At 41.4% G+C, this 72,089-nt stretch overlaps 2 protein-coding genes and 2 long non-coding RNA genes across 6 annotated transcripts in view; 3 read left to right on the top strand and 1 right to left on the bottom strand.

The window, feature by feature from the left end:
* Window positions 1–15,363: 15,363 nt before the first annotated feature.
* LOC112434143 (inositol polyphosphate-4-phosphatase type I A-like) lies at window positions 15,364–19,206 on the top strand. Of its 3 annotated transcripts, XR_003023917.2 has the most exons (6): window positions 15,364–15,550; window positions 15,722–15,910; window positions 16,022–16,106; window positions 16,458–16,641; window positions 16,707–16,917; window positions 17,985–19,206. XR_003023917.2 is itself a non-coding variant. In XM_076874168.1 (4 exons), exons 2-3 carry the CDS (start codon window positions 16,429–16,431, stop codon window positions 16,758–16,760), a joined length of 267 nt encoding a protein of 88 aa, XP_076730283.1. In that variant the 5' UTR covers window positions 15,364–15,550; window positions 15,722–16,428; the 3' UTR covers window positions 16,761–16,917; window positions 17,985–19,206. The 3 variants fall into 3 exon arrangements, 1 of the variants encoding a protein (XP_076730283.1); XR_013093217.1 differs by having other exon boundaries at window positions 16,022–16,641; XM_076874168.1 differs by having other exon boundaries at window positions 15,722–16,641.
* Window positions 19,207–22,905: 3,699 nt separating this feature from the next.
* Window positions 22,906–26,080, top strand: LOC143412689 (uncharacterized). Its single transcript, XR_013093218.1, has 4 exons — window positions 22,906–23,371; window positions 24,085–24,184; window positions 25,282–25,326; window positions 25,885–26,080. It is a non-coding gene; the product is annotated as an uncharacterized LOC143412689 (long non-coding RNA).
* A 15,100-nt stretch (window positions 26,081–41,180) lies between these two features.
* On the bottom strand, window positions 41,181–45,537 carry LOC112436049 (uncharacterized). The gene is made up of 5 exons (XM_076874170.1): window positions 45,383–45,537; window positions 44,435–44,559; window positions 44,193–44,254; window positions 43,430–43,768; window positions 41,181–43,332 (listed from the first exon to the last, which is right to left on the bottom strand). The coding sequence occupies exons 2-5, from the start codon at window positions 44,491–44,493 to the stop codon at window positions 43,217–43,219; spliced, it is 576 nt and encodes a 191-aa protein (XP_076730285.1). The 5' UTR covers window positions 44,494–44,559; window positions 45,383–45,537; the 3' UTR covers window positions 41,181–43,216.
* Window positions 45,538–69,185: 23,648 nt separating this feature from the next.
* Window positions 69,186–72,089, top strand: part of LOC112433564 (uncharacterized) — a 6,708-nt gene continuing 3,804 nt past the window's right edge. Inside the window, exons 1-2 of the long non-coding RNA XR_013093219.1 lie at window positions 69,186–69,651; window positions 70,371–70,470. This is a non-coding gene — a long non-coding RNA (uncharacterized LOC112433564). The remainder of the gene's footprint in view (window positions 69,652–70,370; window positions 70,471–72,089) is intronic.

The raw sequence follows: 72,089 nt of genomic DNA on the forward strand, positions 1-72,089 counted from the left end.
CACGGGCGACAGATCTGGTTGACATTCCTGCTGTCAGCATGCCAATTGCACGCTCCCTCATTGCTTGTGGCATCTGTGGCATTTTGCTGTGAGACAAAACTGCACATTCCAGGGTGGCCTTTTGTTGTGGGCAGTCTGAGGTACACCTGTGCACTACTCATGATGTCAGATCAGCATCCTGATGTGGCACACCTGTGAGGTGGGATGGATTATCTCAATATAGCAGATGTGCCCACTACCACACATTTGGACTGATTTGTGACCACTGTTTGGGAGGGATGGTTATATTGTGTATCTGGAATGAATTTTAGGTCTCTACGTCCATCCCATGGGGAATAGGAGCAAAAACAAAAGTGTTGCGTTTATATTTTTGTTCAGTGTATGAAGACGTGGATTCTCCTTTTCACATGTTAGCATGTTGTTTGGCCAGCTGTGGCTTACATTACCACAGCTGTGATAAAATTATCAGGAGTACTTCTATGTCTATGAGGGGAAAGCTTTCCTTGTTTACATATAATATAATAATGATACAGATAATGAAAGTCAGACAAAGTGGATCATGTCTTTTACAAAGTGCATAAATAAATCAAGCAGATTTTTTTTCGGTTGTGGTTTCTGAGTTGTGAAATGTCTGCAGCTCCGGAGTGGACTGTATTTGATTTGTCACATTGAAAGAGGGCCAGAAAATTACATAATCAGTGAAGCCAAACACATGTCTCTTTCCTAATATGGGCAATGTCTTTAGTAAAACTCAGCTGTAAGCATGTCTCCAGGCTCTGAATTGAAGGATTTTAGCACACAATGTTATGTGTTTTCAAACTCACAAAATCATATTTTACGTTCTTGAAGCAATAACCACGTGAAACTGAAGTTTAAATACTTTTCTTCCCTACATCCTGTGTGCAAGAGTCAATTATAGCATCATTTGGAGAGTTATATTTCATTTAGCATGTTATCGCATATCTGAAGGGGACCTAAAATAAAGCACAGTTCAGTCAGAGGGTCTCTTATTGATTGAAATCAACTTTTCCTGCTTTTAGGAGATAACTGAAAGTATACATGAAAGTGCCTTATCTTTTATAACCACAGGTTTTTTTTTATAATGGGTGTTTGTGTAAACTGTGTGTCACAGAAATAAAAGGCTGCTGTGGCGTGATGGTTCTTCGTAGTGGTCTGAGGGCAGAGGGGCTGCTCTGAGATCCTTCCCTTGCTAGCATGTGAAAAACCGGTTGAGCTGTTCGTCTTGTTTCATTAACGGGAATAAGTCTCTAAAGCAGCGGGGCCTGTGGAAGCGCAGACCCAACACTTTCCAGTAGCATAAGATTTTTTGCCAAGAAGTGCGACAGCAAAGAACTGATTGTCCAAATATAAGTTTCCTTACTTTTTCTATGAAGTTTATATGTTTGTAAAAATAAAGTAAACCATCTGCTCTAAACAGGTTTACATAGACTCAAGATTCCTTTTATCATTTTCTTGAAAATGTGTTTTTGGGGTGTTTTGCAAAACTAACTTTCCTCAGTCACACACTTTTTTCCTTCAGTTAAAAAACTTGTAGATCTGGCATATTGATCGATCACAGGTTTGATAGCTTATCTCTGGACAGTCAGCTTAAAGAAGAATTTGCAAAGTTCATTGTATTTATTTAAGATCATTTTTGACAGCCACAGCTGTGACACATCAATGATTTTTATAAGATATTTATCACAGACTGACAGAACTACGAGAAACACCTTTTAGTTATCGTCCTTTTTAGTCGTCTGAAAAGTTCATATAAAAGCAGAGGTTTCTCTGTTTTAAAGACACAGAACATTTTTAAGACACAATCACACAAGTAGATATTTCAAGAAGACAGTGTAAACAAACATTTAGGGGCTGTGGTTTCACATGTTGCTCCACCTATCATGCGTTAGAGTCACCTTCCAGTAAGTTTCCAGGTCACTTACCCAGTATATGTACTCAGACTGGAACCAGTATGTTTGAGATTCATACAACCAGAAAACTGTCTCCTCTGTTTATTGTGTGAATTCACACTATTGAGATCCTGTTTCTCTTTAAACTTTATTCTACCTTATTCTAGTTGCTCCGACCTTTGCTGGTTAACTACTCCCTCCGTTTTCAGCCGATTTCCACCATTTAAACTTGAATCTGTTCTGCTCCCTGTGCTAATGCCAGCTGTATCTTTTGGTGGTCATACCTTTCATACTTTTTGAGATATTACAGTTTTTGCCCGTTGCTTGAACACTACAAACCCATGCTTAGACTAAAGTAACACAACTTGAAGCTTTTGTTACCATACCTCAAACACATGTACCCCTACCTTAAACAAAAGCGCTGCTTTGCACCCTAGTTGCAATTATGCAACACACTTACTCCTTTATGCAACACACATGGTCCTGCATGCTACACTCTATTTCATACATAAGACACTTTGTTCACAAAATGAAATTTCAGGGTGCCATTTGGAAAACACATGTACCCAAAATACAAAACACATCGGGTAATTGCAACCACTCAAATACACACCTGAAGGCACTTACTTGTAAAACTGAACACCAATTAGCCAACTACAAAAAGCCCTCAGTTTAGCCAATTCAAGAACTTTGCAAGCATGGATGGAGGGAGAGCAAGAGGAGGAGGAGGAGGAGGAGGAGGAGCAGGTCGATGTCGATGTCGATGTCGATGTCGAAGAGGCCATGCACGGACCCATATTTCTGATGATATAAGAGCAACTTTGGTGGACCATGTCATCAACCATGGCCTGACTATGAGGGAAGCTGGGCAGAGAGTCCACCCACATCTAAGCTGCTTCACAGTGGCATCTGTAATAAGAACATTCCGACTAGAAAACAGGTCTGTCTTCACCTCTCTACCTTCTACTCCACTCAGATGGTTTTTATAGCACTGTTCTACAGTATATACCATTACCATATCAAGTGTACAGGGTATTGCAGGGTGCTAAGGCTCCTTTTGCAGCCAAAGTGGTAGTTTCTGTGAAACATAGCATGATTACTTATATTGAAGTACAGTGGATGACACAGTACATACAGTAAAGTACTGTAAGAAAAATAAGCAAAGCGATGACAATATGTGGTTGTATTTCTCTAGACTGACTCGAAGACCTTCTGGGGGAGGACGCCAACGCCTGTTCACACAACAGCAGGAACTTGCCGTTGTGGACCTAGTGAGGGCAGACAATGCCATCCGTCTCCACCAGCTACGAAAGCAAATACTTGCAGACAGGCAAGTGTTCAACAGCATAAACCATGTGAGCATCACCACCATCAGACGCATCTTGGGTAAACACAGCATCACCATGAAGCAGCTCTACAGAGTCCCATTTGAGAGGAACAGTGACAGGGTCAAAGGACTTTGAGCTGAATATGTACGGGTAAGTGTAACTGTCCTTTACATGTACAATACAGTATTGGTGAAATCCAGTAGCAGCTGAATATGTACCATATCAGTACCACATGGATCCATTCTGAGAGCTACACAGGTACCTGTGTGATGGGGTTCTGTATGTGTAGCACTGTAGTACAGTAATATGTTCTCTTGGCCATGGATGGAGTTGCACAGCCTCATGAATTCATTTTCATTGATGAAGCTGGATTCGACCTGTGCAAAACAAGACGACGGGGTCGTAATGTCATTGGTCAAAGGCAATTGTGCACGTCCCAGGGCAGCGCAGGGGAAATGTCACATTGTGTGCCGCCATAAGCCTTCGAGGGCTTCTGCATCATCATGCAAAACTAGGTCCATACAACAGCCAACATATACTCACATTTCTAGATGCTCTCCATAACATAGTTGTACAGAACAGACCAGATCAGCCCAGGTTTGTTTCCATCAGGCTGCTCTGGTCCAGGCCTGGTTCTCCAACCACAACCAACTTGAAGTGGTATACTTGCCCCTTACTCACCATTTTTAAACCCTATACAGGAATTTTTTTCGGCTTGGAGATGGCGTGTATATGACCGCCAACCACATGCCCGCATGCCTCTTCTGCAGGCAATGGAACAGGCCTGCGGCGACATTCAGGTGACAGCAATCCATGGATGGTTTCGACATGCAAGAGGATATTTTCCCCGGTGCCTAGCGAGAGAAGACATTGCTTGCGATGTCGATGAGGTCCTGTGGCCAGACGCCAACAGACGGCGGGATCCATGAGCCCACGTATGCACAATTGTCATGATTTTTTGTGTTTACAGTATGGTGTTTTTTCTATTACTGTATTATGGTGTTTTTTGGTTTTTTTTTTGCTTTCTCTGAATTCATGGTAAATGGCCTGCATTTGTATAGCGCTTTACTCAGTCCCTAAAGACCCCAAAGTGCTTTACACTACATTCAGTCATTCACCCATTCTCATGGTACTGCAATGTACAATACTGAGTAGGCCTATTTGTTGTTTTGGTTGTTTGAAAATGTGTCTCCTGAAAATATGCCTTCTGAATAAACAATGAAAGACTGCAGTGTTTTATATAAAGTAGACTAGTGTGCTCCCCCTGATCTGTAAGTGTTTGCATATGATGCAAGTATGTGTCATTTTGTCAACAGTTACATTTTGACAAAGGAATGTTAGGTTTTGACAGCAGAGTTTAGGTTTTGAGAGTTTCAATTTGGCACAGATGTGAATGGTATATTTCCCAGTGTTGTGTCGTGTGTACCCAGAGGTTGCCCTTTGTTACAAATTAAAGTCTACAAATCAATGACATCACACTGGCCTATGTTTATTCAGTCTATGATTACATGTCAGTGAGATCTTGGAGCTGCCAGCATGCAAAGCTGCAGCTTTAGAATTTAGGCTCTAATCCTTTTTTCCACCATTTTTTTTATTTTTCTTCTTCCTTTGTTTCTCAGACATGTATGTTTTTTGTTTTTTTTTTTTTTCTCCCATCATTTCCTCTTATTGTCCCTTTACATACTCTTTGCCTCGCTCCAGTCTACTGCCAGAGTTTCAGTATTTTATTCACTTAATAGCAGGACAGAATACCACGTGACTGTGGCCTTGTGTTATACCCTCTCTGCTGCAGTGATGCTGCAGACAAACACAAACATCGTGATCAGACATTTAAGAAAAGCCTCTTACAGATGAAGGTCTGTGTCTCTTGACCTAAACACATAATCAAGTTAAATCTAATTTATGTTCATCAGTGCCCCTCACACTGTAACTTAAAGTAATACATTTGTTACTGGTTAATTACAGAAGCACGTTTGTGAGCATAAAGATGTAAGCCTTGGACCATCGGGATGAAATGTGGTTGGGAAACTTAACAAGCATTGATAAAGCTTCATCAGTAGTTCGAACAATGCCTCAAAACCTTCGCTCACCACAGGTGGTTAGCAGACTGTGGTTGTACCATGCAGCCTAATAACATGCAGTAAATTGCAGGTTAAAGCAGTCTGCTTACACATTGTTAAACGAGGGAAGGGAACTAATGTGGCTGTCACATGACCCTTTTGTCCCATTTCATCCCAGCATTTGATTAAATTGCTGCTCACTACTTAAAACTGATCACATAAAACTATTTTTCTTCATCTTTTAATGATTACCAAAGTCTGTGAATCCCCAAATTGTTCAGTTGTTCTTTTTGCTCCCTATGAGGTCACTTTTACCATGTGACAAAAACAACACCCCACTGTACACACTTGAGCCACCAGCAACTTTATAAATCCCCAATAAAAAGCTGACAGGTTGCAATGATGTTCCAAATAACTTATTAAGAAAACAACTAAATACACAGAAAATATTATGAAAACTGGTTTATTTTATATCTCCTAGTTTGAAGTGAAGCAATAAAAACATGTATAAAACATCACAAACTGTAATATTATACAAATGCTTACGTCCTGCTGATGCAATGGAGACATCTTCCAGTGACAGTCTTCATCCGTGTGAGTGTGAGGAGGCTCCTAAACCCACCGACACAGAAGTGCATGTTCACAACTCCCTCTGTGCAGGTGGGGTCAGGGCCCTCCTCACCCTGGGTGAAGAGGGGTGGTGCTGTGGCCAGTCAGGTATGAAGTGCTGAGAGTGGATCTTTGGTCCTCTGTGCAGCTCTGTCCACTCTCAGCTGCCCTGCAAAGCAATAACACGAGAAAGACGTCATTTTAACACAAAACAGCATTTCCATTGTTGGTAGCTGCAGCATGTTGTTAAAATGCAATTTTAAACTCAACATATACACACAATAACTAAACCTACAGTACTGTAGGACAATGATTTACACCAGCTATTGGAAGGATTTAGTCTTCAAGACAGTTTGTAGCCAATGTGAGGTGATAACTTACATAGCTGGAACACAGCACCACTCTCCAGTTTGTCATTTGGTCATCCATCCTTCTCATCGGGTTGGGGTAAGGCTGTCTCTCTGTGTTAGCTCCGTCCTGGGCGTTGAGTGTCTGAAGTGCTGAATGCTGGGAGAGGACAAGTGTAAAGCACCTGAAGACAAAAAGACAAAGAGAAAAGCATGAATTCACAGATCACAGAGTTGTTCACTTTACTTTTCTTCTGTTATGTGTTTTTACCTTACCTCTGATCCCTGAGCCACAGGCTATACCTTATGTAAAAACAAGAGACTACAGTCAGTTCACGACATCATTTTAAACCTTTTCTACTTATTTGTGTTGACATTAAGTACGGACTTACCTTTGTCCTGCATGGTGAGCTAGAGCTTGAGAAAAAAATGTTAGTCATTTACAAACACTGCAAAGGCCAACTTAAACATTTAAAGCTTAAAAACAAGTTCTAACATAATCTAGTCAGAGTCGCTGTCATCAAGTGAAAGGTTAAAAGGCCTTTCCCAGAAGCGTCTGACACCAACAGAACCCGAGGATGTTGAAGGGCCATAAAACGTGTCATCACTTACCTTGCACCTCTTTGCACTTACCTCATCAGTGCAGGTGTCGTCTCCGCTTCTCTTTGCTGAGGAGGTGAGAGCTGAGGTTGAAGGAGAAGCTGAGAGAGTAGCGGAAGAAGGAGCAGGAGAGGAAGGAGCTGAGGGAGCAGGGGAGGAAGCAGCTAAGGGAGCAGGAGAGGAAGCAGCTGAGGGAGGAGCAGAGGAAGCAGGAGAAGCTAAAGGATCACCAACCGGGAAGAGTGGGGCGTTGGCCTGGCCGAAAGGCGGCATGGCGAACGGGGCAGCACCTGGAGCAATAGGATGTTGCCAATCGTGCCAAAACGGCTCTGGAGGGAGCTCCTGGATGAGAGGGGAATCAGCTCTCTCATCCATGGTGTCATACCCCGAGTCGTCACTAGGCCAATCGGCCCACTCTTCTGAGTTGTTCCAGTCAGAGGAATTGTCAGTGTCTTCACTCACCTCTTCGACGTCCTCAGGTATGTAGGGAGGGTACTCACCTTCCTCTTCACTGTCATCGGGATCCTGTGCTTCAGGAGAAGAGGGTGAGGATGGGAGAGGGATATACTCACCATACTCACCTTCACTGACACGCTCGGTATCAGAGTCATCCAGGATCCTGATGACCTCTGGAAGGCCTTCTTCTGCAGGACGCTCAACCACGTAGTCGAGACGACCTGTGAGGAAACAAGTTTAAAATAACATTAAGAATGTAATAAACATCAAGTGCTAAAGGAACAGAGCTACATCTGTTAGTTTGAGCAGACGATGAGAGAAAAGCATTTTAGGCTACATTTATGTCAGACTGAATGACACTTCTACTTGTTCATGCAAGCAAAAAACAGCTAAGTCAACTAAGTTCACATCATTAACTGCTATATAATAAGATATAGTAGTGGCATAACATAAGGATACCATTATTACTACTGTACTATGATTACTGTTTTCATATTCTTTTTTATATTCATTTATTTTTGTTATTTTTTATTATCATGTTTTGTAGCAGGGGAAAAGTTATAGTTTATTTCAATAAAGCCTTTGATCCAAGAAGAACAGGATGTTAGGAGGGGACCGGGATCTGGTGTGTTTACACCTGTGTGTTCTGACGTCATGACATGCTGAAGATGCTGTTACCACAGAGACTGATTTTGGGGCATTTTACAAATTTTAGTCCGTTAAGCTATTTTTAACCAAATCATTAAAAAAGTGTCAAATTTGAAGCCTTCAAATCAAAGTAACACCTTTTTTTTCAAATTCATACACCAGTCGTTAATAATTTCTACACCTCTCCCGGAAAATTTAAAGCATACAAACAATTTACGGGGAAAAATCTTGGAATAAGCATATTTTGATAACATTAAAACTTGATATTCACACTGGAACTTATTAAATTATTACAGTCATTTAGTAGCTCTTAAAATAACTGAAGAAATGTTAAAAGTACCTGCAGCGAAGTCCAGGGGGCTGTCGAGTCCACGACGAGCCATCTTCAGGCTTTGCTGTATGAAAAACAAGTACAAACAATCCAAAGATGAAGTACTTGTTGTGGCGAGCAAGTCAAATCCGCTTTCAGTAAATATTTTCCGAAAACTTAACTTTCCACAGGCTGAGGTTGGAGCAGGTCAAAACAAGTCCAATAGCAAGTGTAAAGGGACGAATGGAACCTTGTGCAGCATTTATATACCCTCCGCAGGCCATGGTTACGGTTGCCAACATTTTTCTTTTAAAAGCTAACAATAACTTAGCGTTCTCGCTACTCACTATGCTGTTAAACAGCTATATGTTAGCAATGACAACATTTAACAATGCTAGCCGTGCTGATTAGCCTTAGGATTGCTTGAGGTTGTTTCCAGCTCTAGTGGTCATAAGCGAACTTAGTTCTGTGCCAGCTTTTAGCACGAAAATCAGTCTTGTAAAGCTCACTATTAAACTGACAAAGCCTTAGAGCCTAGAAACTATGATACTTACAACTGTGCTATGTTTGTCTCATAGCATATAGCAAGACCCCATAACTGACCTTTGACCTCTTCTCAAGATTAGATAATGCTATATAGAGCTATTTTAACACTATGTTTCTTACTGCCATTGTTTGACAACATATAAGCATAAAGGAAATGATATATGGAGATTCTAAATATCAGGTTATTATGACTTTATTATAAACTTTACAGTAACAGTTCAGAACTATTAAGCAAGCTTAGTTTTGGAAAAATCCCATTTGTGATCAAAACTTTTTACTTCATATTTATTACTAAATAATTCAATAAATTATACTCAAGTACTGAATAGTCACAAAAAATAGTAATTATGCTGAAAATTATGTTAAAGTGGTTTTCGACTGAGCATATAAACAAAAGCCTGGGAAAAAGTTCTGTTGAACAACACACATATGTTACCAATATTGTAGCCGGTGTTATTTAATAATTTGTTTTATTTTTGATACAATTTCAAACTTTATTAACCTTTTCAATAAAACAAAGTCTCAGATTTAATTATTCTGAAACTAAGTTTAAGCTTCCCAGAACGTTTTGTTGCAAGTTACATTACTGATATAAGAAATATAAAATGTTTGTATTGTTCACCCACAAGTGCAGTCTCTGGCTCAAACACAGAAGCTTGATATGTTTGGTTGTCAGTCCAGACATTCCTAAAGAAAGTTGTCCTTCTTCAGCTCCAGACCTTTCTAGATAAAAATGGCATTAGTGAAGTATTTCAGTCTGGTTTTAAAAACGCACCACAACACTGAAACTGCTCTTGTAAAAGTTTTTAATGACCTTTTAACTTTTCTGACTTGGGAGATTTTGCCATTTTAATACTGTTAGACCTCAGTGCTGCATTTGATGGGATTCTTATCGCTCGGCTTGAGCACTGTGTCAGAATCAAAGGGACTGCTTTGGAGTGGTTTAAATCTTACCTGTCCAACCAAAGTTTTTCTGTTAGATTGGGGGAAACATCGTCCTCAGAAGCCTCACTTTCTTGTGGGGTCCTCAAGGAGTCCAATCTTGGTCCAGTTCTCTTTTCTATTTATATGCTCCCCATGGGTTCAATTTTTTGAAAAACATGGGATCTCATTCCATTGCTATGCAGACAACTCACAGATTTACCTGCCACTGAAACGTGAATCTGTGAGTCGTCTGAAGGGTTTGCTAGATTGTTTGGAGGATGTTGAGGATGGCATGGATGGCTTTTAACTTCCTTAACCTAAATGAACAGAAAACAGAGGTGATTGTGTTTGGTCCCTGTGACCGCTGTGACTTTGGCCCTTTAGGAATTCATAATAATAATAATAAAAACCTTTGCAAGGAACCTAGGAGTGTTTTTTTTTTACTCTAATCTAATGTTTGATAAACAGATTAATGCTGCCTTTGCTGTAACTGCTCCTAAGCTTCCTTCACGTCAGGACTTCCCCAACATTGGACACTTTTAACTGACCATTCATCCTCCTCTTTCTCTCATTTTTTACATTCATCAGGTCCTCAGAGTACTCGTTCCATCTTCCCAACACACTCTTTTCACTGTTTAGCACATTTCCATCTTTATCCATCTTACTCCACAAATAGTCTTTTCCTTCGGGGCCGACAAACTGACAACTTTCAACATAATCCATTTGATTTCCAGCTTCAAACTCGTGATAATGACGGACACTCTCTTCACCCTGAAACAGCATTCATGAAATCTTCCTTCAAGATTACAACTACTTGATTTACAGTGGAGTGAAAAAGTCTTTGGCTTCTTCCTTATTTCCTTTTTTTGTATGTTTTTCACATGTGAAAGTTTCAGATCAATAAACAAATTTAAATATGAGGCTATTTAAAAAAAAAAAAACATCAATCATCCAAACAATTTATTCAAAAAATGGAATTTTGAAACAAGTGAGCTGTAAATACAAAATTGCAGTTGCACTAAAACACATTTTTGCATTGTCCAACTTTCTTATCTCTCGTCTGCTCTCACAGTGAGTCACACACATTTGTATTTACAGAGCACACTTTGACAAGTAGTCTAAACTCTGGGTGAAGTGTGTGATCACACCGAGTCCCAGCTGGTTTGAGGAGCAGACTGAGTCTCTGCAGGGTTTAAACTCAGTCCCTGGAAAACAGACACAGTCCAGTTATATCTGGATGAAAACTGTCTCTGTGAAGGCAGTTTTGTTTTTGTTAAAGAGAGGGACAGCTGGTTCATGTTTATTTAATCCCATTATCCAAAGACACTTCTACATCATCATCCACAGTTATGGGTCAATGACAATATCAAATAACAAGATCAGAATAACAACCTTAGGATTATTGAGATTTGTACTTACTGTGGTTTCATCCATCTGAGTTTTGTTCCCTAAAATGAGAGAAGAAAGTCAATTTCAGTTTTGTTTTAAAATTCAAAATCATTCAATCTTAAATGTACCTTTATGTCTTGTCCTTATATTGACTGTTGCAGCAGTTATTAAAAGCGCTGCTAATCCCACAGAGACAACAATGAACCTCAAAGAAACAAAAAATCTGTCAAACACAAAAAATGTGATTATTAAAATTATTTGGTTGCAGTTTTCTGTTCCGTGTAAATTCCTTTCTTTTAAAAATGTAACAGCATTTTATTAATAAATGTGCAAATTTCTGTGATATGATTTGTATTTAAAAGTATTTATATACAAAGTTAAAGTGAGTTTTCATTTGCATATCATTTCAAAAGCTCAAATAAATTTAAAATAAACAGATATTTATGCAACCAGCTTAATCTTCAGTCCTGCTTTTGAAGGACTCTTCATTGTTGGGGTTGTTTCTGATTTTGTGCTTATTTCAGTTTTTCTGGCTGGATTCTTTGTTGTTTTTGTGTCACCTGAATAAATGAAAAAGTAAAAGCACAAAAGTTTTTCATGTTTCTCATCTGATGTAAACATGAGAAACAATATTCTACTTTCACACTTGAAATATTTAAGTAAATGTTTGATGTGATTTTACTTATATTACAGTTTTTGCCCACTGCTTGAACACATTTTGCAAAACCCCGCTCGCTGTGCCAAAACTGTACACACAAGTACAAATGACACAACACTGGGAAATATACCATTCACATCTGTGCCAAATTGGAACTCTACTCCCAAAACCTAAACTCTGCTGTCAAAACCTAACATTCCTTTGTCAAAATGTAACTCTGTTGACAAAATGACACATACCTGCACCATATGCAAACACTCACAGATCAGGGGGAACACACTAGTCTGCTGTACATAAAACACTGCAGTCCTTGATTCCCATTGTTTATTCAGAAGGCACATTTACAGGAGACACATTTCCAAACAACCATAAACGCAAATAGACCTACTCAATACTGTACATTGCAGTACCATGAATACAGGTACAGCAAATAAAACAACAACAACACAATAGTACTGCAATAGAAAAAACACTATACTGTAAACACAAAAAACCATGACAATTGTGCATAAGTGGGCTCATGGATCCCGCCGTCTGTTGGGGTCTGGCCACAGGACCTCATCAACATCGCAAGCAATGTCCTCTCCCGCTAGGCACCGGGGTAAATATCCTCTTGCTCTCCCTCCATCCATGCTTGCAAAGTTCTTGGAATGGCTACGCTGAGGGCTTTTTGTAGTTGGCTAATTGGTGTTCGGTTTTGCAAGTAGGTGCCTTCAGGTGTGTATTTGAGTGGTTGCAATTACCCGATGTGTTTTGTATTTTGGATACATGTGTTTTCCGAATGGCACCCTGAGATTTCATTTTGTGAGCGAAGTGTCTTATGTATGAAATAGAGTGTAGCATGCAGGACCATGTGTGTTGCATGAGGGAGTAGGTGTGTTGCATAATTGGTACTGGGGCAGTGGCGTGTCTAGAAAATTTTTGTTGGGGGGGCCAGGTAGGGGCACAGATTTGGAGAAGGGTGGCAGATTTAATTGGCAGATAATGTTTTAAAAAAAAAATTCTACCAACCCTTAACCATAATTCAATAATCCTATAAACCTAATAACCAAATGCACTTTTAACTCTTATTAGAATGAGATTTTAACCACTACGGTGCAAAGTTTTTAGATACTGCGTTGATAAAGTACAAGAGATACAATCAGTGCTTTGTCAGTGTTTACTCAGCAGTCAAGGACAACAATATTTGCATAGTATTTTTACTGACATATAGTGCACATATGTTTTGGGCAAAAACATTTTTGAAAATTAAAATACGAACATTTGTAACAAACAATTGACAAATTAGCCAATGCCAATGCAAAACTTTATCTGCCTGTTAAAAAAAGAAGATAATCTTCTCACAAACTGGTGTTTGATTTTGAAACAGGAAAAAAGTGGGGAAACAAATGAAAAGACTAACATTTGAATGAAACCTGAAAGCAAGTAAATACTTTCTATGCTGCCTTATCGTAAACTTTGGTAATATTGATAAAGAACAACACTGGCTGATGATAAAATACAGTCAGCTGGCATGGTGACACTGCCAGTATTAACCTGCAGGGCTGGACTGGGACAAAAAAATTGGGCATTTTTACTACAGACCGACCCACCAGGTAGTAAAGCCATAAAGACTTTGACTGAAAACAAACCCTGTTGTGACAGTGATGTACAGTCTTGTTGGTATATGTATGATTTCTATACATTTTACGTCAGATAAAAACTTTGGTTGTAAGATTTAGATAATTATTTAATAAAAACTAGGTATTTTAAATGAGAATAAGAAAGAAAAGTATTTCTTTGTGCCCACCTTTCCCTGTTAATGCCCTACCTGGCCCCCTGGCAAAACTTTGCTAGACCCACCCCTGCACAGTTACCAGCTGTCTGCTACATAAAAAAGGATCCTGGTGTTATTTGTCTCTCAGAAACAGTTCATAACTTCCCTTCAACTCATTCATGTCACCTAAAAGGTAAACCTGTTTCTCCATCACCTGTTCAGCTCTGATGGTTCAGTAAGGACATCTCCTGGTTTCATCTTCATGTTTCCCTCTCACCACATATCTAAACAGACATCATGACCAGCAGCTTTACAGCTGTGGCTCCAGCAAACATCAGCTGATACTAGAAATTAATATTAAATACATTCTAACAACAGCCGATCAAGCTTAAACGTGCTGCTGTTGTTTAGCGCGACATCTGCTGGTTTCCTCTTTCTGGCGCAAAGTGGGCGATAAATAAACAAGAGAGAAAAGCCGATCAGCTGATCATTGATCAGTTTCATGATTGAAGTAGCAACAGGAGAGGGAGGGTGAGAGGATGAGAGAAGAGGCAGCTGTGCAGCATAAAGACAGAATAAATCCAGCTTTGTGTCTTTTTTCCATTCTAGCTAAAGTCCGGGACAAACTGCGTCTCTTCTCAGCTCAATACGAAACGTGTAATATTTTCTCTGAATGAGGGACCATTCCATTTTTTTAAGGAGCCGTTGGCAACTCTACTAACCTTATGAATAAAATAAAGTTCACTATCAGTAACATCATAGCACCCACCCAGCTGTATAAAAACTCCGTCAAACTGGCTAGAACGCAGTATGAGTTATTGCAACTGACAGTAAAAAGTCAGCAACATGAAAATAAACTCCACCTAAACTTGGTTTATATCTGACCCAGATAGACTGCAGGTCATAACTTCTTACCTGAAGTTCAGTTCACCTGACACTCGGACTGGTGGCTGCTTCGGGTCTCTCCTCCTGCCTCCCCTTCCCTCATCCACCTGTTGCCTCTGTGGAAGCCCCGTCATAGCCACCACCAAACAACGGAGTTATTTCTACACATCGACCTGCATCTGGCCAATCCACCACCTCTCATTGTTCATGCCATTACAAAAAAAATAAAAAATAAGTCACTGGGGATATGCCCGGTATGCCCGATGGCCAGTCCAGCTATGTTAACCTGCAACCAAATCTGCAGCTCCATACAGCAATGTTACGACTTAGATTATATCTTATAACGCATAACTCTTATGTTAGCTGCCCTCAGTAGCATACTGTCTGAAATATTCCACAGCTGCAATAATTCTTTAAGTGTTATTTTTTTCCTTGGCATTCTAATTTCACCGAAGTTTACTAAACTCAACAAACTTGATATTACTTACCGGGACATTTATTCTGTCCTCATTTTCTTTCACCAAAAAATTGTTTCCTGCAGTGCCATCTTTCGCGCTTGGCTCTCCTACCTTTGCCAACGTGATGCGCATAGCGCAGAAGCGATGCTGCATTCACTTACACTCGGATATCTGAGCGTCACCTGAAAACATAATCGGACATTTGATATTTGATTGAATTTTATTGTTTTGCCTTTGGGGTGGCACCTGGGGTGGCCAGTCTGGTTTGGGGGGTGGCCTGTGCCCCCCCAGGCCACCCCGCTGGACACGCCATTGTTACCGGGGCACGATCACCGGGGACCCGCTTTTCCAGCACACACGCCCGATACCACGTGACAACAAATACGTCATTTCCTGTTGACTAAAAAAAAAAAAAAAAGCACCCTCTCACGGTCCTAGGGACCAAAAAATTTGGTTCATTTTCAAGATTCATTCATCCATCCATTTTCTTCCACTTTATCCGGAGCCGGGTCGCGGGGGCAGCAGCCCAAGCAGAGAAGCCCAGACCTCTCTCCCCAGCCACCTCCTCCAGCTTATCCGGGGGAACACCAAGGCGTTCCCAGGCCAGCCGAGAGATATAATCTCTCCAGCGTGTCCTGGGTCTGCCCGGAAAACCTCGCCCAGGAGGTATCCAGGGGGCATCCTTGTCAGTTGCCCGAACCACCTCATCTGGCTCCTTTCGATGTGGAGGAGCAGCAGCTCTTCAAGATTCTCTCAAATAATTTTTCACCATATAAACTAAGGTTTTTTTTTATTTAGGCGTCATAGTTCTGAAGAGAGATATGTGTTTTTTAATAGGTGGACATTTCTGCCAGCAGGTTGGGGATTAAAAAGGTCGATCATGCTTGGCTAATTTGAGCAACTGTGCCAACTTTACAAAACTATACGTTTTTATACCACAACTCCCCGTTCAGCCTTAAATGCCAGAAGAAGAAGACTAGTCTCCCTAAATCTGACTCTGTTTATTACCGGAATCTGGAAAATACTGTAAGAAAGCTACATAAAGTATCAGCATTGAGTAACAATTTAAATTCACGTCCTCAGCAACAGCATTTAACAGTATTTCCATGTACTTCTTACCTTTGCAATTAACTGCAGGTTAAACGGCCCGGTGACTTGCAGCCACGATTAGGCTCATTGAGAGCAGGCATGTGCATGCAGACAGTGTTTGTTTTTACATCTGGTGGGTAACGTCCCTCCCTATATTTTTGGAACAGTACCTCTGAAGCTTGATTTAGATTTCTGCAGGAAATTTACGTTCTAACTTCAGATGTAACACCTCTTAACACTAAACCGGTCCATCATGCTGTTGTTTCCAGTTACAGCGTATATTTCCTGCTGAAGCATATTTCAGGCATAAGACAGAAACATTACAAAAATATACACCTGCAGGCCACTCTATTGTCTTTATTTGACTAAATGCACTAAATTGCTGCCACAAGCTTTTGAACACATGTACCTAATAAAGTGGCTGGTGAGTGTCCTCAGTCCCAGCTCGGATACAGATGTGTCGGTGTGTCTTTGTTCCCTGCAGTAGTGCCCTCTCCAGCTCAGTCATCATCCACATACCCCAGGACACTGTCCGAGCCAAAGAGATCATCGCCTACGTCAACACGCTGAAGACTCAGGTCAGCTATTACGCAGAGAGGCTGTCTCAAGCTGCCAAAGACCAATCGGCCAGCGGACTGGAGTGGACGCTCGCCAGTCTGGTTGACAAGGTACTAAAAGTGTTTGACGTTACGTGGGGACGCTTCATATTTCATTCATACCCTCTTCCTTTCAGACCCGTCAGCTGGTGGCAGTGTGCGGCTGCAAGCTGCTAGCTTCAGCTATTTAGGCCCTGAACGCAGTACGAGTACATCGCAACCAAAGCTTCTCCTTCCGCTGAGTCTGAACAAGTAGTGCTCCGCAATGACAAGGATACGCTGAGAGCAAAGTACAGCGGTCACAACAGCCAGTCGTCACTGCACGTGGACTGGCACGAAGAGGAGTGGGTGAGTTGATCAGCAGTTATTGGCTGTTTTCTGATTCCAGATTTTTTATTTCTTTAGCATGACAACAGACAAGCTTAGTTTCTTGGCACACATTGTGGATACAGCTTGATATCTTAACTACACTCTGAACTCTGTTTTTCTTTTCTTGTTGCTTCTTCTTCTTCTTGAGTCATCCCTCTCATGTTGATTTCCAGCTCAGGTCACTCCTTACTTTTAAGAAGTTGGAGGATTCGTGAGCAGATTTTTCCTTCACCATATCAGCCGACTTTATTCTATGAGAAAATACTCTTAAATGACTCGTCTTTAAAAAGTGTTCAGTGTTTTATGTCTGGTCTGTGTGTCATCTTTGTCTTTACAATGTTGCAGCAATACTTTAGTAATGATATGATATGATATGATATGATATGATATGATATGATATGATATACCTTTATTAGTCCCACAAGGGGAAATTTAAATGTTGGTTTAGTGTAAGCTCAGCTTTTTAACTAATGTAAGAAGTGTTATGACTGACTCGTTTTTAATACCTAAATCTGGCCTCAGTGCACAAACCTAAATGAATCGGTACATATGAAAGCGCCCAAGTCACGAGCTGTGTTCAAGGACATGGATAAAACAAAAAGGTTCAAATTTGTGCCCAAAAACCCCACAAATCAGTGTCACTGTTTTAAAATCTGCTGCGAGACCGCTCTAAATGTCAGCTTTTTCTTTACGTAAAGACTGGGGTCTGTAACATATCAGCTCGTTTCTTATTTATTAAAGAACATGCCTGACACCAGGCTTTTGAGTTAACGGCTCCATTCGATCTCTGCAAGTATTTTTAAGTATTTTTAGGTTCTTTCCAGCAGGATTTGTGGCTAGTTCTGGAGCTTGACCCTAAAAGATTTCAGTGTGTCGGTGCTTCTGCTTTCCCTGTTGTCCTTCTCTTCCGTCTTTATTTCTGTTTCTGTCAAATTTAAAAACAACTGCACTCTGAAATACACACTCTTTGCAAGATGTTGTCTAAACTAGTGGTTGGAAGGCATATTTGTGTTTGGTCTCTGATGGTTTATTTACACTTTTTGCAGGCCACGCCCACGGACTACAGCGCCATGATGAGCAACAAAGCCAAGAAGTCTATTGACTTCCTTCTGATGCAGGACACCGCCCCGACGATAGCCACGGACGTGTCACTGCAGTACCGCCTCGACATCGTCTTCTGCCAAACGGTCACCTACACATATTTTAATTATTGTATGTCTGAGCTGATGCGTTTATCCTGGAGTGACTCAGAGTGAAGGAGAAGGCCAAGAAGAAGTGTAAATATCATAGAAGCAAGGAGTTCAGAGCTCTACGACTTAGTGTCTTTATGGTATTTATGTGTGTAATGGAGACCAGGGGTTCCATTACCCTTACTTGTATTTTTATTAATTGACTGACTGATTTGTATTTAAAAACCGTAATGAAGAAAAACACACACTGGTTGATTGTGATTCTTTATTAGGCTTTTTGGGTTGTTATTTAAGTGACTCGTTAAAGGTGAAGAGACAGGGGGACTGGCCATCCTACCTGTGTCAGGAAAAGAACCTGTGTTAGAGCTGTTCACATTTAATCATTTGTCTGTAACCTAAATTAGTTGTATATGTAAAAAGAGAAGTGTTAACAGTACTCACTTTGTAAAGAGTAAAAGCAGCTCAATCACCTGCTTATGAGCTCCTGGAGAAAACCAATGTGCCAGGCTAGGGGAGTGTGTGTTGGAGTGATTTTGTTAAAAGTTGTCATTATTGTGCTTGGACCTTGTCTTGAACTGTATGTTCAGATATTTTCTGTTCCTCCCCCACATGTAGGATGTTGGGGATGTTACTAGCTATAGTTTTCAACTGCAGGCACAATCTATGTAAGATTCTGGTTTCCTTATTTGGTAAGGAATGTTCACTTCCTGCCCTTTATGGGCTCACCATGTAAATGGTGGACTGTTAAAGAGGTTAAGCCATATACGAGGTTGAGGGGAGATGACCCTTTTATGACTAGAGATGCGGTTAAAACGTTTGTAAGCAGGAAGTCACGTATACAGACACACATACACTCTCTCTCACACACACACACACACACACACACACACACACACACACACACAGTGCCTTAGCTTTTACCACACAACATATGGGGTTTACAATGGGCGGTTGTGTAACTGTTTTCATTCAATAAAAGGCTGCGAGTGGAGGCTGGAGTTGGAGTTGTCTGAGTTTGGGTGTAGAGCTTGCAACTCTGAGAATCCGACCAGGCTTCCCCTGCACAAGTAAAAACCAATCGAACTCTGATTGTCTTACTTTGTTCTGAGTCAGCGAGGGCTGAAACCTAACTGTGTGGTTAAGGTGTTTTAATGCAGCGGTCCCCAACCGCCGGGCCACGGACCGTCGTTTGGTCGAGAGATGAGGCTCGGGTGTGAAATGTATGGTTTTCAGAGTTTTTATCGTTTTTATCGTTATTTTGTTATCGTTTTTATCGTTAACTCTGTTTTCCTGGGTCTTTCACGTGTGTTATGAATAAATCTTCTTTTTTTCCGGTATCGGTACTAGTTTTATTTTGTTGTATTTATCTGTGACACCTTAAAGGCCGGTCCGTGAAAATATTGTCGGGCATAAACCGGTCCGTGGCGCAAAAAAGGTTGGGGACCGCTGTTTTAATGTATATAGAAGAGACTGAAGTTTATATGTTATGGAGTTATTTATAGGACTTGTTACAAATCTTCATATGTCTATGATGTGTTATATCAGCCCGTTCTCACTCCCGAGGCGTAACATGTCGACGTTTTGTCACGTCCCGCGGCGTTCCTGAGGAACGTGAAAGGAGACCTTCGGCGTTCTTATGGTACGCGGCGGGCTATGGCTGGAATCCAGTGCAATGACGCTCCCGCGGTAATAGACGTTCCAGCCCTGTATTCCAGCCCTAAACCTAACCTTATCCCTAGCCCTGACCATAACCTTATTCCTGACCTTAACCAGGACTTTAATGATGTTAAATAGCGTGTTTCTAAGCGATTTGAAGAAAAAGAGCAAACATGTGTAGATTCAGTCCAGACAGTTCTCATATTTCCTCTTTTTTCCGAGGTCGTCATTTAGGAACGTGGTGGGTAGCCAAAAACGTAATATGGTGACGATTTGTCACCTAGCGTAAAATGTTACGCTTTGGGAGTGAGAACGTGTTGGTTATATTGTAGTGGTTTTCTTATGGGGAGGGTTTTGTTTCCCTTTGGTTTGCTGACCCCCAGACTTGGTCTATTCCAGATGCTCACCTGAATCAGGTAGAGTATAACAGGAAGCCATTTGCTTTTCAGAAGGGTTGGAGTCTTTGCTGTATCACCATGTGTTCTCATTAATAAAGTACATTTTACTCCAGTCTCGTGCTATTTTAGTGGAAGTGACCCATGACCGTCGGCCAAAACTGACAATATGACTATTAAAAGTCTGAGTAATACTGTAATTTTCTGCTGCTCATTCCTGTGCAATATCCCATCTGACCTCCCGTCATATTTCTTTTCAAGATTTTCTTATTTAATCACTAGTGTACATATATTTATAGATACATATATATATATATTTAGTCATCTTTTCTCTTTTACCACGTCTCTCTAATATTTTGCTCTTTACTATTTTTCTATTTTTTATTTTATTTTATTATATTTTATTATATTTTCTTCTACTGTACCATGCTGCTGAGTGACTGCTGCTCGTCAAACACATTTCATTGCAATGTTGACCCTGTGCTAACTTGCATATGACAAATAAAACTGAAAACTGATAAAACTGAAAACAGTAAAGGCAAAGGGAACACATCAAGTAAGGATTTCACACTCCCACTCACAACGGCACTTTCAAAGCATAAAGCCAAATATTTCAAAATTTCATTTTGAAGCATTTTAAAAATGAATGTGTTTGAGTTTCATTGCTCCAAAGCAATGTTTTCATATAAGCAAGATAACAACCAGTTTGCAACCATGTAAGTACAGTCCTCTATTGTGAACAGACGTGTTGGCAATCTGTCTGCGTTTATAAATTAGACAACAGTTATTTGCAGATCTTCATCAATCTGCCTGAGAGTGATTGCAGTCGGTCTGAGTTGGACTGCAACTGTTTTGAGTCAGGTTGCCTCCAAGGAGGCAGTTTATTATTTTCCTTTCCTAGTTGGACAGATGGCTGTTGTTTTGTTTTTACTGTAGTGTGCTGGGCCATTAATGGCTCAGGGGCTGCAGCGTATCCGCGCCAACACCTAAGGCCAACGTGGAATCACCGGTCAGACTAACATAAAGAAAGAATCTGTTAAATTACACATTTGTATTCATTAAGTCACAGACAATGAAAACAAGCAGAAATCAAGATGTAATATTTTTATAATTTTATTGATGTTAAATTAAAGTCCCAGCTTAGTTATGTTGTCAGTGCAAGTCACTTCAATCTGTATAGCACCAAAGGAAACAATGGTGTTTTCAAGGTGCTTCACACTGTAAGGTAACAACTTACAGTATTAAAAAGAAAACCCCAAAAGAACAAACCCCTCTGAGCAAGCACGAGGCGACAGTGGGAAGGAAAAACTCCCTTTTAAGAGGAAGAAACCTTCGACAGAACCAGGCTCAGGGCGGGGTGGCCATCTGCCGCGACCATTCCTGGGGATTTCAAAAATGACTTGATCTGATCTAAATGTAAAACTAGCTCATTTAAAGTGTCCAGTGAGTTTTAGAAAATATTTTGCTGTTGATATCACGATGTCACTATAAAGTGGAAACTTTGTTTCTTCCCTTACACCTCCCAAAAAATGCCCGCACCGATGAGAAGCACTTAGATATGCAACTTGGTTCTGGGAATATCTTTCTTTTGAAAGTTTTAACAATATCTTCATCAAGATCTTGGAAGTTTAATTGCCAGAATGTCACCAAAGATGCATGCTTCCATCTTTTACAGAGGGATTTGAAAACCCTCTCGCTGAGTTTCTTGAACTTCTCTGGTGGGATTTTGTCGTATCTGGCCCTGATTTCAGTCCAGATTTTCATGGTAAGCCGGTTGGAGATAGCTTCAGCACTTTCAATGCTGAAGACTGTGCCTGATTTTTTTGAAACCTGGGAAATCAGTCCTTCCACAAAGATTTCCACTGAAAATCTGCATCTTTCTTTCTTTTCATATGATTCCAGTCTATCAGTAACTGTTACTGCCAACAGGTGTTCTTGGAATACTGAAGTAGTTATGATATTAAATATTGGTTGTTCCATTAAATTCATTGAATCCTCCTCCCCACTCCTCCCCATTTTCAATGATATTAGTGACAATTTATGTAATTTGTCACAAATATCAGTGAAAATCGCATTAGCAATGCAGTCAAAATAATTCTGCACTTTTCGGTCTAAATGCAAATCCATCCCCTTGAATTTGTCCAAGAGTAGATCCAACAAACGTTTTTGGTGAGAATGAGGGCACTTTAAAAGTTTACCAAGCTTTGAAAGCACAGCCTGAATTAATGTCTCTAACCATCTTTCAAAGTCTGTTTTTTCAGGTGGCTCACAGTCTACAGAAGATCTGTGATGCTGTATCTTTTTATATGACTCCGTTTGACTTACGTTTGTTAACGGTGGGATGCTGGCTTCATGTTCAACACAGGATTTCTGCTGCTGGGGATCTGGAATTGGATTGTTTTCTGGTTTTGCAGCACTGTGTTGGTCAGCATTTTGACAGCTTTCTTCTGTGTTAGCTGTTTCTTGGCTGTTAGCATCTATATTCTGTGCTGTATCAAACTCCTGCTCAGCAGAATCGTCCAAAAATTTCACACGTGACAAAACCGTTTTGCCAGTAGTGGTGTGGACAGAACAGTTTTCATGTACAGGGGAGTTCTGGGAAGACCTCAGCGGTGATACTGCTACTGACTGTGCACACAGGTCCATTACGTCCTCTACAAAACCTACAAGCCGCTTAGCAGTGAAGCAATCCGGATAGCCTGAGATAAGCTCTCCCCACTGCTTGATCGAAAAACTACTGAACAAGTTATTCAAGAGGGATACCAAAGCATGTACTGTAGAATTATCCCCATTGGTCTGAACTGTTTCATCATTTGTCATTGTGTTACAGTTCGAGCTTGCCATTTCACTTTTTTGTTTTTTATGTCTAAAATGTTGTTTTGTGTTAAACTCCGTGTTTGAACGTTTAAAGCGCTGCTGTCCCGCTGTGTGAATGCGTTTCAACTGAACAGCCAGGTCTATATATAAGGTCGGTTTAAGGTTTCTTTGTAACGTCACCTGACGTTTCTTTGTAACGTCACCAGTCAAAGGACTGGCCCGCCCCGTCATAACGAAAGGGGCGGGACAAATCTGTTGCTTAGCAACTGAAAAAAAGGCACACCGCGCTGAATGCTACATCCGGCCTGCGACGGTACACCGCCTCCGCACCACCGTTTAAACATGAAGTGTGGATGTTAGAAGATCCCAAATATGGTGAGCTACTGGGAAATTACTCACGTTTTTGTTCTTGAGAGTGAGCGATAATAAGCGACATTTTATTGAGAAATTACAGTAGTCTGTCTACAAAAACTACAAAAATGACCTAAATAAGACAGAAGTACACATTCATTTTTATCGTTTTGTCAACAACAGGGCGCATGAGGTTTGTTCAATATTTGTTGTGTCTACAAGGCTCAGGCGCCCCCATGAAGTGTCTTATTTGTATAGTTGAAAGCATTATAAAGGAACGCAAAACTAAATTACATATAATTATAATTCTTGGCACTTTCTGGTGTGTGTGAGTTAGTGTTTCTCTTTTATGATTTGTGGGTCCAGCATCAAATTTAGAATCCTTCCCATCACACATGAGGTCTTGAATAATCATCTTATTTTAAAGACCTCGTAGTTTGATAGTTTGCTCTCAGACTGTGGGCTTCCTTGTGGTTTTTAGGATATTTAGAAGTAGAAGGGGATCATCCTTCTGTGGAACCAGCTCCCAGTTTGAATGCAGGAGACGGACACTATCTCTACTTTTAAGATTAAGTTTCAAAGTTACCTTTTTGCCAACGCATAGGGCTGAATCAGGTGACCATGAATCCTCCCTTAGTTACCCTGGGACTACCCTGCTGGGGGATTCCCACCATGTGTTTATACACCTCTCTGCATTCAATAATTAGTTCTTGTTCATCTCTGGCTCTCGTCCACAGTGTGTCTTTTGTCCCCTTTTTCGTCTCCTCATCCCCAAAGGGTCGCAGCGGGCTGCCCCTCCCTGACCGTGGTTCTGCCAGAGGGTGCTTCCTGTTAAAAGTGAGTTGTTCCTTCCCACTGTATTGAGGTTTTTTCTTTTTAATTGTAGACTTTCTACCTTACAATCTATACCACCTCGAGGAGACTGTTGTTGTGATTCAGCTCTGCATAAATACAATTAAATCGAATTAAGTGGGTTCAGCTGTTTTGTGAAATAAATGTGAGTGACATGGTAAGTAATAGCCTGCATGTAACTCATGGTAAGAAGAGCAATATCGCCCCCTCCTGGTTCAACCTTTTTTTCTTTGCAGTAATCTTTCCAATAATAATACATATGCACTAACCTCATGCTTGCTGTTAACAATAGCCTAAAGACACAAAATCAAGTTTAGTTTTTTCCTTAAGTTTATGTTTTTTTTTATATGGTTGGCATTTATTTTGTTTCTTTTTAATAATTATATTGATTCTATTGATTGTTTGCCAAGCACTGAGGTCTCTGCTTAGACTGTGCTACTGGGATCACTGATTTAAAAATGAGGCAAAAGCACCAAAGTTGTGCTCAAAAATAGTACAGTGAGCTACAAGCTGTTGCTGTAGTAATTCTAACACACTTATTGTTTTTAAATACATACATGTTTAGTTCTTTTAAACCTAATTATATATATATTTTTTTTGCAAAAGTGTCACCTAAACACCCAAATATACGTAATTCAAAACTTACTTTAATTATTACCCATTTGGCTGGTAACATGGACCCAGTCTGATGGATAGTTACTGAACAGATAGTCTTTTCTTTAAAGGCTGCATTCAGAGCAAATCATTGTAAAAACAAGACAAGTCAATAAAAAACAAGTAATAACTATAATACTAAACTACAATAGAGAGAAAATCCAGTAAATATAATTATATTATGTAAAAAATATACAAATATTTACCTCTAATTTAAAAAGACATTACAAGGGTACTAGTTTCATTTTAATCTAAACATAATCTAAATTGACACTAAATCAGTTTAAATATTACAACTGAAGGTGATTTTAATAAATGTACTGCTGCTTGACTTTGTTTTACTACTGCAGTATAATTTATCATGTACAAAAGCTCCAAATGTTGTTTCTCTGACTTAATGTTCTGATGACGTTTGTGTTACTTTGCAGGAAATAGTCAGGACCCAGATGAACCTGTGCTGGAATTCAGTGTGGGTGAGTAATATGAGCATTTATGAAGGCTGTCCATGACCTGTAATTAAATTTAGCGTCATTAGTGCCACTCATTGCAAGTGACAGTGCACATGCTTTCAGCATGGAGTCTGCTCTTATGGTAGCAAAATAAATTCAGAAAATCTCCATCAAAAAGCAGCTCAGCAGCAGAAATATATATGGTCAGCTGGTTGTGAGTTAATGAGCATGTGAAATCAGTGTGAACATTTTGAAACAACAACTCTCCAACCTCGTAATTGTAAGACTGCCTGTGCAGCCACAGGAGCCTTCAGAGAGTCTTCCTGCTTGTCTCTTGGGTTGATTTGCTCGTGTTTTCTCACCCAGTCAATGACTGTAAAAGGGCTGGACTAATTGGAGGCAGGTGTAATTGATTGCACTGATATGCTAGTCTACTTATAGCCCACATTACAAACACTGCTGTGTTATTTTGTCTCTCAGTGCAGGTATGTAATGTGACAAAACCTCTAATGATCTGATATGTTTGGGATGGATGGGCTGTGAATTATATAGTGAATTGTCTTATTTTGTCGCTCTGTGCAGGCTTTCTACTTACAGGGTGGTGGGTCTCAGAGGACAATTGCTACCCCTGTTGAAGTGAACAACGTGTGGAGTGCAACTGGCTTTGTGGCATAGCTGGCTCTGGCCTTGGACTGTGTGTTTTTACTTTGTACCTAAATGGGACACTGGACTTTTAACTACTATTCATTGTGTTTATAAATAAAATTTTAGAATTTTATTGACTGTCATCTTTTTGCCCACGGTTGGTGAGACCTAGAATCTCTTTGTGTGTGTGTGTGTGTGTGTGTGTGTGTGTAACATCAACAGGGTTTTGCATAAAAGAGTGTGAGCAGGTCAAAAGGTCAATTCATTTATTGTAGTTTTATGGCAGCACCCTCTAGTGGCCTTGAAGCAAACAGTCTCCTAACTAAGCCATGGCATCTCTGGTCTCTCCTACTTTTGTGTGCTCTGCTGAAGGAGCAGCATTGGATCTAGTGATACTGAGTAAGCTGATTAGGACAGGCCTGGAGAAATGTGGTTTGCATGAAGTATCAGGAAAAAAACAACCTTGTATTGTAAAATAATAATACACGAATAATAAATACTTTTCATGACATTCAGATTTCTGGACTCACGAGTTCATAGAACATTAATGTTACGAAACATTGAGAAGTCTTAAAACTACATTGTATACTTATTATTTATTTACTTTAATCAGATTTGACTGGTATTTTTAAACATTAAGTTTTTGTTCCTTCAACTATTGTATTTAAGCTTATGACTCACTCACAGTATGTTTATATAACTGCCTAAAAAACAGTGAGGATGTGGCCGCAGTGGCTGAGAAGCAAGAACTTTGCTTTTTCTTCTTTTTTTTTTTCTTTTTTTTTTTTTAATTGGGAAGCATAAATGAACATACCAGAAAACCCTGCACGAAGGAGCCATATTTGTTTTTTGTGTGTGCATAAGATGAAGCTTTAGTATTATTACACACATGATAAGGATGTTAGCATGCAACACACAAACTCAAGTGGTGTTGCCAAGATAGTTGCTGACTGGCAAGAAACTTCTAGAAGAAATCTGGTGACAGTCCAAAGCACAAATGAACATGTTTAATACTCGTGCAAGACCCTGTGGGAAGGTGCCAGATTGCTGTATTTTGTGTGAATCAGGAAAAGTGCACGGTGATGACTAAAGCTTATAAAACATCTCTCTCCTTATGTGTGCATATATGAGAAAGAAAATTCTGCCAAAGCAACTTTAGCTTCTTGCAAGCATCAGTACACAAAGGATGCTAACACAAAGCTAGCCAAGAACCAAGAGTGATTTTAAAGTTGAACGTATGCCGACCCCAGCAGCCAAAGGGAGCTCCGGGGAGAGCTTCTTGGGGTCCAGTGATGTGTCCTGAAGAGACGACATGAGCTCTCCCTCCTGTAGGCCCACCCCAGCAGTAGGTGCTGTCTGTCTCATTCCGAGTTAACTGCTACTCCTCTACATCTAAACGAGCCAGTTGAGGAGGTTCAGGCATCTGACAAGGGTGCCTCTTGAACGCCTCCTGGGTGAGATGTTCCAGGCATGTCCCACCAGGACAGACAGGACACACCCAGGACATGTTGGGGAGATCACAGCACTCAGCAGAGAATGCCTCAGTGTCCCCCCAAATAATGGAGGAGCTGGCTCGGGAGAGTAAGGTCTGGGTCTTCTCTGCTTATGCTACTGCCACCGAAACTGGACACCAGATAAGCTCAGAAAAATGAACAACCTGTTTAAATAAAGGTTAATTTAAAAAAAATGTTTGTCATTAGCTAGTCTGTGTACATGTACTTCTTCTCCAGTGTTGAAAATGTTAAACTCACAACCTGCACATTTTCTGGTTGCATCATCAAATAAATACCCCCAAAAGTAGTCTGAGTACTTTTACACTGGTTTTATGCTGCGATATTTTCAAAGTCTTTCACTGAACACATTCAGTCACACATTGTTCATAATTTATTGGAAGTTTATTGTTTAATGTCCTGTCTAAATAACTTCAGTCACCATTTGTATTCATTAATGAATAACTGACTTCTAATATTAAAAGAAATAGAAACTGTTGTGCTGTTGTTCACGTAGAAGGGCCTGCTGCTGGATGTCCAGACTTTGTGCGTCAGCAGGAGGGTCAGGGTACAGGGTTCGAACCTCCTCATGAGATGTCGTATCTGCTGGATAAAAGCAAGCTACATCACATCTGGGATTGTCCTAGAGCTGCCCTACAGTAACAATCAACTGACTAATATATGAAATACTTGCAGTAGCACAATAATAAACACAAAGCAAAAAAGTGTTTAGTGAAGATAAAAAACCCCATCAAAGTTTTAGTTTGGATAAAGGGAGACAGAGCACCAATCTAAACAAGTCTAAACCATCTGGCACCTCCACACTTGTAAGAACAGCATGACCAAAGTGATTGTAGGAGGAAACAACCTTGACTTCCTTTACATAGCTTAGTACTGAGAATAAAAGAAAAGCATGATTAGAATTATTTGTGCTTCTTCTTCTTTCGGCTGCTCCCTTTAGAGGTCGCTACAGTGGATCATCCGCCTCCATCTCTCTATTTCTAGCATCCTCCTCAGTCACACCAACCCCCTGCATGTCCACCTTCACTACATCCACAAATCCTTTCTGTGGTTGTCTGAAAACATCATCCACGGAGACTCTTGCCTGATCTCATCTGTCAGCCTCTCCATCACCAGTGCAAACAAGAAGGGGCTCAGAGCCTCTCTCTGATGTAATCTCAACCCATCACATACTTCTCTGCCCCTCAGGACTTTCTTATGCAGCACCACAGTTACTCTCTTCGCACCTTATCATAGCCTTCACTCCTACCCTCTCTATGCCTCCCGTCTCCATCCTCTTCAGAGTTGCCTCACTTCCTTCTCTAATTCAATTTTCGTCCAAAGTACTCCTTCTCCCTTCTCAACACACTTTCTTCACATTAGCACATTTCCATCTCTATACTTGGTTACTCTCTTCCAGCACAATTTATGTGCCTTGCCATTCATTAAAAATCATTTTCTCCTTAGTGTCCAGCCTCACATACAACTCACTACTCAGCTGTAACTTTATTAATCCCTCGGGAGGGGTCCTCTGGGGTTTTCACAAAGCTGAATAAACGTCAAACAGAAAACTGATTAAACAAAGTGTGAGACGGTGGAGAATTGACGCCAGCGCCCGGTTATATTTTAGACAGCAAGGAGCAGACGCAGTTTCACTCCACCGAGGGAGCTCGTGACGTACTACGCGGCTTTCTTTAGACCGCGAAGGCGGGTCCTCAGGTGGAAGCAGCCTCTGAATTTGGACACCCCCGCTGTTTCCGGCCAGCCAATAATAACGGTGACATTTAACGTATTTTGTCGAATAAATAAACACTGTAAAATATATTTGCCCCCCAACAGCCCTTTGAATGTTGGCAAGTATGAACCGTCTGCTCGGTGTTTCCTAAAACGTTAAAGCACGTTTGGCTTCACACTGACAAACAGACCCAGCTTCGGCACAAACCTAAACTAATATGACACCGGAGCGGAAAGGCTGATTATGTTTCCAAGATGGTTTTTTAAAAGGAAGGAAACCTTCCTCAAAGCGGGCAGAGCAGTGGAGCCGCCGAGGGAAAGCACACGATACAAAAACTGTAGAATTAAAAATATAATTTATTATGTTTAAATAGTTAAAAATATAAAATGAATTAAAACAACCTTGGCCAAGGGAAGACACAATAAAAATCAATAACACACAACATTAGAAGTCCAGTGGAATCCACCACGGCCTAAAAGTCACAGAAAACTAAGAGGTCCAGCGTAGTATTAAAAGAGGGAAACCCAGCGGAGTCCTCGCCTTCCTCCCCGCATTCCACGTCCTGGTGCACTGAAGAAAGGGAGGGAGCGGCAGTCACTATTCCTTTGGCAGTTTACTTTATAAAAAGGATAAGTCAAAGACTTACCCGGGTGGGCAGAGCTCTCAACTCCGCCCGCCGCTTCCTCAAACTGCAATCGGCACCGCGGTCTCACTGCTTCTGTTCTCCCGCAGTGCACGAGCTGGCTCTTGTCGTTATTGCCACCAGACTGCCGCTACGCGTCCCTAGTCGCTGGTCATCTGCCTTTTTTTCCTCTGATCGTTTCCCCTTTCCAGTCGCTGGTAATCTCTCTTCCCAGTCGCTGGTCGTCTGCTCCATCTGATCATCTCTACTCTCTGATCGTCTCTCGCTCTCCCCTCTGATCGTCTGTGTCTTTCCTCTGTCTGTCTCGCATTCTCCGTGTTACATTTTTGTTGAACACCGGCTCCAAACCTCTTATGTGTCCTTGAGCACTCTGTAAATTACCTTTTCTTTTCTCTCAGGTGTGTCCAATTAGTAAAAACGGGGGGAAAGGCGGAGTCTCTCCAGGACAATTTGCCGGCAACTAAAAACATGCAAACTAAATAAAACACTGCACAAAATACATGCAATATAAAAAATAAATATATACACTTCACATAAAAATACAGCACAGCAAAACAACGTCCGTCTTCCCTGGATGACACTAACTAACCGACCAAAGAGCCGCGTTAAGTGGCGATATCACTAACGTCACGTAACTTAGCCGAAGGTTAGCTAAATTTGACTTTGTAAGACTTTTTCATTACGCTAACATTTGTGATATGACTGCACTATGCTGCTGTTGTTGACTCCACTTAATTCTACAATTCTTTCATTATGCTAACATGTGTCCTGGTGTATATATGAAGTGGGATAAAAACCCAGAACTAACTTTTAAGAGCTTATTTCTTCTCCGCTTCGACCGTCGGCCATTTCCCCAAAACGTCCTCCAACCTATGATTCCAATGAATCCTGGTGGGTCAGGAACTGCTTTTAAGCATCTTGTAATCGTCGTTCCAACACAGCGTGTTTGTTTTGATTCGTAGACCCCGAAAATGGTGCCGGGCTCCCACAATGCATTGCGGCGTGCCGTCAACTCCAAAGCGTCATTCAAATCTGTGAGCGCGCAAGGAACGCCGCCTCTCCGCGTGCGTTTCTTGTGACGTCACTGGCAGATCAAAGGCGTTCGCGCTGGTCTGTCAGTAACGTCACAGACAACCGAGCCTATAAATAACGGCTCTCAGACAGAAAAATCAGAACTCGATGCTCATCTGTTTGCAAAACGTTCAGCAGTCGGCGCTCTGTAATACAAGAAAATTCTCACACGCTCAAACGGAGAAAATCTAATTTGTGACACAACAATGGAAACCATCAACGAAAATTCAATCGTGGTCACACCAGACCAGATTATCCCGCCAATCAACAGGTGCTTTGAAAGGCTCTCTGAAGTTCAGTGGAGCATTATAGAAAATGGAAAATGCGACTCCAGCGTCCATGCCGTGCTCGCTGATATGATTTCTGAAATCATTCAGATCGCCTCTGCCAGCATCCTGAGGATTGCCCTTTCTGTTATTCAGGAACCCATGATAAGGGAAGAGTTTATGGATGAGGGGAAAATAAGGGTGTCCCTCGGAGACTCGATCTCAGCTGCCATCGCCGGCGCTCTTAATGTCTCAAAACAGCAAGATAAGAGCGCTGACAAGCTGACGCTGATGGTTGAGGAAGAGATCTCAGAAAAGGTCAGCTCAACCATTGCACTGATTGAAAAAAGCCCCGATTTCCCAGTAGACCCTGCCGTTTATGTTAGCGGCAAATTTAGTAGTATTAAGAAACTACACCGCATGGTTTGTTGCGCTGCCTCATGCCTGAAAAGGTATGCAGCATGTAAGCTGCGCTGCCAGTGTGGGACAAATGGGTCTCATTCCAGTACAGAACGTACTGGTTCAAAAATATCAGTGAAATCAGCAATCGCAGAGATTTCTGTTATTCTGTCAACAAGGAGCTCAGATGGAGAGATGACAGGAAAAGATAAAGATGAGCTCCCAGAAGAATCACAAAGCCATATAAAACCCACTGCAGAAACACAAAGTATCCAGGCTCCAACCCCAGTAGAAATGGTTGCAGTTGACATCGTAGGTGAGATACTTGCTAACATGGATTCAAGCAGTGAAGAGCTCTGTGAGAAATGTAACTTACCCAAACCTGCCTTTAATGCAGGCTTAATTATCCACAAGGTGAGACACTTCTTCTCCAAATGTGTGCCATCCACCTCACACGCCAGGCTCAAAGCACGCAAACACAACTTTTCCATGTTTGCAAAAAAACAATTTGAAAAAATGAAAACAGAGCTGAAAAAAAGAATAAAGGCAAACAGGAAACATTTTGTTTGTCTACAAAACATTTGCAATCACCCCAAGAAGGAAACTGCGCCCTCCAATGAAAGTATAGTTTTCATTCTCCCAGGGTCAGTACCTGAAACGGCTGCTCCCCAGAGTACAGAGGCTCATCGCTCCCCTTCTCCACATACGGCAAGCCTGGGAACCGCAATTAAACGTTCTTCTTCAGTCGACTTTAACGTCATTAGATCAGACGTTAATCAGTTATTTGACAAATTAACAAAGAAAGAAGAACTCTTCCTCATCGATAAGACCTTGGGGGACTTTAAAAATAGTGGGCATATCAGGAATTTTACGGAGGACTTAGTGGCAAACCTGTTTGATCTACTTACGGTGGATCGAGGCTATCAAATCCCCATACCTCTAATGGGTAGGTCCCTCTCAGACACGGTCATCTCCAGGACTCCGAAATCAGTACAGGGCTCAAAGCGTCGCATTTCTGCTGAAGTCCTCTATGTCCTCATAGATGACACAGTAGAAAGGTTTTTGCAGAAGCTTTTACTCTTCTGCAATGAAGAGAAAGATCAAATGATTCAAATGGACAAGATTTCTGGGGCCCTGGAAGACATCCACAACTTTATTAAAAGAGCACAGACCACAACACAGGAAAAAAGCCCTGATTCAGATGGCAGAGGAAAAGAATCTGGTGCATCACTTCCAACACCAAAACCTGGGAGCATTTCTCCAGATAAATGCTCTGTGGCATCTGACAAGTCACCTCGAACGCCACAACCTGGGAGCATTTCTCCAGATAAATGCTCTGTGGCATCTGACAAGTCACCTCGAACGCCACAACCTGGGAGCATTTCTCCAGATAAATCATCTGGAGCCTTGAGCCTGAAACACTCTCTCAAAGATTCCTCCAAAATATCAGAGATGGATTCTGTGTCAGGTTCATCTTGTGATGTTGAGAAAATTTCCAATGACCTTGCGTTGCTCCTTATCATGAGAGTCATCTATAAATCTAAACCTGAGACCCAAAAGTTTGCTGCTCGGATCGCAACTACTACAAAAGAAATAGACACGGTCATCAACCGTCTGAGCAATCTAATGCAGCCTGAACTCAGCAGCACAGCGTCTGCCACAAGTCTGACAAATGACAAGACAAAGTTCATCAAGAAAATAGCCAAACGCCTCATCAAGGAGTTTGGCTCCCCAGACAATGTCTTAAAGGCTTTGATGGCAAATGATTCATCTTTTGATGAGGCTCTGATTAGACATCTAAAAATCACTCTCGGAGTCATCCCGGGTCCCCCAAAGACGTCCAAAATATCCAGGTTTTTTTCTGCGGTGGGAAAAACATTGCTAAAACCCTTCAGGTGGTTCACTAAAGCCAGAGATCATTAAAATGACCATTTTGGCTTTTCCCACTGCCCTGCTTCTTTTAAAATCTTGAAGCAGACTTTTAGCACCAAATCCTTTTTTTAAAAACATCACCATAAAATTTTGGGATCAGCCCTCAAATCCAAATTTTAGAACTGTAGTTCACGCCATCTCGTCTCCTTTTGATTTCCATCCCCCCAACCGGTCGCAGCGGATGGCCGTCCCTTCTGAGCCCGGTTCCGTTGGAAGTTTCTTCCTGTTAAAGGGAGTTTTTCTTCCCCACAGTCGCCTCGCGCTTGCTCAGAGGGGGATCATTTGATTGTTGGGGTTCTCTGTAGTACAGTAGGGCTTTGACCTTACAGTACAAACAGGGAGGAGACTTTGGCTTGATTTTTAAAATATCTAATTCGGCATGAAATAAAAAAAATCCAAATTAAAAATGCATTCCAAGTTTGTTTGTGTTTTTCTTCTGTTGTCAAATATGTAGAAAGTGTTACACGTGTGATTTTAGTCATTTTGCATCAGTTTGTAGCCGACGTGTCTGTTTGTGATCATCCTGCATCTGTTTTTGTCTGATTCGTGTCTTAGTTTGGTCAATTTACATCACTTTTGTGGCCCAATTTAGTTGTTTTGCATGTATTTGTGGCAAAATGTGTGGACGCTGTTTGACGTTGCTATGTTTTGTCTTAATGCTTCACTTTGGTTGTTTATGTATGTGCTCATTTTGATTCTAGATGTAGACCTGACATCTGAAAATTAGCACCTAGTCCACTTCGAACATTTTTTTTAGTCCAAATAAAAAAATTTGGACTAATAAAAGTCCAAATAAAAAAATGTTAATACATTTTTTTTTATTTCGCCAACCTTGTAGAGCAGTGGTTCCCAAACCTTTTTTGCTAGGCCCCCCTTTGTTTTACAAGAAAAATGTTCGCTAAAAAATATTATTAGCCAAAGCTTTCACTGGAAGTCAGTTACTGGTGTCAGGCCAGCTCCCACTTCTTCTTTTGTGTTACTTCTGCATATAAGTATACACAAAGAGACATTGAGACCTGAATCACAAATAAAAGCCACCTTCAAGATTAACAAACACTGTTTAAAGAGCTCCGTATAAACTTCTGTGTGCAACAAGGCCTCTGTAGCATCCAGACCACACTGATCTAGGTCTTCTTGGTAGAAGAAGGTGTTTCCTTTTTCCAGATGTTTAAATGCCAGCCTCCCCAGATTCAGAAGAAATTTCCTTTCAGCCATCTCACTTGTTTCATGTCCCCCCACATGTTTGTTCCCCTTCTTCATCTGAACCAACAAGAAGTGTGAGTACATGTCAGTCAGGGTCTTGGGCAGCTCTCCTCTCTGCTCTGTAGTCAACATGTGCTCCAGAACTGTAGCAGTGATCCAGCAGAAGACTGGGATTCTACACATGATGTGGAGGCTCCTGAATGTCTTCATGTGGGAGATGATTCTGGACAGCTCTTCATCACTGAATCTCCTCCTGAAGTACTCCTCCTTCTGGGCATCAGTGAAGCCTCGTACTTCTGTTACCCTGTCAACACGTCTAGGAGGGATCTGATTGGCTGCTGCAGGTCGGGGAGTTATCCAGACGAGAGCCGAGGGAAGCAGATTCCCCTGGATGAGGTTTGTCAGCAGCTGGCTGACTGATGACTTCTCTGTGACATCAGACAGCAGCTTCCCGTTGGTGAAATCCAGTGATCCAAGTCTGCTTTCATCCAGGCCGTCAAAGATGAACAAAAGTTTACAGACAGCGAGCTTCTCTGCTGTGACCTTCTGTAATGTTGGATGGAAAACATGGAGCAGCTCCAGAAGACTGTACTGCTCGTCTCTGATCAGCGACGCTGTTGGTCAGAACCACTCTGATGGGTCTCTGTTGGTCAGGTAAGGCTTTAAAGGTGTCGTGACACCTGACTGTAATGTCATCAAGAGCCTCCATCTTGGAAGCTGTCTCCAGCTGCATCACCTCATGTTGGTTATGAACGTCTTCATTCTGTCCCTCTGTGATGTAGAGCTCAGTGTAGATCCTGTTCGGGAGGGTTCCACTTCCTGTATTATCAGTTTCTTCAGTCACACTTTCAAACCTCCTCCTCAGACTGATCTTATATTCTTCTAAAACCTCTTCCAGACTCGCATCTGCTGATTGACAACAAGAAACCAAAAAGAATGAAATGTCTTTAGTGTGTGAAACTGCATGAAAAACAGACTTTTATCTTTTGACGGGAGGGATGGGAATGGTGTTAAGCATTGTAAATTGTAAATAAGCTTCAGAAAATAGTAAATCGTGTAACATGACATTTTCGGCATTAAGTTATAACCAGTGTGTGACTTATTTAAAACATTTTGATTCATAATCAGAACCTTTTTTGTCACAGCAGAGACAAGAAGCAACTGTTAAAAATGTTCCTAATGAGACATTTTAAGAGGAGGGAAAATCCCCCTCATACTGGCTTCACATCATTGGCTCCCTGTTAAATCCAGAGCTGAATTCAAAATGCTTCTCACATAAAAAGGGCCATAATAAAACAGCCCCATCTTATCTGAGAGGCCTCACAGTATCATATCAGATAGATGGAGCACTTTGCTCTCAGCCTGCAGGTTTTATCCTGCCCTCCTCCCCTCATTCCAACCAGTCGTGGTGGATGGCGGCCCGTCACTGAACCTGGTTCCGTCTCAGTGTTCGACTGTACAAAGAGAGAGTTTTTCTTTCTTAATGTCTCCAAGTCGTTGCTCGTAGGGAGTTGTCTGAGGCTTTATTACTGAGGCTTTACCTAACACTATAAAGTGCCTTAAGGTGGCTGTTGTGACTTGGTGCTATATGAATAAAATTTAAGCGATAGCAGAAAAGCAACAAAAACTGTTAACCCAAGAAAATAATGGAAGGAAATAGTTCTGAATATGCTTAATACGCGAATCCTCATCTTATATAGTTCATGTAATCTGCTACATGTAATTTCATTCAGTGTGATGTTATATGTAATCTGTGTGGGAAAAACGAGTTATTGTCGTCTTAGTGAGCTCTGTGGGTCAGACGTTTCTGGCTCTGTACGAAGAGAGGGCTCGTGAGCGCGCTCCATTTGTTCTCCATGTGATCCTTTACTCTCTCTGTGCTACTGCGTCTCTTTGCCTGCTGTGCTACACCCTGGGATTACTGTTGCTGTTGTTTGGCCATTTACATGATTCTGTTCTTGTTGTACAGTAGCTGCTTAATAAAGTGTGTACATGAACTCTGCTCTTCTTTAGATGATCTTTTGTTGAGTGTTTTTTTTGTTTTTTATTTCATCTAAAAATCTACAAATGACCAGCTAAACTTTTGGCCCAGCAGCACACGCAGCCATACAAACTATTTCATTTTGAGCTGCTGCTATGAAATCAGAGCCAAATGGAAAAGCCTGCTGCAGCGTTTTTTACTCTGATTTTCTGTTTGTATTTGGATTCAGCCAGTATCCAGTATTTTGATCATTTATTTCCAACAAACAATTGAATCCTTTCGTTTCTAACACATCACCCAGTTTGCATCAGTATTGATCTCCAGCATGTTTTTCTCCGCGCGAGAGCCATTATGTTTTCAGTGTGTTCCTCTGATTGTTTTGAGTAGTATATATTGAGGATTGCCTGATATTGTGAGCAGGTGGGGAACATGACAGCTGAACTTTAGCAAACCAGGTGAAAAATAATTAAGACAATCACAAAGCAGGAAGTAAAACTAACGTGAGACATGAAAGGAAACAACATTCAAAGTAAAACAGGAAAAAAACCTATACCATAAAAAATCGAATGAAATCTTTTTCATGCACCTACAAAACAAGAAGTCAAGTTTTCAAAAATGTGTTCATCAGCACACGGATACCGACTCTTACTTTGGACAGAGATGCCACAACTGGTAGCGACTGAATCCTCTGAGACATCTTGACCCAAAGCACAGCAGGACAACTGCTCCTCCTCCTCCACACCAACATCACTGTTCTCTCTGAGGACACAAAGGGAAAATTATTATTACCAGTGCAACTGTCAAAGTGACCAAAGTGACTCACACGCAGGTGTTTACAGTGCATTCATCTGTAGTGAATAGTGAAGCACAGTTCAAAAAGACAACAGGACGAGTTGATGCAGGAACTTGCCTTAGTTAAAGGTACAGCTGCACAAACTAAGTTCAAACCTGATCCTTTTCTATGCAGAGCTCTTCTCTAAGGTCAAAAGTGTTCTCCTCAAGGTTTCCCACCCAATGACTGCTTTCAGTTTGTCACGTTAGGTGCAGTGTGGAAGATTATTCCACGATCAATGGTCTTTGATCAATGATTGTTGATCAATGGTCATGACAATTTGCATATTCATGATCAAGGAACTGACGTCACAGCCAGTGGGCTGGTTTCAGTCATTGTACAAATGTACTGTTTATAAGACTGGAAAGCTGCAGTCAGCTGTGTGTGACCACCCAACAATTTATCGTTGATGGAGTTCATCTTGTTCCAGAACAAGGAAGGGAAAATGCAGCTTTTTCCCTTCTGCTGTCTTTCTCGAACTGAGCAAAACTATGACGTGGGAGAAGTGGAACTGCTAGCTGGCGGGAGGGAGCAGAACACCTGCTCATTGTTCATCGTTTGACTGACCACAAGCATCTTGCATATCTCACAGCAGCCACTCAAGACAAACCAGGTGGGCCCTCTCCTTTGCTTGGTTCAACTGTGTTATGATCTATAGACCCGGCAACCCAAAACGAGAAAGCCAACACTTTGTCCCGTCAATTCTCAACTTCTGATGCCACGGCAGAGGAGACCATTATTTTCCCGCCCTCCTGCATTGTTTGTTTGCTGTACTAAGAGATTGAGTCATTTTCTGCAATGCATAGCGGGACACATGTCCCAGATGTTGAACTTCACATCATATCATGCTTTGTAGATACTTGCAAATCTCTATAATATTAAAGCTTGGCATTCTACACAAAAAAGCTATGAAACCCTGAAAAAGAACCAGCTGTTTTTCTGTGTTCTTTAAATTAATATATTGACCATTATTAGCTGCAAAGGCCTTCGAAACGGATTTGCACAGGGCAGATGTATTCAGGTGAAAATGTATGACTATATTATGCCAAGCTTTTGAGGATCTTAATGTCTTTTTCCTTTTTGGCAGTTTTGTTCGCTGACTGTGGCAGATCAATACTGAACTACAGGTTAAAAGTCTTCATATAACAGGAAAATTTTTCAGCTGCATTATTCACTTGGAAACTCAATCTCTGATTTTCAGAATCCATTTGTTCCATTCCAATCATATTACCAAATCATACACTTTTGTTGTTGTTATAAATGTTATTTTGGTTTTAGCGACAGCAATTCTTCGCTTCTTTTTGACTTTTTAAAGATGCATCTTGTGGGCTTCAAGTATTTGGAGTTTCCATCCAAACTTCTACATTCTGAAGCCTCTACAGCTCTGAAGATATTCAGAGATGCTGAACCAAACAACCAACCGTGTCTTCTAAGCCTACATTTTATTTCTTTCTAGTTTGATGACAAAAAGTAGCCCCTCACTCAGCCGTACATCTCTGGGCTCAACTCTAAAGTCCAACCTCCTCCTTAGGTTTGTCCTTAAGGCTAAACGTCCAAATTCTTGAGACGTAACAAAATTCAGTTAAAATGAAGTCTTTATTTTAAACTAATCTTACAAACCAATACCAACTAAAAATTGGCAACTAATATTACCAAAGTCACTTTGACTATTCTCATAAACTGATCGGACTGCATTCATTTTATATATAAAGCTCCAGTCACCTCAAAGTGTTACTGGGCACTGCGCTGGTATGGAATGAGTGATAAACGTCTGTACAGGTGTTTTTGAAGTAATAATCATCATAATCTCAAACTTCCAGGAGTAAACTCCACTGACACCAAGTCCACCTGTTTGTCCACATTCTTTTAAAGATTTCAAAGTGAAACTTTTTGCACGGATACTGTGGAATTTTCTCTTCTTCCTGTTAAACCAGTCCTCTCCCACTCAATCTTACTTGTCCTTTTAAACTTGTAATTGTTTCTACATACTGATTTCACCTATGTTCTCTATTTCCTTCGTGTACATTAGAGACAGTATCTTACTTTGTGTCGGTCACAGACAGACGGCTGGATCCTGGAGACTCCAGATCACTCATCTTCAGTCAGTCTGAGAGAGAAACCAGCAGTACTGACTGTGAAAGGAGAACCAGAATCATGGTGAATCTCTTTTCAGGAGTCACATCCAAGACTGACAGAACAAAAAATGAAACACACTCATGGTCTCGTAAAAAGTGACTGTGAGGAGAAGGAGGCAGGCCTTCATCAACACAAATCAAACAATTATTAATTAATTCGATTTTTGATGGAAACGGAAACAAGCAAAATACGCACTTACTTTGACAGTTAATGATAATTATACTACTGTTTAACACCGCGTGTTTCCGTTTGAGTTAATCTAATTATGGTTCTGTGAAATAACACTCAGTGATTTTCAGAGTTCAGTCAGACTGATCTCAGAGTTATGTCCGTGATCACCACTGTATGAAAGCTTTAGTCACATTTAAGGGCAATATCACCAAAATACAGTAAAAGATCTCCTCCTTGAATGTTTCAGATAAAATGGAAAACAGACTCATGCAGTAAATATTCTTTTATTGGAGAGAAAACTGTGCAGTATAATTTACTCGAGATGTTGAAGATATGAGAGCATTAAACAGGCTGATGTTTGGAAGAGGCTCTGACAGGAGAGAGATGATACAGAAACATGGCATCCTTATAAAATACTGACACACTTTATGAACGGACAACTTTTCACAGCTCTTTGAACATTTAAATGAGCTGCATACTTTCCCCACTGAAACCAGCACAATCCCTCTGTGATGGAAACAATATTTGAACTAAATGTACTGTGGATAAATCAAAGCATTATCAAAGTTGTCCGTGGTTCCCTTATTTTTCCTTCTTTCCCTGTCAGATCCTGTCCTGCAGGATAAACATGACTGAGTGGTTCCCTGCATGCAGCTGTTACAGTTTGTGTTGGAGATACTTCTGCAAATACAGGAAGCAAATATCTAAAAACTGTTTTCAATGTTTTTACCAGTCTGTCAACTACAGAGAGCTGTCTGTTGTCCCCCTGTTCTCCTCTATATCTCTCAGCTGATGCTGGCTCCTTTAAATGTAACTTTATTAATCCCTCGGGAGGGGTCCTCTGGGGTTTTCACAAAGCTGAATAAACGTCAAACAGAAAACTGATTAAACAAAGTGTGAGACGGTGGAGAATTGACGCCAGCGCCCGGTTACATTTTAGACAGCAAGGAGCAGACGCAGTTTCACTCCACCGAGGGAGCTCGTGACGTACTACGCGGCTTTCTTTAGACCGCGAAGGCGGGTCCTCAGGTGGAAGCAGCCTCTGAATTTGGACACCCCCGCTGTTTCCGGCCAGCCAATAATAACGGTGACATTTAACGTATTTTGTCGAATAAATAAACACTGTAAAATATATTTGCCAAACTGATCCATTTTATCATTAGGCTAGTATATATGTGTATCGTCACACCTATCTTCCATTTGACAGTCCTCATATTCTCAATTAAAAACTAAAACAGACATTGAAAATAACAAAAGCTAAACATTTAAAGAGGAAACAAAAATGTAAACTAATAAAAAAAAATAAAACGCAAATTCTGCTCTACATTATCTTTATGTGAACCATAAAGACTCAACAAGAGCGGCACACTCAAGTGAAAGAATAAATAGATCTTTATTGGTCTCAGGGTCATGATTGTACAGAGCATGTGCAGAACATACAAAAGAAACGATGGCACTTGGAATGTTCCATTGTAAAAATGTTTTTAAAAAAGCACAGTTCATAGCAATATACAGACTCACAAAGTAAGAACAAATATTCAAAGTTTGTTTCAAGGCTTTAGTGTCATCATGTCATCATCACAGTAAAAAGTATGGATGCTTTGCCCTTTGTAAAATACTAAACCCAAACTTTTTTGGACCAAGGAAATAAAAACAAACACAATGTTAAATAGTGTAACATAGGAAAGCACATTGAAAGACATGAAACTGTCGCTATAAATATAATGATAGGGCCACTTATCATTACCCTTTTGTTAGAGATACCAAGGAAATTTCATTAACCAGGTAAAAATGTGATCATGTACCTGAAAACATCCATTTCAACAGTTAAAGAGCAGTTATTATTGCTACAAAAATGTATACTCTGTATGTGCCTAATGCATTTCTTGGGGAGTCAAAAAACATACAGTATGGTCCCACAAATTCACTGTAATCAGGCCATGAAGCAGAAAACGACAGAAGATAAAAACGTAAGGCATGAATCACCTTTCTTTCCTTTAGTGATAAGCAGCTGGTAGCCAATGTCCCACAGCCCTCTGACTATGATCCTTCACATTCAACTTTCAACATTTGATAAAGTATCTAATAAAGTGCCCTAATGCTTAATGGGCACATTGTCTACCATACAGTATCACATAATACATAACCACATCTGGAATGCTACTCAAAGTTAAAGACTTCTATTATTCAGTATAATGCAGTGCTTTAGTGAAAATACAATAATGCTTAAATACTTGAACAGCTTGGGGTCGACTGGCGATTTACTTTGTGAACTCTGTAAACATCTCCCAGATGAGTTCATGCTGTCAGCCACCTTTTTCTAGTCTTATGAGATAAACATGATGCTCACTTTCTAAACCATGATCCCCATGAGAGTCATAAGGGAGATGAAGCAGGGTAATACCTTAAGCGTGTGGGTACCCTGTAAGTAAACTCAGTTTTTCAGAGAGATCCATCCCTCATTGTCATGTCCAGTTCGAAAACATCAAGACGGTGTCAGTAAAAATCCCTCATAATTTAAATCTTACTAAACAATTTACGGGACTTTTCCCTCTTAGCACCGCAACACTGTTGTTTTTGGCAGCTAGAACAACCTAAAGACAAAACGGATCTGCGAACATGAAAACATTTTACTGGCAGAAAGTAACTTCAATAAAAACATGTTTCTCTTTTCAGGAAATTTGTGCTTGGATGTAAAACACACAAAATTCTGTCGGGAAAACGTAGGACCTTTTTTCATTTAGGAGTTTTAAAAGCACCTTTATACTAAAAACCAAATAAATAAATAAGAAAAAGTTTCAGTGCATTATAATAAATACTTTTGCATAAGGTTTACACATTTAGTGTATGACTTGTTAAGGTTCATGTTGTGAAGTAAAGCTTTGAAAGAAACTTAATTTGGACTCGTTCCAAATTTGGTGCATGAACTTGTTGTGCGCCATAATGTTTGCTCTGTTGACTTCGTTATGAAATATAAATTCTTTCGGTAATTTTTTTAAAATCAAAGTTAAAATTTCATTCTCGATGGGCTCCAGAGCGCTCTTAGTGGTAAACAGTGCAAAGAAATCTCTAAAAAATCCCAGCCAATCTATCACGTGACATATATACGGCCAGCATTAGAAAACATATGACAAAGGCACAAATCAAAGTGGTTCCGAGCCGAACCACAATCTGAATTTGCTTAATGTAGGTTAAACGATAAATGGATCCGAGCTTCTATTATTCTACTCTAATTAACTTCTCTGTGCTTTTCACTACAAGCCACACCTCAGCTTTTAACTGTCATTTTAAGTTTTAGATGTTTGGAATAAATTTGAGGGTCTTTCTAATTTAGACATGCTGAGATGTTGATGTCATTTCATAGTGGGGGGAAGCTGAGGATCCAATGTTAGTTTGGCACCTAATATAGATTAGAGAATACCAGCCACCAGAATGATCCCTGCAATAACTGACAGTGACACAATGAGACCAAGATGGTTTCTTCCTGTAGCTGCGCCACTGCTGACTCCATTCCTGCTTCCTTCATCTGTCGAGAAAAAAAAATGCATTGGTGTGAATTGTCAGGAGTCAGGGAGGTGAAAACTCTTTTAAAGTGTCATCATTTGACATGAGCACAAACTCACCTGACTGACTGACATTCAGGTTTACGATGCTGAGGATTTCAGAGTCCATCCCTGGTCTTCTCTGGAAGGCTATACACTCGTATGTTCCAATGTCAGCAGTCGTCATGTTCATCAGTATCATTGAGAAATCCCCATTCTGCATGTGGGTATTGGTCAGGTTTACCCGGCCCGTATAAGACGGATCCTGGTCGTCTGGATCAAGTTGGTCATCACGATAGTGCAGCACGTATTCTGTCAGGTCACGTCTGGACCACTGCATGGCGAGGACTACCATATTTCCAGGAGCATTACATGGCAGAATGACCTGCTGGCCAAGTGAACATATGATGTTTTTGCAGTCTGAAGGACAAAAGAAACAAGACAGAGGTTTAAGAATAAAAATATACATCAGAAATGCATGTACTAAACAAGAAGCACTCCAAGAGCGCAAACCTCCACCAAGGGAGCTCACTGTCTAGCCAGTATTTACTTTTAAGGGAATACTATCATATTTCTTTCATATATTTAAGTTGTTTTCTGAGTGCAGTTGTTTGCAGTGCAGTAAAAGTTGATTTTCTAAATCGATACATATAATATCCCACAGCCATAGCAGGGAATGAGCAAGAGAAGAAGAGAGGTGTGAGGAATACGAGGGTGAAGGAAGAAATGACTTTATAACCTATTAATACAGTCAGTTATAACTAGTCTTGTTCTCAGTTATAGCAATCTAATGTAACCGAGGATTTAACAGTAGTTTACAAACTTTTTAGCAAAACCTACTTACCCACAGCGTCAACTATTGAAGTAAGCGCCAAAGAAAGCCATATGCAGATTTGAAGACACATCCTGAAGAAACAATAAAGACAGAGGGATACATCCTTTAAATCACAAAGTGTTTCCTGGGTAAAGTTATTTGCTAGAAAAGCTGGTTTATTCTGCCTCAAAAGAACTTTCAAACTAACAGTTTTGAAAACTTTCAGACATATGACAACTCTAATACTAAGTCTATCACAATAAATAACTTACTTCGAGAGGTTTTTGCACGATCTTTGTGGTGACAGGATTGAACGGGCTGTGAAAATCATCTTCTTCCTCTTGAGTGGTTATTGGCAGCTGAGGTGTGGAAATGGAGCATGGGCACAAGTGTCAGACTGCAGGAAATAAGAGAAAAAACGGTTTCATGTAAAATAATACAAATATCTGCGGTTTTCAGGAGACAAAACAATGAAAAATCAGAGTGTCTTCCAAATGACTAAAACAGCTGATTTGTCCGTTTCCTATTTTTTTTGGCAGTAGTACAATGTTAAACTCTTTCTTCTTGGCTACCTGCCTGGTTTTTAATTTGAGACTCAGATGTTATATCCGTTAACACTATAGGGAGGGAAGCAGGAAGTTTAAATGATGGACCTTACATTACTCTGTGCTTTATGCCAGCTCATCCCAAACTCATTAAATTTGATAGATCTGGCAAGTACAGTCTGCTGTGATGCCGAGTGAATATCCATAATGCCAAAATCAGCGAGCAACACATCACAAAAGGACCATCAAGAAAACGCTCAGCATCTGTGCAACAGTTCCTAATATAATGACACCGATGAGTCACATCAAGTGATTTAGCAGTGATTACTCCCAGTACAGTCTTGTATACGATACGAGCTCTGTGCAGCAAACTCTCCGGTGCTCTTCAACACAAACACTGCGTCACACAGCGAGCCACCACTGCCACCACAGATATGCGGCGTGTACTTAGCATTTACACAGCACATAATGAGCGCACGTTTTCTTTGTACAATTACGGAAATCGACACCGTTGAATATAAGTTGGCATCTTGGCTGGCTTCAGACGGTCAGGTCAGACGAGCTAACGTGTCACTGTACTACTGTACGGTCACTTGCTGTTACCGGTTACACAAATACTACCCAAATGTAGGAAGCTAAAGCTAGCAGACTCAGCAACTGGTTCATAGAACTTACTCAGAAGTGCATATCCGAGAAGAAAGTCCTTCAATAAATACAGGAAGAAACCCGCCACACAGACCACTTCCAATCCGAATGATGACACCCTGGACTCAGGTTGCTTCACCCCCTTCGGACAGAAAACCATAGGGGCGTGCTGATTGGTCGGTTGAGTACGAGCCCTGTTTTTGCTCGTACCCTCATTGGCTCGTACTCAACTCACGCGGTGTTTCACGAAGTTTCTGTGTTTTTATCCTTAAATTCCAATATCTTTCCTTATGTTGGCAGAAATCACCGGTTTTCCGAGTATATTTATGACTCAGCATTATTGTACGGACCTTGTATTCTACTTATAATCAGTCAAGTCATTTTTAGAAACTGTCATGTTATATTTGTTGCAATTTAAGTCATTTTTAGAAACTGTCATGTTATATTTGTTGCAATTTCTGACTCTTTCTCTGTTAGTGACAGTTTTTACTGGATAAATGCCAAAACCTGTTGCAGCTTGTACCTTTTTAAGGTAATGTACTTTCTGTCTGTTATGAACCAAATAGGGCCAGGCAATGACATGAGTGAGGCACTCGCCGTCACTTACATGAACAAACTCAGGTGCAGTACACACACTGTCTAGTTGGGTGCTTACCTATCAGCTGCAGCACCTGTGTGTCCTACCCCGAGACAAATGATTTCTTCTACTCCACTCCTACCCACTCCTCCCACAACCAACATGTTTTTCAATGTTGTATAGATGCTTTCCTGTATCACTGATGTCTCAGTACTCCTGCCATGATCTGTAGGTTTAAGTTCAGCTTTGCCTAATGGTATCTGTAAATTAAATGACTGTAATTTCACCTAATGTTTTGGTAATATGTACAAATCCTCATTTCCTTCTACACTTACATATGCAGGAACCCCAAAATCCAACATTTACACCCCCATTTCACAATCTTTGCGAACTTTGATATATTTCCTATATAATATCTAATCTATGTGATTTACCAAATCTAAGACCCATCAGTGCTTATAAACTACCAGATGACTTCTGCTGCTTCTTCTATGTGTCCAGAGAATGCATGGCAAACACCCAAGGAGGGACTGTCGGACAACACTGTAAGCCTAGATGTTCACTCTTTATATATGAAACCAGCAATGAATGGAATTTGCATGCATTCACATTCATTTACTCTGTTGGAGCTCCAGCCACTAGAAAGCAGATCAGCGTGTAGGCTAATTATTAGCAATAATATCACTCAATAAAAAGAGAAGTTCACTTTGATCTGTTGACAAACTGCAGCGATTTCCTTTGTTTACTTTATGAAGCTACAGGACAGAATCAGTGGAGGGGTGGCGATTCGGGCACCTTGCAGTCACTGAGATGACCATGAACATCTCTGCACACCAAAGTATTCTACAGTCAAATCTGAGGCCATGTGCATGACAGCTAGAGTTTGACCAAAATGGGTCAGGAAACAGGACAATGATCCGAAGCACAGCAGCAAATCTCCATAAGAAGAGCTTAAAGAGAATCAAAGTGCTGCAGCGATCCAGTCAAAGTCCAGAACTCAACCCGACTGAAAAGTGGGTCCACCATGTGCCATGCTACAGGTTTCTTCAATGTGTTACGTTCTTAGTCTAGGCGTGTATTGAACGCAACAACAAATTGGCCCCACTCACGCACCACCCAAGAAAGAACACAAACAGTAGTATCTTTTAAAGCGCTAAGAAGCCATTTATTTGCTTCAGCAGTGAGCAGTGCCAAAAATAACAAACAAAACTCCCTAATGGTCCCTACACTTTCCTACACAAAATGAAAACCAACCAAAAGACAATTCACTTACCTAACTTTCTAAACGAAAAACAGGAGAAAACTTAATCAACAAAAATGGTTTGTCACGCCTACTAGGCTGCTGCAGTGAACAATATATACAAGGTGAACAAAATACACAATTGCTATTTTACAAATCTCCTGATTGGTTTTGCCTGCTCTGCCGCCGTTGCCGTGTGCACGGTCGGCCTCCGGAACTGTCTTGGTCCTTGTGTTGTCGACCCCCGTGTCGACCCCCTGAACTTTTCTCGGACTCTTGTTGAGCTCTGGTTTTGTTTTTGATCTGTTGTCCTGTGTTCTTGGACTGTTTTCTTGTGTTTTTGGTTTACTCTGGACTCTTGTGCTCCTTGTTTTTTGTTTCGGACGCTCCTTCCTGGATCCCCTCCGCCCACCCTGGTCTGGTGCTCGGTTTTGTTTTGGGTTTTTGTTTAGAGCTGTCGGGAGCCAGCCCTTGGAGGGGGGGTACTGTCACGGTTCTGGGTCAGTTTCGAACCAGTATTTTGAGTTTTGATTGTTAGTTTATTTTTGAATGATTGTTGTGGTTTTGGGTGCTATGATGATTATTATTAGAGTTCCATGTTTCTATTTATTTGTGTTCTCATGTTTTGTGTGGGTTTAGTTCCATGTGTCATTTTCTGTCTGTCTCTCAGTGTCGAGTCTGCGTCTTTGTGTAGTGTTCTTGTTTCCTGTTTTATTGTGAAGGTCTGCGTCTCGTGTGTGTGTTCAGTTTTACCTCTGTCTCGTCTTGTTGATTACTCCCAGCTGTGTTCCCTACCTGTGTGTAATCTCCCTGTGTTCTCTGTGTGTATTTAAGTCGCGTCTTCTGTCATTGTAGTTGGTCCGTCTATGTATCCACCATGTTTCATCTGTGTGTTTTTTTTCTACAATTTTGCTTTGAGCGCTTCAAAGCTACACAGTTAAATTCACCTCTGCCGCTTTTAAACTGTAACCGTAATCAAGACCAAATCTGTCTGTGTGGATAAATACATGCACAGAAAAGTAGACCTAAGCTTTCTAAGTAAAGTAAAAATGAGTTAACTTCTTCTCTGCAGTGACAGCCTGTGACTGGCTCTGTTTCTGCTGGAACTGCCTCTTATTGTAACGTCATAAATAATTCATTCCTGTAAAAACATAAGCTCTAACAGTCCTGCTGTTGTTTAGCATCAAACCTCAAATGAAACGTGACGTATTATTTAACATCTGTTTGTCCTCCAGGCGACATTTAGAAATAATTTCCTTAATTTACTCAGTGATAAAGCAGCTTTAGAAACCACAGAACAGCATAAGGCTGGTACGGCTGTTTGATTTTATTCACTCGCTGCTTCGCTCGTGAGTCAGCACCGCCCCTCTCCTCGGCGTTAGTTGTCGGTGTTTGTCGTCAATACAATACTGTTAATTGTACTCTCTGCAGTGTTTAAATGCTTACATATACACACAGTTACTGTCCCTCCACACATACGACTCGGTTCTGCTTCTATGCCCCAGCTTTGTTTACTTTTTCCCACCGAGGCTTCTAGACTTCTGATTGGCCAACATTTCCGCACGGTTAGGAATCTAGCGCCACCTGCTGCTTTGGCATGTTCATAGCAGCGTTTTCCTTCATTTCTGCCTTTATGTGTGGACGGGATTATTTTTTTAAACGAAAACGGAAAATCTCCGTTTTCAAAAATACCCGTGTACGTGTGGACGTAGCCTCAGTCTCTGACTGGAAGCGCTAATTCGTCATTCGGCTTTTGTCAGACTAAAGTAACTGTTAAAACTGTTTGAAAAGCTCAGCTATACAACAAGGAGAGATTGAGAATTTCCTTTTAGTTTTCAGTTTATTTGATATTGACAAAAGTTAGTCAGTTTTGTCTGTTCTTCTGTAAAACAAACTAAGATTTATTTTTAGAATAAGTGGAATTGACAATTTAGTCTGTTTCGTTTGTTCTATTTTGAAACTTAAACGCTTTAGCGGCTGCCTTTTGTGTAGTTTGCAATATTTGCCTTTATTTATCTGAAAAAGTCTCATGTTCCTTAAGTACATCTACCCTGTTGAACTTATTATGGGAAATAAATATTTAAATAAAAACAAGCTGCTGATTATTTCACATTTTACTTGTGAGCAACGGCACATTTAAATCTTACAAATATAGTTATTTGGCTTATATCGTGATAGATATCGTTATCGCCTGAAATGAAAAAAAAAACATATCGTGATATGAAAAAATCTCATATCGCCCAGCTCTAGGTCATGGTACTGCCTATTGGACCTTAACTTCCTCTTGAGGTGTTGCAAACGAGCTTCAGCCAGTCGCTTGTTGTTTGGCAGCATGGGTGGAGAGCTGCCCTTGAAAGGAAGTGGCATCTCATAGTGTCCATCCTTCCTTTTTGTGATTGTGCTGCCGAGGAGTTTTACAAAATGAACATCATCTTGAGAAACATATTTATCTTGATAGTTTCTTTCGCTGAAATCCATTTCTAGGACCTTTAACACATCATTGACCGGAGGCAATGGCATTTCCTTTACTGCCACTCTGTGTACAAAGCTTTGATGTTCCTTTCTATCAAGATATGGATTTGCTGATCCTATGATGCTCCAGCCAAGCACGGTTCTTTGAGCAAATGGATGGTTTTCTGACCCTACAATGACTTCTAGAGGGGCCAGTGCTGATGGGCAATCATAGCCAATCAGCAATCCCACTTCACAGTCTTGAAGTGGCTGCAGCTTGTTTGCCAGTTGCCTCAGATGTGGCCACTGAAGTGCGGTGTCCTTTGTAGGAATGTGAGACTTATCGACTGGGATGAAATCCCTTGTGTATGCCTGGCGTAGCTGAACATGCGACTCACTATGGAGCCCACGAACTTGCAATCCACAAGCCACTTTGCTAGCTATGACTGTGTCTACTGCTGTCATTGTACTGAGCCTTAATTGCACTGGCTGAGTCTTCACATTTAGTGCAGAGACCAGATCTCCCAAGATGAAAGTTGAATCGCTCTGTGTGTCGAGCAGAGCATATGTGAGAATCTCACTGTGGGGGTCTTCTGTCAATGACACAAAAACTGGAACAATGCTAGACGTAGCTGAGGAGTATCTTGTCAATGTGTGTGACATGACATTACGGACTTCCTTTGTCTCATTTCCTGCAGATGGTGAATCACTGTTTAACATTTCACTGGCTCCCTCAATTCTCTCTATGTGCAAGCAAGTTGGATGATTTCGACCACATATAGTGCATGTGTGCCTTCTTTTGCATTCTTTACTAGTGTGGCCCTTTCTTAAACAGCCGAAGCAAAGACGGTTTTCACGAATGAAAGCTCTCTTTTCATCAGGAAGCCTTGTGGCAAAGGTTGGGCACTTGGCGACACCGTGTGTTTCATCGTTGCAGACGAAGCATGGTGGTCTTGGCTTTGAAATTAAGGTCCCTGGTTTACCTGCAGAGTGCTTAGCTTGAGCATTGGTGCTGAGTGCCTTGGTTCTCTTAGGAAGCCTTTCATCTGTTACTTTAGTGGTTAATAAGAAGGGAGAAGCAATGGGGTTGCAGGCTATTCTAGCTTCCCTTTGTAGAAATCTGGTGAAATGAGCAAATGGTGGATACTCTTGACATCTGTCTAGTTCATCCACAACAACGCGACCCCATCTGCGTACCAGCCATTCGGGTAGTTTTTTGAGAAGTTTATGATTTTCTTCACAATCATTTAGAATTGCCAGCCCTTTAACATGAGGGATGGCCTCGGCACAACTTTGAAGGAAATCTGAAAACTCTCTGAGGGCTACTGGGTCATTGGGAGCTATTTTTGGCCATTTCATCAGTTTATCCCTGAAAGCCTTTTGGACGACAAATTAACTTCCATACCTCTCCTGAAGAATCTCCCAGGCACCCTGATATGCATCTTCTGAGTTTCGATAGAAGAATCCTTCGACCGCCTTCCGTGCCTCACCTGCAAGATAACTTTTCAAGTACAACATTTTTTCTCCTGCGGGGAGGGGTTTGTGGCCAATCAATGCCATAAAGGATATCTTCCAGTGTATAAACTTTAAAGGGTTACCAGTGAACACTGTGGGTTCAGGTGCAGGCAGACGGTTGGAGACGAACAAGCTTGCAAGCTCCTGTGTTAAGCTGACCTCCTGTTGCTTTTGCAAAATCTCAGGTGGTGCACACTGAGGTCGAAATGATTCAGCCTGTGGATTCAATGGATTCTGAGATTCAATGATTTGGCTATCAAGTTGTGATTTGTCATCTGCTTCATACTTAAGGCTTTCCAATCCATCGTAGTTGTTGTAAGCTCTCACTCTGGCTGCTGCTACTTTTACCTCATTTTCTGCCTGTAGCTGTTGCAGTTTAGTTCTCTCTTCCTCTAGCTTTGCTGTCATTTCTGCAATCATTTGTGCTTCCTTGATTTTCCACTCATGCTCTAAGCTACTCAACTTGGCTTGCTGTTCATGTATTCGTTGCATTGCCTTCGCCTGTTCTAGTTTAGCTGCAAGGTCAGCTTCGGCATCCACACGTTTGCTAGAAGTCGTAGAGGTGGCTCCAGAGTATGAATCTGAGCCCTTTGAATGCTCTGAAATAACTGTTTCTGTTTTCCCAAAAACAGATCCATACTCCTCCTTACTTAATATCATCCTTACACGCTCCTTCTCGAGCCTGTCATTAAAAGTCTTATCTATATCTTCTAGTCGTTTACTAATGAGATCACAAATTTCTGTTGTTAGGGCAACACACGCATTTTCTTGACAACATCTGGAGTAGAAGTATGATTACGTCGGATAGGCTCATACAGTTCATGCATTAATACTTCTTTAGCCTTAATGTCCGTTTGTGTTCTAACAAGGTCTTCGTTTGAGCAGAAACCTTTCAGCTTTGTTCTAACTCCTCTTGCAAACTCCTTCCAGGACTCATATGCCTTGCTAAATGACCTTTCATTTTTCTTGGCTTCCTGTTCATGCATCTCCTGCCCCTTTTCTGTTAGTCTTCGCTCTATGGAGCTGGACCTGGCCTCTTGTGCCTCTGTAGATTTGTCTATTTCTTCAACAGGGGACAACATTATTATTAATTTTATTTTTGGCTTGTTGCACCTGCCCTTTTAAGTGTATATATCTGAACTCAAATGGGTTGAGTGGTGGTTTCAAACTTATTAATGTCACACAGTGGAAAATTGTGTTTTTATATTTTGTTTTGGATCAGACTGTGTTGGTACAGGGTGTCGATTTTATTTGCATGATTTTATTGTAATAGTGATATTGCATGTTTGTTTATTGATATTCCTATTGCATGATTTTATCTCCATATTTATAGTGTGTGTTTAGTGTTGATTGAACAATATGTTTTTTATTATTCCACTGTGGATTAAGCGGACAATTGTAGGCACCTGTGAGGTGGGGGCGTTCCCCGTGGTGGCCTATCAGCCACCAAACTGACTTAAGGGAGATAGTGAGCGCAAAGACTAAAAAGAGAGAGACACACGAAAAGTGGAGAGCTGGAAAACAAAACGTGTGCAAGCCAGCATATGAGAAGAAGGACCTCTGGCCTGACTGTGGGGCGCCACGAGACATTCGGCGATCGGCCAGCACAACCCGGCGATCCAGTCCCGACGGACAGAATAGCGACCGTGGGAGGCGACGCGTGAAATCCACAGTAGGGCAGGGGTACGCCTCTGCCTGCATCTGGCGGAGCTACGAGGGAGGCCGTGCGCGGAGGTGGAGAGTAGCTGGACTGCACGATTGCGCACAGTCAGGTGGAGATAGGAGCCTCCTCCCTGGTCTTCTGCTGGCGAGAGTCCACATCCCAGAAGAGGAGTTCCTCTCCTGTCTCTCTCAGCTCAGGAGAATTTGCCCGTGTGTTGCGGGACTGGGAGAATTAGGACCCTGGGGGGGAGTTTTTAGTATAGGGAAAAACATTCATTTAGCTTTGTGTTTTTAGCGTTTAATCATTCCTGCCGGCAGGGTTTTTAGCGGGTTGTAAACACTATTTTTATTGTATACGGGGATTTTAGCTTGTATTTGGGGTTCTGACTGTGTTTTATCCTGAAAATAAATGGTGTGTTTGAAGCCAGCTAAATTTCTGTCCTCTGAGCTCTGACCCACTCACTCCCCTTTCTGCTTGTATAGGCGTGGTGGTGAAGATTTAGTTCCACCAGTTTAGCGGCTACATAATTTTGGCGTTTGTCGACAGGATACACGTTTGGGGAGCAGTGTTCCGCACCTGGAGTGCAGATATAGAGATGATGATGCCGGTGTATCCGGGTGCCCCTTGGGTACCAAAATATAAGGGTCCTGAAGCAGATGTTTCATATGGAGATTGGAAAGAACAAATACAAGGTTTATTGAATGCTCAAGAAATAGCTGAGGCCCGGAAAGTAGAAATTTTAATTGGGGCTTTAAGCGGTGAGGCAAAGCGTCAAGTAAGCGTGTTAGAAGAAAAAGATAGAGACCAGATTAGGAAAATATTCGCATATCTAGATTCTCTATATGGTGACAATAACTCCCTAGCGGTTTTGAGGTCGCAGTTTTTTAGCTGTATACAAAAACAAAATGAGTCGGTAAAATCTTTTACCTTAAGGTTGAGGGAGTTGCACTGCAGGCTACAACAGCGCAATCCAAATCAAGCACCTACTGAAAAGTGTTTACAGGACCAGATGCTGTTGGGCCTGCGGGAGGGCCCGTTGTCACAAACCCTGCGAGCCTACGTGCGTCACCATCCAGAAGAGGATTTTGCAACAGTCCATTGGGAGGCGTTGCTCCTAGAGGAGGAACAGTTGGGACACCAGGGATTGCAAACTACGTGCTTGGCAGTGGGTGAGTCCAGGTGTGTTAAGCCACCTTATGAACCAGACTGGAAAGAGACATTTAAAAAAGAAATTATGGAGGATGTCAAGGGTCAAATGCGAGATCTCGTCAAAGATGTTGTTAATGAAATTAAACCGCTCTTGCCACAGCAAAGCCCAGCCGGCTCAGCTTTTAATAAATCAAGGTTTAAGCCAAAACGTTCTGGATATGCTAATAACTGGACCCGAGAGGGAGAACCCATTTGCCATCGTTGTAATCAAGCTGGGCATATTGCCAGATTCTTTCAGAGCACACTAGACCAACAACCACCTTTAAACTAATAAACCCCGCTGCCGAGGCCCAGGCGGTGGGGACAAGGGACTATTCAAACAATCAGGGGGCCAGTACAGCTTTTGTGGGAGAATGTCCACTCATTGAGGTGTGTATGGGAGGGGTCAAGATGACGGGATTATTAGACACAGGCTCTCAGGTTACACTAGTGCAACAGCAGGTAATGGATCTCCATTTCCCTGAAGTGAATAAAACTGACACACCCCTGTTGTTCGCCTTAAAGGCAGCCAATGGACTTGAGATACCATACTCAGGCTATGCGGTCATGGATTTTGAGGTAGAAGGGGTGGAGATACCAGGAAAAGGGGTTGTGGTTGTGAGAAATGACTGTTCCACGCACCCTTTAATTATTGGTATGAATGTTATTAGTGCATGCTGGGATGATGTTTTTGCCGAAGGCAAGTCTGCTTTTCATCCTCAAAAGCTGAAGTCCCGCAGAGCATGGAAAGAGGCGTTTGCCGTCTGTCAACAGACTGCTACCACCAAGACTGATGGCTTTCTAGGCTATGTTCGACCTGCTAGCCGCAGAGGAGTCAAGGTGCCCCCGAACTGTGAAGTGATGGTCTGGGGCCGGACGTGTAAAGGTAAGGGTGGGACAGAACGCTTGGCACTAGTGGAGGCCTTACCTGATGCTGGACCCTGGGGGGTAGCCCGAACCCTGTCAGTAGTCAAAGGAGGGAGGCTCCCTATCCGGGTCTGTAACCCTAATCCATACGAAGTGACTATAGGACGCTACCAGAAGATGGGCCAGTTGTACCAGGTGGAGGAGTCGGACGTGGAGATGGACAGTGATCTTAGCCTGACAATGGGATCCGATGGTGTGATCGAGGTGGGCGTAGTTGAAGCAGCTGGGCCCGAAGAGCCTGCGATCCCTGAAGAGGAGGTGAGTCAACTGCTTAACGGCATAGACTTGACCCCCCAGCAGAAGGTCGAGCTCCAGACCCTGCTGCAGAGGTGGCGAAAGGTGTTTGCTGTGAACGAGGAGGATTACGGAAGAACTGATTTGGTCCAACACTAGGTGATACACCACCCATTAAACAAAAATATCGCCCTTTACCACCACTGATGTACAAAGAGATTAAGATACTTCTAGCAGATATGCTGAAAAAAGGTGTCATTCGGGAGAGTAGCAGTCCCTGGGCAGCCCCCATTGTGTTGGTGAGGAAAAAGGACGGCAGTTGGCGATTTTGTGTAGACTACAGAAAATTAAACGCAGTAACTCATAAAGATGCGTTCCCGCTCCCCCGAATTGAAGAGACTTTAACATGTCTGACCAGAGCTGAGTGGTTTTCCACACTGGATCTTGCCAGTGGATACTGGCAAGTGGAAATGGATCCTAAGGATCGGGAGAAAACTGCATTTACCACTCCTCTGGGTTTGTTTGAGTTTGATCGCATGCCTTTTGGACTCTGTAATGCCCCTGCCACCTTCCAGCGCCTGATGCAGCGGTGTCTAAGTAGTCACCTTTCTGAATCTGTTTTGGTATATCTGGATGATATAATAATCTACTCACCTGACTTCTCTACTCATCTACAGCAATTGGAGAATGTCCTGCAGAAGCTGTGGCAACATGGTCTGAAGCTGAGGCTGGACAAATGTAAGCTGTTCCACTGTCAGGTGAAGTTCATGGGGCATCTTGTCGACCAACAAGGGGTAAGACCGGACCCTGAGAAAATCCAAGCTGTCCAGAACTGGCCTGTTCCCTCGACCACCCGTCAGGTCAGAGCTTTCCTTGGCCTGGCAGGTTATTACAGGCAATTTGTCCCAGGGTTTGCTAGGTTGGCTAGACCTTTAAATGCTCTGCTCGTGGGAATTTCTAGCAGGTCAAGCATGCAGGTCCAGTGGTCTGCTGAATGTCAGGAAGCCTTTGACAGCTTGAAATGTGCTCTGACCGAGCCCCCTATTTTGGCTTATGCAGATTTCCTGGAGCCCTTTGCACTTTATACTGATGCCAGCAATCAAGGCTTAGGTGCTGTGTTAGCTCAGGTGCAAGATGGCAAGGAACGGGTGATTGCATATGCCAGCAGGAGCCTACACCCCACCGAACGAAATGACAAAAACTATAGTTCCTTCAAACTGGAACTTTTAGCTCTAAAATGGGCCATTACTGAGAAGTTCAAGGATTACTTGACAGGTGCCAAGTTTGTCGTGTATACCGACAACAATCCTGTGGCCCACTTACAGAATGCTAGACTTGGGGCAACAGAGCAACGCTGGGTGGCACAGCTGGCATCCTTTGACTTCGAGGTTAAGTACAGGGCTGGAAAAGAGAATGCTAATGCTGATGCTCTCTCTAGATTTCCCACAGACTGTCAAACAGCTTACATAAACACCACGAGTGCTCCACGTCGGGATGCACAGGGGCTGGTGCCGCAGATGAATGACTGGAAGGAGGCTCAAGAAAAGGACATGGATCTGCTCATCCTGAGGGAGTATGTGGAACAGGGAATCCCCCCTGATGCACCAACGAGGAGATCCCTACCTAGCCCTGTACAGAAGTTATTACAGCAATGGAGAAGGCTGCAGGTTTGCGAGGATACGCTGTGCAGAGAGGTAACATCACCCTGCGCGCCACCTTTTCCATCTGCTGCCCTCAGGGAGAAGGTACAGGTCTATACAGGCCAGAACATCCAGACTGGCCAACAGCCTGTATCCACAGGCTGTGAGGCTCCTGAACTCTCTGCCCCCCTCTCACGGACAATAACCATATCCAACTTCTTAATAGCAATGAACTGGTCTGCATTGGTGCATCATATCTTTATTCTCTTCCCCCTCCTGCCCCCCCCCCCTTTCTTAAATAGATAACTATCATATCTGATATCATATCTCACAGTACAATAATATTGAATGGGTTGCATTGTTGTATTTTGTCATGTTTCTCAGGTCTTTGTCTGAATTTCTACGAACATTATTGCTAAGGATTGTCTTATTGCATTGGAGTCACACTGGGTTAAATATGTACACTTGGGTTTTAAGGGGTATTTATTATTTTCTTCTTTTTTTTGGGTTGTATGGAAGCCCCAAACGCAATTTCATTGTTCTTGACAATGACAATAAATAAATAAATACTAAATACTAAGGGACCCTAACACTAACGAAATGTACCTTCAGATTCTATGTCCTGCAGAGAGACACAAGGAGGTGTGGGAGAAGTATCACGAGGCAGCGGCACATGCGGGAGTGGAAAAGACACTGTCCAGGATACGTCGCTTCTTTTATTGGCCCAGCATGGAAGAGGAGGTGCGCGAATTCCAGCTAGGGTGTGCTGCGTGTGGCCTACGAGATAGAAATAGGCCTAGAGCCCCTTTGGATCCCGTTATTGTGTCCTATCCCCTTGAGGTTGTGGCCCTGGACTTTCTTACATTGGGGAGGCCCACAGACAGGTACCAGAATATTCTGGTTATGACCGATCTTTTCACACGGTACGCCTGGGCAGTTCCTACCAAAGACCAGACTGCTCAGACTGCGGTGCATGCTCTTTGGGCTCACGTGATTCAGACCTTCGGTTGCCCGACCAGGCTACACTCAGATAGAGGTGGTAGTTTTGAGTCTGCCCTGATGTACCAGCTGTGTAAGTGCTATGGCATTACAAAAAGCAAGACCACCCCATACCATCCGGCTGGAAATGGTGGGGTTGAGAGGATGAACCAGACATTGCTGCACATGCTTCGGTCCCTAGAGTCAGAGAGACAACAGAGGTGGCCAGAATATCTCCCAGAGCTCTTACAAGCATATAATAATACTGTCCATAGTGCCACAGGGTATGCGCCGTCGTACCTGATGTTTGGGCGGCATTTGAGGCAGCCAGTGGATTTGAACCTAGGTGTTGAGCGGGATTCTCCATGCCACAACCTGGGAGGGTGGGTTAAGGACCATCACCAGAAACTATCCTTTGCCTATGAGATGGCTAAGAAGAAGATGAGGGCAGCAGCCACGCAAAACAAGAGGGCTTATGACCAAAGTGCACGGGCCCTGCCGTTGGTGCCAGGTGAGAGAGTTTGGATAAGGGACAGGAATAGGCAGGGACGAGGCAAGTTGCACCCAGGTTGGAGCTCAGAGCCGTATGTGGTAGTGGAAGAAGTTGGCAATAGTAGTAGTAGAAGTAGTATATAGGGTGCATCCGGAGAAGGGGGGGGGGGGGGAGAAGGTCCTCCATTGGAATGCACTAAAGTTGTGCGTTACCCCTGCAGCAGACTACCACTCAGAGGGGCAGGAAGTCAGCGTTGAGGGAGAGGTGCTAGTTGAGCCTCCATTTTATGGTTTTGTGCCCAGCGCCCCAGCCCAGCAGCCGGGAGAGTTGTCAGAGGTGCGGCGCTCGACAAGGCCTAATTTTGGTCAGCCACCCGCCCGTTACAGGTCGCTTGACTAGGGTGACAGGGGCTGTCACAGGTAAAATGTGGGGGGATGTCACACAGTGGAAAATTGTGTTTTTATATTTTGTTTTGGATCAGACTGTGTTGGTACAGGGTGTCGATTTTATTTGCATGATTTTATTGTAATAGTGATATTGCATGTTTGTTTATTGATATTCCTATTGCATGATTTTATCTCCATATTTATAGTGTGTGTTTAGTGTTGATTGAACAATATGTTTTTTATTATTCCACTGTGGATTAAGCGGACAATTGTAGGCACCTGTGAGGTGGGGGCGTTCCCCGTGGTGGCCTATCAGCCACCAAACTGACTTAAGGGAGATAGTGAGCGCAAAGACTAAAAAGAGAGAGACACACGAAAAGTGGAGAGCTGGAAAACAAAACGTGTGCAAGCCAGCATATGAGAAGAAGGACCTCTGGCTTGACTGTGGGGCGCCACGAGACATTCGGCGATCGGCCAGCACAACCCGGCGATCCAGTCCCGACGGACAGAATAGCGACCGTGGGAGGCGACGCGTGAAATCCACAGTAGGGCAGGGGTACGCCTCTGCCTGCATCTGGCGGAGCTACGAGGGAGGCCGTGCGCGGAGGTGGAGAGTAGCTGGACTGCACGATTGCGCACAGTCAGGTGGAGATAGGAGCCTCCTCCCTGGTCTTCTGCTGGCGAGAGTCCACATCCCGGAAGAGGAGTTCCTCTCCTGTCTCTCTCAGCTCAGGAGAATTTGCCCGTGTGTTGCGGGACTGGGAGAATTAGGACCCTGGGGGGGAGTTTTTAGTATAGGGAAAAACATTCATTTAGCTTTGTGTTTTTAGCGTTTAATCATTCCTGCCGGCAGGGTTTTTAGCGGGTTGTAAACACTATTTTTATTGTATACGGGGATTTTAGCTTGTATTTGGGGTTCTGACTGTTTTATCCTGAAAATAAATGGTGTGTTTGAAGCCAGCTAAATTTCTGTGCTCTGAGCGCTGACCCACTCACTCCCCTTTCTGCTTGTATAGGCGTGGTGGTGAAGATTTAGTTCCACCAGTTTAGCGGCTACATTAACACTCAACTTAGATATTTACACCTTTAACCTCACAGACTGGCAACAAAACCCAAATAATACTGATGATGCCCTCAAATCAGACAATTTGCCACTTAAGTTTTTACAGAAGTACAACTGATAGCATAAAGCCCAGATTCAGTCTTAGACATTCTGATGCAAGAAATGTGGGATATTCAGCATCACAACTTTACATGCTACTGTGTTAAATACAGAAGAGGCCTTTCTTTCTTGCATTACTTTAGACTGCCATGTTGAAGATCATTTGCTCACACAGCTTACAAGATGAAGGTGTGCATGACATTGTATTTATAATGTCCTTATTTTGAGTCCTTTACTGATCCAGCAGTCTCTGGATGATGCGATACACTCCTTTACTCACAGTTCGACGAAAGAATAAGATGAGTGTAGATGGCTGCAAGGCAGCGTTGAGTTTTCACTGTAGCAGCCCTTGGCATCAAGAACGACAGAAGAGTCTCTAACGGGTGCAGCCATTTATTTCCTCACCACACACGGCTCATTCTCTGGACGTTGAGCACCGTGAAAACTATAAAATAAGAAAAAAATTGATACCCGTACAGTACTTTTTGAACTATAACAATGAGCAATAACAACAATGAGCTTAAGTTAATTCAGGCAAGTTCAAGCAAGTAATTCTGAGATATACAGTCACAGATTAAATAAAACAAAAGGGGTTACTTCAAACAGCATCAAGGGATTACACAGTTCAGTTAAATAAAATATAACAACAGATTATCTCTCATCACATACCTCAGTCCGCTTGCCAAGGGTGCAAAACTCCGGTAAACACTTAAACACTTCGGCCCGTTTCTCATGGGGTGCTGCTAGCTTGCATGACACACATGTCTAGCTAAAAAATAGCACATGGATGTAAGTAACGTAAATACAGAATAAAAAGGTTTTCAGATAGCTCACAATCCAAACGCAGCAACATACCTTACATTAGAAACACACTTATCATACTTATCAAAGTATTATCGTAACTTACATGGACTTTGTACAACTTATTCCTGCCGCGACAGACTGCTCTATACGCGTTACGGGGCATGCCTCTGAGCACATCTGTCCTTAGTGCGACTGCGCATACAGTTCCGACAACCCCCGCAAGGATGACTTATGGTACAGATCAGCGGTTCATTACACAAAAACTCAGGTTTATTGCTCAAACAAAACAAAGAATAGAACACAGCTGGTATGAGGGAGAACGTGACACCGGACATAGGGAAACAGAGGGCTTAAATGCACAATACAAAGACGAGGGAACAGAAAACACATGAGGAACACAGCTGAGATGAATTAGACACAGAGAGACCAGGAAAGCAAAACTAAACACACTGAACAAGAAAAGCAAGACTTTCACAATAAAACAGGAAACAAAAGAATGCAGGACTGACACATGAGCTTGGCAGAGGAATGGAGGAAAGGCAGACGGGAGAGGTAGTGAGGGACCAGGGGAGAGAGAGGGGACGAGACATGGCAGGCTGGGGAAACATGGATAAACGTGATAGGTGGGGGGAACATAGAATGTCACACAGGGAAGTGAACATGGGCACAGAAGAGGGAACCAAGACATGAGGACTCACACAAACATATGAGCACCGACACACAAAGAGAAAGAGACAAAGAGGGAGCCTAAACGTACAAGAAGCAAACATAGGTTACAAAAGGGACCTTAAATAATAAAACATAATACAAACTAACACCAAAACACAGGAACGCAAAAACATTGGATCAAAATGACCCAGAACCATGACAACAGCAGCATGTGTTTTGTAAAAATATCATGGAGTAACTGAAACCAGTCAAAATCACTGTGGTTTACTGGACAGAGCTCTTTAACATACAGCAAAAAAAAAAAGTGCAGTGTGGGTTTTCTGCTCTGATTCATGTGTACAATAAACATCAATACATCACATTTTATACTGCAGCTACCTTTTCTATTACATAGCTCATACATATATACACACACTGTAATATTTGAGTAATATGTGCAAACAAAAGCAAACCTTTAGTTTATTATTAAAAAAACACTAAAAGGAATAAAAAACATGATGTGTCAAAATAATATTTCTTTCTCCTCAAGTCATTTTTATTTTTCTGAGAATGATGAAAATAACATAAATAAAATGTTATATCTCCCAAAGGAGCCCTGAAGTTCAAGCAAAGCACTGACAATGCCAACGCTGCGGCTTTGACTCCTGCGAGAATATCTGCAGTCATGTTGGTGGAAACCTGGCAAGCAGTGATATTTCAGAGTGATATTTACCTCTGAAACCGCAGCATTATCCTGACCAGAAGCCAAGAAAAAATAAACACCGTCGTACTCAGAGATCTATTTTAGAACTCACTGAGGAGCGAGCTTTTTCACAGAAACAGAGTTCACACTTTCCGAGACATGTCTGAACATATGACGCTTTCCACATTCCGCTTCAACGTGACACAAAAAATGTGCTCTTTTATGTGTTCAACCTGGTGAAGTCCCTGATTTTTCACTTTTAGGTGTAGAGAAATGGCCCAGTGGCACTGTACTGTAGGGTAGAGTGTAGGGTGAAGAAAACAGCATGATAGTGAAGGACATGGCTAATGCCTGGAGGTGGTCTGCACCTTGAATGCTCACTAAGTATTCAGGCTTTGTGTTTGGTAACACTAGTGAAATCTTTACAGCCTGATCTTATATTCTCACTTTTTCTCATTTTTTTCAGCTCCTGTACTGTCCAGTATCTTTGTACTTCAGCAGGGATGCATCTACAGATTGAAACAGCGCCGTCATGGTCTGAATATGATGACCAGAGTTAAATAGCTGCGCACCTCCCCTCCAAAACCTAAACGCAGACACGCTTCTGACAATCTGTTATTCTACAAAAATGCTTTAAATAAGTTACAGACAGTTTCCTTTAAGAAATACAGAAAACAGTCAGAGGGAAAAACCAGGAAAAAACTTTATGTTCAAAGAGAAACGGCTTCCCAAATTTCCAAGAATTAAAAAAGAAAAGAAAAACTGGTTTTGAAAAAATTGAGAAAGAAAAGACTTCAGCCAAACCAAAGTTTGTTTCCTGAGACCCAAATTGAAAGAAAATGTTTGAATCCATAATCTATTTAAATTTATACATTATAAATATAAATAAATTATCTATAAATTAAGTTAACCCACCTTTAAAAACTAATAAGACTAAACTCCATCTGTCCCTGAAATCAGGTCAGATCAGTGTTTGACATCAAAGATTTTAAACCCAGCCCACTGGGTTTAAAATCTTAAAAAAAAAAAAAAAAAGATTAAAAACGTCACTGAAACAAACTGAGCCCAGTTTTGATGAGGAAAAATTGGGAGTTCATATTAATAAAGTTGTGGTCATAAAGTGTTTAATGTGCACCAAGACTCTTACACTTGCAGGATTTTTCAGCTGCAAATAACTTTGACTAAGAATAAATGTGAAACTACTTAAGGTCAAATGAGAATATTATAACCCACAGTAATAATAACTGTCACAATAAGCCATGGTTGTTGTGAATGCTTTGTAATGCCTCGCATGTAATTATGACATTTGGCGCTAGATGGCAGCACTCTGCAGACAATCGCCATCCATACTGTGACATTAAAGCAGGTATTCTTCACGATGTTTAAATAGGCCTATGTGCAACCTCACAGGTTCACACCACCTGTGTGTGTGTGTGTGTGTGTGTGTGTGTGTGTGTGTGTGTGTGTGTGTGTGTGTGTGTGTGTGTGTGTGTGCTCCAGCTTTTAAAACCTTCCTTCTTGTTAATTCTTGTTTCATTTCAAACAGCATTCGCTTCAGACAAGATTGAGAATGTAATTTGACTTTGTTCATAGATACAAGAATACAAATAGCAACACCACAGAGTTTGTAGATGCAGATCATAGCTTAGTTATTTTCTCTATCAGTGCTCTAACCTGTAGGTTTATTTAAAACCTGAGAATTTTTTTGTCCTGTTTGGCTTCTTTTCAATTTGGTGTGTTGCGAGTAACTGTGTAACAGAGATAAATAATGAACAAAACTAAAAATGTAAGAACTGTGCAGTCCTATCTTATGTTAGGATGATTAAGCCTGACCTCGTCTCAAATATCTTTAACTTGAATTTAAGGTCAGTCGCTGCTGCATGAAGCAACTATAACAGGAATCTGTACCGCCCATGGATTCACCTCTGTATAGACAACAGCCCACCAGCAGTTTAACTGCACTGCTGAGCGCGCGCGCACACACACACACAAACTGTTGGTTCACAAAGATAACCCTGTGGGCGAAGCACATTCTCCACAGTGACTCGAAACCTCTTCCCAGAACAGTTCACAGCCCAGCAGCAGCCCTCCGTATCTGATGTGTGTGTTTGCATTGTCGGCTCTGCACCTTTAGCATGAAGAGGAAGAGTGTTTAATTGGGAAATGCACAACAAGTATGCCAGTCACCTGACCTGTCACTCTGTCCCACCTGCCCACACCCCACAGAAATCCAGTTTTTTTGTAGTTGCTATATTTTAATCTTTTTTTCTAAATGAATCACTGTGTTTGTGGTTCTGGGCACTCTGTTAGGTTAATTTTCATTTCTAAATTAACTGTGAATTATTGTCTGTTTCTATGTATCAGTCCTGTGATGGACAGGGTGTACCTCACCTCTCACCTAAAGTGGACTGAGTATCTGAAAACTTAAGTGAAAACTTTCTCAGAACTATTTTGAAGCTAAAAAAATAATCTAGTTGTGAAGGAAGAGCTAGCTAAACTGTAGCTGGAGATCCGGATCAAGGCACGGTTCCTGGAATTTTATTCAGTTTCTTGAACAATGACATTGCGGGATATGCCTTGGCGGAGGTACGTGCTCTCTGAGGCTCTTCTAGGTTTGTGTTGTTCTTAGAGGATTGGTTTTTCACTCGTAAACTTAAATTAGCCCATCCATCAAAATAAAATCCAACAAAATGAGGCTACAGCACTTCTGTCTGAGATATTAAACCTTCTCTCTTCTCGTCTTTATGAGCTTCTCCATTGTTTTCACAGCAGAGCAGAAAAAAAAGAGACCGATCCACATGAAGTCACGGAGTCAGATCCACCCATGTGTGTTATTACTTCTGCCTGTTGTGTACAGTGAAGCAGCCCAGCCAACAGCCTGCCGCCTCTGATCTCCGTTATGGCGGTCTTGGAGGCCCGTAACCGCATCCTCGCCCCTCTGACGTCAAACCCCGACCGGTTGGTCCACCGTGACCGAACGCGGAGGGGACCGCAGACAAAACAGAGGCGAAAGAAGTCCCAGACCTCGATGTCTTTCACCATCTGTCCTCCTCCACCTCTGAGTCTGGACACAGGTCTCCCAGGGGAGCACAGCCGCCGATGCATTGAGCTCAAGGAGGGCTTGGCAGCCATCTTGTTTTTGCAGCCTCTCCATCTACTGGAGTTTAAACCACATGACCTCAGCTTATAGCTCCACTGAAAACGATAAAACCAGGACCAAAAATGGGCACCGTGGGGTTATAGCTGACGACAACTTAGGCAACATCCCAACAAAATAGCTCACCTCGTGTGAAAACATCCCCTGCATGTTGGTGATGATGAGCAGCAGGAGGAGAAAGATAACACAGTCCTCTTGGTGTCACCTGTAGACTCGTCTGTTTCCCATATTTGAGCTTTTCCATGCACAATAGAACAAGTATCATCCCATCACTGTTCATTACAATCCACCTACTCTTAACTTGTCACTGCAGCACTGGCGGGTTATAAATCAGTCACAGGATTCAGTGTCTAGTAAACACTGTGCATGTTTTTCCAGGTGTAAAAAAAAGGTTTTGTCTAATAAATCAAACCTACAACAACTTTTCTCAATCACACATTGATTAGATACTTAGATTAGTATTGGTCTTTCAGGACACATCACTCAGAATTCTGGAATTACATCTAGTCTAACTGAGTTTTTAACACAACAAACCAAATCACACACCTCCTTACCTTTAATCACTTTTTATACATGACACACTCATACGCGCTTATGAATGCATAGAAACACTTGAACGTACAGACCGAAGGAGCTAGATATTGTATTTATGTTGTATTTATCTGTGACACCTTAAAGGCCGGTCCGTGAAAATATTGTCGGGCATAAACCGGTCCGTGGCGCAAAAAAGGTTGGGGACCGCTGTTTTAATGTATATAGAAGAGACTGAAGTTTATATGTTATGGAGTTATTTATAGGACTTGTTACAAATCTTCATATGTCTATGATGTGTTATATCAGCCCGTTCTCACTCCCGAGGCGTAACATGTCGACGTTTTGTCACGTCCCGCGGCGTTCCTGAGGAACGTGAAAGGAGACCTTCGGCGTTCTTATGGTACGCGGCGGGCTATGGCTGGAATCCAGTTCAATGACGCTCCCGCGGTAATAGACGTTCCAGCCCTGTATTCCAGCCCTAAACCTAACCTTATCCCTAGCCCTGACCATAACCTTATTCCTGACCTTAACCAGGACTTTAATGATGTTAAATAGCGTGTTTCTAAGCGATTTGAAGAAAAAGAGCAAACATGTGTAGATTCAGTCCAGACAGTTCTCATATTTCCTCTTTTTTCCGAGGTCGTCATTCAGGAACGTGGTGGGTAGCCGAAAACGTAATATGGTGACGATTTGTCACCTAGCGTAAAATGTTACGCTTTGGGAGTGAGAACGTGTTGGTTATATTGTAGTGGTTTTCTTATGGGGAGGGTTTTGTTTCCCTTTGGTTTGCTGACCCCCAGACTTGGTCTATTCCAGATGCTCACCTGAATCAGGTAGAGTATAACAGGAAGCCATTTGCTTTTCAGAAGGGTTGGATTCTTTGCTGTATCACCATGTGTTCTCATTAATAAAGTACATTTTACTCCAGTCTCGTGCTATTTTAGTGGAAGTGACCCATGACCGTCGGCCAAAACTGACAATATGACTATTAAAAGTCTGAGTAATACTGTAATTTTCTGCTGCTCATTCCTGTGCAATATCCCATCTGACCTCCCGTCATATTTCTTTTCAAGATTTTCTTATTTAATCACTAGTGTACATATATTTATAGATACATATATATATATATATATTTTTAGTCATCTTTTCTCTTTTACCACGTCTCTCTAATATTTTGCTCTTTACTATTTTTCTATTTTTTATTTTATTTTATTATATTTTATTATATTTTCTTCTACTGTACCATGCTGCTGAGTGACTGCTGCTCGTCAAACACATTTCATTGCAATGTGCTAACTTGCATATGACAAAATAAAACTGAAAACTGATAAAACTGAAAACAGTAAAGGCAAAGGGAACACATCAAGTAAGGATTTCACACTCCCACTCACAACGGCACTTTCAAAGCATAAAGCCAAATATTTCAAAATTTCATTTTGAAGCATTTTAAAAATGAATGTGTTTGAGTTTCATTGCTCCAAAGTAATGTTTTCATATAAGCAAGATAACCAGTTTGCAACCATGTAAGTACAGTCCTCTATTGTGAACAGATGTGTTGGCAATCTGTCTGCGTTTATAAATTAGACAACAGTTATTTGCAGATCTTCATCAATCTGCCTGAGAGTGATTGCAGTCGGTCTGAGTTGGACTGCAACTGTTTTGAGTCAGGTTGCCTCCAAGGAGGCAGTTTATTATTTTCCTTTCCTAGTTGGACAGATGGCTGTTGTTTTGTTTTTACTGTAGTGTGCTGGGCCATTAATGGCTCAGGGGCTGCAGCGTATCCGCGCCAACACCTAAGGCCAACGTGGAATCACCGGTCAGACTAACATAAAGAAAGAATCTGTTAAATTACACATTTGTATTCATTAAGTCACAGACAATGAAAACAAGCAGAAATCAAGATGTAATATTTTTATAATTTTATTGATGTTAAATTAAAGTCCCAGCTTAGTTATGTTATCAGTGCAAGTCACTTCAATCTGTATAGCACCAAAGGAAACAATGGTGTTTTCAAGGTGCTTCACACTGTAAGGTAACAACTTACAGTATTAAAAAGAAAACCCCAAAAGAACAAACCCCTCTGAGCAAGCACGAGGCGACAGTGGGAAGGAAAAACTCCCTTTTAAGAGGAAGAAACCTTCGACAGAACCAGGCTCAGGGCGGGGTGGCCATCTGCCGCGACCATTCCTGGGGATTTCAAAAATGACTTGATCTGATCTAAATGTAAAACTAGCTCATTTAAAGTGTCCAGTGAGTTTTAGAAAATATTTTGCTGTTGATATCACGATGTCACTATAAAGTGGAAACTTTGTTTCTTCCCTTACACCTCCCAAAAAATGCCCGCACCGATGAGAAGCACTTAGATATGCAACTTGGTTCTGTGAATATCTTTCTTTTGAAAGTTTTAACAATATCTTCATCAAGATCTTGGAAGTTTAATTGCCAGAATGTCACCAAAGATGCATGCTTCCATCTTTTACAGAGGGATTTGAAAACCCTCTCGCTGAGTTTCTTGAACTTCTCTGGTGGGATTTTGTCGTATCTGGCCCTGATTTCAGTCCAGATTTTCATGGTAAGCCGGTTGGAGATAGCTTCAGCACTTTCAATGCTGAAGACTGTGCCTGATTTTTTTGAAACCTGGGAAATCAGTCCTTCCACAAAGATTTCCACTGAAAGTCTGCATCTTTCTTTCTTTTCATATGATTCCAGTCTATCAGTAACTGTTACTGCCAACAGGTGTTCTTGGAATACTGAAGTAGTTATGATATTAAATATTGGTTGTTCCATTAAATTCATTGAATCCTCCTCCCCACTCCTCCCCATTTTCAATGATATTAGTGACAATTTATGTAATTTGTCACAAATATCAGTGAAAATCGCATTAGCAATGCAGTCAAAATAATTCTGCACTTTTCGGTCTAAATGCAAATCCATCCCCTTGAATTTGTCCAAGAGTAGATCCAACAAACGTTTTTGGTGAGAATGAGGGCACTTTAAAAGTTTACCAAGCTTTGAAAGCACAGCCTGAATTAATGTCTCTAACCATCTTTCAAAGTCTGTTTTTTCAGGTGGCTCACAGTCTACAGAAGATCTGTGATGCTGTATCTTTTTATATGACTCCGTTTGACTTACGTTTGTTAACGGTGGGATGCTGGCTTCATGTTCAACACAGGATTTCTGCTGCTGGGGATCTGGAATTGGATTGTTTTCTGGTTTTGCAGCACTGTGTTGGTCAGCATTTTGACAGCTTTCTTCTGTGTTAGCTGTTTCTTGGCTGTTAGCATCTATATTCTGTGCTGTATCAAACTCCTGCTCAGCAGAATCGTCCAAAAATTTCACACGTGACAAAACCGTTTTGCCAGTAGTGGTGTGGACAGAACAGTTTTCATGTACAGGGGAGTTCTGGGAAGACCTCAGTGGTGATACTGCTACTGACTGTGCACACAGGTCCATTACGTCCTCTACAAAACCTACAAGCCGCTTAGCAGTGAAGCAATCCGGATAGCCTGAGATAAGCTCTCCCCACTGCTTGATCGAAAAACTACTGAACAAGTTATTCAAGAGGGATACCAAAGCATGTACTGTAGAATTATCCCCATTGGTCTGAACTGTTTCATCATTTGTCATTGTGTTACAGTTCGAGCTTGCCATTTCACTTTTTTGTTTTTTATGTCTAAAATGTTGTTTTGTGTTAAACTCCGTGTTTGAACGTTTAAAGCGCTGCTGTCCCGCTGTGTGAATGCGTTTCAACTGAACAGCCAGGTCTATATATAAGGTCGGTTTAAGGTTTCTTTGTAACGTCACCTGACGTTTCTTTGTAACGTCACCAGTCAAAGGACTGGCCCGCCCCGTCATAACGAAAGGGGCGGGACAAATCTGTTGCTTAGCAACTGAAAAAAAGGCACACCGCGCTGAATGCTACATCCGGCCTGCGACGGTACACCGCCTCCGCACCACCGTTTAAACATGAAGTGTGGATGTTAGAAGATCCCAAATATGGTGAGCTACTGGGAAATTACTCACGTTTTTGTTCTTGAGAGTGAGCGATAATAAGCGACATTTTATTGAGAAATTACAGTAGTCTGTCTACAAAAACTACAAAAATGACCTAAATAAGACAGAAGTACACATTCATTTTTATCGTTTTGTCAACAACAGGGCGCATGAGGTTTGTTCAGTATTTGTTGTGTCTACAAGGCTCAGGCGCCCCCATGAAGTGTCTTATTTGTATAGTTGAAAGCATTATAAAGGAACGCAAAACTAAATTACATATAATTATAATTCTTGGCACTTTCTGGTGTGTGTGAGTTAGTGTTTCTCTTTTATGATTTGTGGGTCCAGCATCAAATTCAGAATCCTTCCCATCACACATGAGGTCTTGAATAATCATCTTATTTTAAAGACCTCGTAGTTTGATAGTTTGCTCTCAGACTGTGGGCTTCCTTGTGGTTTTTAGGATATTTAGAAGTAGAAGGGGATCATCCTTCTGTGGAACCAGCTCCCAGTTTGAATGCAGGAGACGGACACTATCTCTACTTTTAAGATTAAGTTTCAAAGTTACCTTTTTGCCAACGCATATAGCTAGGGCTGAATCAGGTGACCATGAATCCTCCCTTAGTTACCCTGGGACTACCCTGCTGGGGGATTCCCACCATGTGTTTATACACCTCTCTGCATTCAATAATTAGTTCTTGTTCATCTCTGGCTCTCGTCCACAGTGTGTCTTTTGTCCCCTTTTTCGTCTCCTCATCCCCAAAGGGTCGCAGCGGGCCGCCCCTCCCTGACCGTGGTTCTGCCAGAGGGTGCTTCCTGTTAAAAGTGAGTTGTTCCTTCCCACTGTATTGAGGTTTTTTCTTTTTAATTGTAGACTTTCTACCTTACAATCTATACCACCTCGAGGAGACTGTTGTTGTGATTCAGCTCTGCATAAATACAATTAAATCGAATTAAGTGGGTTCAGCTGTTTTGTGAAATAAATGTGAGTGACATGGTAAGTAATAGCCTGCATGTAACTCATGGTAAGAAGAGCAATATCGCCCCCTCCTGGTTCAACCTTTTTTTCTTTGCAGTAATCTTTCCAATAATAATACATATGCACTAACCTCATGCTTGCTGTTAACAATAGCCTAAAGACACAAAATCAAGTTTAGTTTTTTCCTTAAGTTTATGTTTTTTTTTATATGGTTGGCATTTATTTTGTTTCTTTTTAATAATTATATTGATTCTATTGATTGTTTGCCAAGCACTGAGGTCTCTGCTTAGACTGTGCTACTGGGATCACTGATTTAAAAATGAGGCAAAAGCACCAAAGTTGTGCTCAAAAATAGTACAGTGAGCTACAAGCTGTTGCTGTAGTAATTCTAACACACTTATTGTTTTTAAATACATACATGTTTAGTTCTTTTAAACCTAATTATTATTATTTTTTTTGCAAAAGTGTCACCTAAACACCCAAATATACGTAATTCAAAACTTACTTTAATTATTACCCATTTGGCTGGTAACATGGACCCAGTCTGATGGATAGTTACTGAACAGATAGTCTTTTCTTTAAAGGCTGCATTCAGAGCAAATCATTGTAAAAACAAGACAAGTCAATAAAAAACAAGTAATAACTATAATACTAAACTACAATAGAGAGAAAATCCAGTAAATATAATTATATTATGTAAAAAATATACAAATATTTACCTCTAATTTAAAAAGACATTACAAGGGTACTAGTTTCATTTTAATCTCAACATAATCTAAATTGACACTAAATCAGTTTAAATCAATCAATCAATCAATCAAAATTTATTTATATAGCACATTTTTAAGACCGAAGTACACCAAAGTGCTTTCCATTAAAATCGCAGTACAAATAAAATCACAATAAAATATAAATTACAAATATATAAAATATAAGATAATTACATAATCTAAATACAGAGCCAGATGTAAAATACCCTAATTTGCCTTAAATGCTAGATCAAACAAATACGTTTTTAAACGTGATTTAAAAGACTGAATGGAATCTGACGCGCGAATATGAAGAGGGAGAGTATTCCATAGCCTGGGTGCAGCAACGGCAAAGGCACGGTCTCCTCTGGTCTTCAGCCGAGACCTAGGTTGCACCAAGAGCAGTTGGCCCGATGATCTTAGTGCTCTCTGAGGGCTGTACAGACAGAGGAGATCAGCTAAGTAGTCAGGTGCCATATTGTTCAGAATTTTATAAGTAAACAATAGAATTTTAAAATCAATTCGATATCTGATAGGAAGCCAGTGTAAATTTTTCAGAACAGGGGTGATAGAGTCAAACTTTCTAGTGCCGGTCAAGAGACGTGCTGCGGCATTCTGGACCAGCTGCAGACGCTGCAGAAGGGAAGATTGTAGACCCAAGTAGAGAGAATTACAATAGTCCAGTCTTGACATAATGAAAGCATGAATGAGTTTCT

This window comes from Maylandia zebra, linkage group LG15, assembly GCF_041146795.1.
Source record: "Maylandia zebra isolate NMK-2024a linkage group LG15, Mzebra_GT3a, whole genome shotgun sequence".
Lineage (NCBI taxonomy): Eukaryota > Metazoa > Chordata > Actinopteri > Cichliformes > Cichlidae > Maylandia > Maylandia zebra.

Bases quoted from the DNA above. Each gene is read 5' to 3' on its own strand.
- LOC112434143 (XM_076874168.1), top strand. From the start codon at position 16,429: ATGTGTCGGTGTGTCTTTGTTCCCTGCAGTAGTGCCCTCTCCAGCTCA. The intron at 16,642-16,706 runs GTACTAAAAGTG...TCTTCCTTTCAG, and splicing joins TCGCCAGTCTGGTTGACAAG to ACCCGTCAGCTGGTGGCAGT.
- LOC112436049 (XM_076874170.1), bottom strand. From the start codon at position 44,493: ATGATTTTCACAGCCCGTTCAATCCTGTCACCACAAAGATCGTGCAAA. The intron at 44,255-44,434 runs GTAAGTTATTTA...TTGTTTCTTCAG, and splicing joins TCGTGCAAAAACCTCTCGAA to GATGTGTCTTCAAATCTGCA. The intron at 43,333-43,429 runs GTGAGTTTGTGC...TTTTCTCGACAG, and splicing joins CCTGAATGTCAGTCAGTCAG to ATGAAGGAAGCAGGAATGGA.